A 52500-nucleotide genomic window follows, 5' to 3' on the forward strand; every position below is an offset into this window, starting at 1 on the left:
TATTAATTTTTTTTAAATGAAAAAATTGCTATATATCTAGACAATATATATATATATATATATATATATATATATATATATATATATATATATATATATATATATATATATTCCATACAAATGAATATGGATAGCAATTCATTTCTATAACTGAGTTGTTAGAGAACAAGCACATTTACCTAATGTATGAAAATACTAAACAATGATAAATAAAATCTTCAAAATTATAGGACCGTATCCGTACATCTAGACATTAGCTATTAATTTGAGCAATTATTTGCACAAATTCAAGCAATGATAACATCAAAATATATAAACGATTCAAATCATATCTTTAAGTGCACTATATAATATTTGATGTTCTAATTTAAATAATTATTTATCGATTCATATATTCTTAATATATTCCAACATATTCATTCCGTGCATCGCACGGGTGCAAATACTAGTTAAAATTAAAAAAAAAAAAAAAAAAAAAAAAAAAAAAAAAAAAGAAGAGGTGGCTCCCATTAGTAAATGATGTGGGATCATTTTGATTCCACATTGAAAATGTTTGGAAAGAGGAGCTCTAGATCTCCTCTATATAAGAGGAGCAATGCTCTTCTTACAACCACACAATTGCTTGCCCATCAATATGGGTAAGTATTGAGAACTCCAAAGGCTTTTTATAGTACTATTATTGACCCGACAAATTATGTTGTGGAAATGTGTCCACCTTGCAAGGTAGACATAGTTCAAAAATAGTTCATAATTATGAATATAATAATCAATATATAGTTCAAAAATTATGAACATATAGTTCTATAATTATGAAAATAGTGTTCTGAACATAATTATGAACACATAGTTATCTAATTATGAATATAGAGATTCAATAATTGTGAATATGAAATTCAAAAATTATGAATATATATTTTTATAATTATGAACATATAATTCAATAATTATGAACATAGAGTTCTGTAATTATGAATATAGAGTTCAATAATCTTGAATATGAAGTTCAAAGATTATGAATATATAACTTTATAATAATGAACTTATAGTTTAGTATTTATGAACATAGAACTGCAAGGTGGACACGGTTCCACAATCTATTAAAACTCAACGTGTCAAATGGCTCTTATATAAAAAAAACTTATCTTAATGGATTCTTATTTTTTTTTTTTAATTTATTAGGGTGTTTGGGAAAGATTAACCAAAAATGTATATGAGTTGTTTTAGTTTTTAGCAGTTTCGAGCAAATTGTTAAGTTATTAAATAATATTTTTGGTGTTTTGATAAATATAAAATGTTAAATAGACGAATTTCTTAAAATTCTAACGAATTTGCCAAAAAATCAAATAACAATAACAACAACAACAATAATAATAATCCAAACAAAAATACATACAAAATAAAATTAAAATTAATAATAAAAAAGAAAAAAAAATAGACAAAGGGGAGTCACGGGCTCCCTTTGTAAATGATTTTGAGATCATTTTTATCCCACATTGAATGATTGAAAAGAGAGAGCTCCTCTATATAACAGGAGCAATGATCCCCTTACAAACATAATTTCTTGCCCATCAATGTGGGCAAGTATTGAGATGTCAAAAGCTTCATATTTAAGAAGCCTCAACTTTGTCTTCTTATTTTAGTTTGTATTTATTTGTTATTAATGGGGGTTGTGAAAGATTAACACAAAATTTATGTGTTGTATTAGTTTTTAGCCATTTGGAGCCAAATTACTGAGTTACTATATAATTGTTTGGGGGTTTTGATTAAAGTTAAAATGTTAAAATGACGAATTTGTTAAAATTTTGGCGAATTTATCAATAATCAAATTAAAAAAAATAAAAAAAATAATATAATAATAGTAATCCAAACAAAACGATATACAAAATAAAACTAAAACTAAAATAAATATGAAGAAAACAAAAGGGTGCCATGGACTCCCCTTTGTAAATGATGTTGGATCATTTGATCCCACATTGGTAATGTCTAGAGAAGGAGCTCTTGAGCTCCTCTATATAAGAAGAGCAATGCTCCTTTTACAAACATAATTGCTTGCCCATCAATGTGGGCAAGTATTGATAAGTCCAAAGAATTTTTTTTAGTACTATTGACCCGATAAATTATGCTGTAGAATTGTGTCCACCTTGCAAGGTAGACACGATTCTAAAATTGTTCATAATTATGAATATATTGTTCAACAATTATGAACATATAGTTCTAAAATTATGAACATAGTGTTGTGAGCATAATTATGAACATATAGTTATGTAATTATGAATATAGAGATTCAAAACTTATTTGGTAAGTAAATGTCAAATGGAAATTAAATAAAATCTATTAATTCGTAATATTATATATGGTATTATATTCTATAATATAATATAATTGATAATATTATTGTTCAAGTATAAAATAAAATTATATTATAATAATAACAACAACAACAACAACAACAATAATAATAATAATAATAATAATAATAATAATAATAATAATAATAATCCAAACAAAACTATATACAAAATAAAATTAAAATTAAAAATAAAATAAGAAGAAGACAAAGGTGGCTCCCCTTAGTAAATGATGTGGGATCATTTTGATCCCACATTGAAAATGTTTGAAAAGAGGAACTCTTGATCTCCTCTATATAGCCATACAATTGCTTGCAAAGGCTTTTTATAGTACTACTATATTGACCCAACAATTATGCTGTGGAAATGTGTCCACCTTGCAAGGTAGACATGGTTCAAAAATAATTCATAATTATCAATATAATAATCAATATATAGTTCAAAAATTATGAACATAGTGTTGTGAACATAATTATAAACACATAGTTATCTAATTATGAATATAGAGATTCAATAATTGTGAATATGAAGTTAAAAAATTATGAATATATATCTGTATAATTATGAACATATAATTCAATAACTATGAACATAGAGTTCTGTAATTATAAATATAGAGTTCAATAATTATGAATATGAAGTTCAAAGATTATGAATATATAGCTTTATAATAATGACCTTATTGTTCAATATTTATGAACATAGAACTGCAAGGTGGGCACGGTTCCACAACCTATTAAAACCAACGTGTCAAATGGCTCTTATTTAAAAAAACTTATCTTAATGGATTCTTAATTTTTATTTTAATTTTTTTATTTATTAGGGGATTTGAGAAAGATTAACCAAAAATGTATATGAGTTGTTTTAGTTTTTAGCAGTTTCGAGCAAATTTATTAAGTTATTAAATAATATTTTTGTTGTTTTGATAAAATATAAAATGTTAAATAGACAAATTTCTTAAAATTTTGACGAATTTGTCAAATAATCAAATTACAATAACAACAACAACAATAATAATAATCCAAACAAAACTATATACAAAATACAATTAAAATTAAAAACAAAAAAAAAAACAAAAAGAAAAAAAGACAAGGGGAGTCACAGGCTGCATTTGTAAATGATTTTGAGATCATTTTTATCCCACATTGAAAATGTTTGAAAGGAGAGAGCACATCTATATAAAAGGAGCAATGATCCCCTTACAAACATAATTTCTTGTCCATCAATGTGGGCAAGTATTGAGATATCAAAAGCTTCTTATTTAAGAAGCCTCAACTATGTCTTCTTATTTTAGTTTTTATTTATTTATTATTAATGGGGGTTGTGAAAGATTAACACAAAATGTATGTGTTGTATTAGTTTTTAGCTATTTGAAGCAAATTACTGAATTACTATATAATTTTTTGGGGGTTTTGATTAAAGTTAAAATGTTAAAATGATGAATTTGTTAAAATTTTGGTGAATTTATCAATAATCAAATAAATAAATAACAATAATAATAATAATAATAATAATAATAATAATATAATAATAACAATAGTAATCCAAACAAAACGATATACAAAATAAAATTAAAACTAAAATAAATAAGAAGAAGATAAAAGGGTGCCAAGGACTCACCTTTGTAAATGATGTTGGATCATTTGATCCCACATTGAAAATGTTTAGAAAATGAGCTCTTGAGCTCCTCTATATAAGAGGAGCAATGCTCCTTTTACAAACATAATTGCTTGCTCATCAATGTGGGCAACTATTGAGAAGTCTAAGGATTTCTTTTTTTTTTTTTAGTACTATTGACTCGATAAATTATGTTGTGGAATTGTGTCAACCTTGCAAGGTAGACGTGATTCCAAAATTGTTCATAATTATGAATATATATATAGTTCAACAATTATAAACATATAGTTCTATAATTATGAACATAGTGTTGTGAGCATAATTATGAACATATAGTTATGTAATTATGAATATAGAGATTCAAAACTTATTTGGTAAGTAAATGTCAAATGGAAATTAAATAAAATCTATTAATTGGTAATATTATATTCTATAATATAATATAATTGATAATATTATTGTTCAAGTATAATAAAAATATTATTGTTCAAGTATAAAATACAATTAAAATAATAACAATAATAACAATAACAACAACAATAATAATAAAATAATAATAATAATAATAATAATAATAACAATACCAATAATAGTAGTAATAGTAATAATTCAAACAAAACTATATACAAAATAAAATTAAAATTAAAAAAAAAAAAAAAAAAAAAAAAGACAAAGGTGGCTCACCTTTGTAAATGATGTGGATCATTTTGATCCCACATTGAAAATGTTTGGAAAGTGGAGCTCTTGATCTCCTCTATATAACGATACAATTGCTTGGCCATCAATGTGGGCAAGTATTGAGAAGTCCAAAGGCTTTTTATAGTACTATTGACCCGACAAATTATGCTGTGGAACTGTGTCTACCTTGCAAGGTAGACATGGTTCAAAAATAGTTCATAATTATGAATATAATAATCAATAATCAATATATAGTTCAAAAATTATGAACATATAGTTCTATAATTATGAACATAGTGTTGTGAACATAATTATAAACACATAGTTATCTAATTATGAACATAGATATTCAATAATTGGGAATATGAAGTTCAAAAATTATGAATATATATCTTTATAATTATGAACATATAATTCAATAACTATGAACATAGAGTTCTGTAATTATAAATATAGAGTTCAATAATTATGAATATGAAGTTCAAAGATTATGAATATATAGCTTTATGATAATGAACTTATAGTTCAGTATTTATGAACATAGAACTGCAAGGTGGACATGGTTCCACAACCTATTAAAACCCAACATGTCAAATGTCTCTTATTTAAAAAAAAACTTATCTTAATTGATTCTTATTTTTTTTTATTAGGGGGTTTGGGAAAGATTAACCAAAAATGTATATGAGTTATTTTAGTTTTTAGCAGTTTCGAGCAAATTGTTAAGTTATTAAATAATATTTTTGGTGTTTTGATAAAATATAAAATGTTAAACAGACGAATTTCTTAAAATTTTGACGAATTTTCCAAATAATCAAATTACAACAACAACAACAACAACAACAACAACAACAACAACAATAATAATAATAATAATAATAATAATAATAATAATAATAATCCAAACAAAATTATATACAAAATAAAATTAAAATTAAAAACAAAAACAAAAATAAAAAAAATAAAAAAAAATAAAAAAAAAAAAAGACAAAGGGGAGTCACGGGCTCCCTTTGTAAATGATTTTGAGATCATTTTTATCCCACATTGAAAATGTTTGAAAAGAGAGAGCTCCTCTATATAAGAGGAGCAATGATCCCCTTACAAACATAATTTCTTGCCCATCAATGTGGACAAGTATTGAGATGTCAAAAGCTTCTTATTTAAGAAGTCTCAACTTTGTCTTCTTATTTTAGTTTTTATTTATTTATTTATTTATTAATTATTTATTTATTTATTATTAATGGGGGTTGTGAAAGATTAACACAAAATTTATGTGTTGTATTAGTTTTTAGCCATTTGGAGCAAAATACTGAGTTACTATATAATTTTTTGGGGCTTTTGATTAAAGTTAAAATATTAAAATGACGAATTTGTTAAAATTTTGGCGAATTTATTAATAATCAAATTAAAAAAATAAAAATAAGAATATAATAATAGTAATCCAAATAAAACGATATACAAAATAAAACTAAAACTAAAATAAATAAGAAGAAAACAAAAGGGTGCCATGGACTCCCCTTTATAAATGATGTTGGATCATTTGATCCCACATTGGTAATGTTTAGAGAAGGAGCTCTTAAGCTCCTCTATATACGAAGAGCAATGCTCCTTTTACAAACATAATTGCTTGCCCATCAATGTGGGCAAGTATTGAGAAGTCCGAAGATTTTTTTTTTAGTACTATTGACCCGATAAATTATGCTGTGGAATTGTGTCTATCTTGCAAGATAGACACGATTCCAAAATTATTATTCATAATTATGAATATATAGTTCAACAATTATGAACATATAGTTCTATAATTATGAACATAGTGTTGTGAGCATAATTATGAACATTTAGTTACGTAATTATGAATATAGAGATTCAAAACTTATTTGTTAAGTAAATGTCAAATGAAAATTAAGTAAAATCTATTAATTGGTAATATTATATATGATATTATATTTTATAATATAATATAATTGATAATATTATTGTTCAAGTATAATAAAAATATTATTGTTCGAGTATAAAATATTTAAAATAATAACAATAACAACAACAACAACAATAATAATAATAATAATAATAATAATAATAATAATAATCCAAACAAAACTATATACAAAATAAATTTAAAATTAAAAAAAAAAAAAAAAAAAAAGAAGACAAAGGTGGCTCCCCTTAGTAAATGATGTGGGATCATTTTGATCCCACATTGAAAATGTTTGGAAAGAGGATCTCTTGATCTCCTCTATATAACCATACAATTGCTTTCCCATCCATCTGGCCAAGTATTGTTAAGTACTATTGACCCGGCAAATTGTGTTGTGGAACCGTATCTATCTTGCAAGATAAACACGGTTCCAAAATTGTTCATAATTATGAATATGATAATTATGAATATATATAGTTATACTATTATAATCATAGTGTTGTGAACATAATTTTGAACATATAGTTTAGTAATTATGAACATAGAGTTCTATAATTGTAAATATAGAGTTCAATAATTATGAATATGAAGTTCAAAGATTATGAATATATAACTTTATAATAATGAACATATAGTTCAGTAATTATAACCATAGACTGTGTCCACCTTGCAAGGTGGACACAATTCCATAGCATAACTATTCGATTGACCCTGTTACATGTATACTTTCTCAACCTTTTGAAAATCTACGTTTCAAAATGCTTTTATTTACGAAACCTTATCTTAATGGCTTCTTATTTTAGTTTTTTTTTTATATAATTTTTTTAATTTATTAGGGGGTTTAAGAAAGATTAACCCAAAACGATCAAAATATAAAATGTTAAACAGACGAATTTCTTAAAATTTTGATAAATTTGTCAAATAATCAAATTAGAATAACAACAACAACAATAATAATAATAATATCAACAACAACAACAACAATAATAATAATAATATCACCAACAACAATAATAACAACAACAACAACAACAATAATAATAATAATAATCCAAAACAAAACTATATACAAAATAAAATTAAAATTAAAAAAAAAAAAAAGAGTCACGGGCTCCCTTTGTAAATGATCCTAGGATCATTTTGATCGCACATTAAAAATGTTTGAAAAGAGAGAGCAATGATCCTCTTACAAACATAATTGCTTGCCCATCAATGTGGACAAATATTGAGAGGTCAAAATGTTCTTATTTAAGAAGTTGTAACTTTGTCTTCTTATTTTAGTTTTTATTTATTTATTTATTATTATTATTTATTTATTATTTATTATTTATTATTAGTGGTGGGTTATGAAAGATTAAACCAAAATGTATGTGTTGTATTAGTTTTTAGCAAGTTGGAGAAAATTACCAAGTTATTATATAATTTTTTTTGGTGTTTTGAGGAAAGTTAAAATGTTAAAATGACGAATTTGTTAAAATTTTGGCGAATTTATCAATAATCAAATAATAATAATAATAATAATAATAATAATAATAATAATAATAATAATAATAATAATAATAATAATAATAATAATAATAATAATAATAATACAAACAAAACAATATACAAAATAAAATTAAAATTAAAAATAATAAGAAGAAGACAAAAGGGAGTCACGGACTCCCTTTGTAAATGATGTTGGATCATTTTGATCCCATATTGAAAATGTTTGGAAAGAGGAGCTCTTGAACTCCTCTATATATTACTTCTCTTACAAATATAATTGTTTGACCATCCATGTGGGTAAGTATTGAGAAGTCCAAAGGCTCTTATTATTATTATTATTATTATTATTATTATTATTTTTTTTTTTTGAGTACTATTGACCTGAAAAATTATGCTGTGGAACCGTGTTCACCTTGCAAGGTAGACACGGTTCCAAAATTGTTCATAATTATGATTATATAGTTCAAAAATTATGAACATATGATTCTATAATTATGAATATAGTGTTGTGAACATAATTATGAACTTATAGTTATGTAATTATGAATATAGAGATTCAATAATTGTGAATATGAAGTTCAAAAATTATGAATATATAATTTTATAATTATGAACATATAATTCAATAATTATGAACATAGAGTTTTGTAATTGTGAATATAGAGTTCAATAATTATGATTACGAAGTTCAGAGATTATGAATATATAGTTTTATAATTATGAACATATAGTTCAGTAATTATGAAAATAGAATTGTGTCCACCTTGCAATGTGGACACGGTTTCACAGCATAACTATTTATAAATAGTCAATGAAAATTAAAAATGAAACGAAAATATTAGGTAAAAATATCATTGCATCTATATTCTAATTGACTAATTGACTAAAAATAAAAAAGAAATATTGACTGAAAATGAATCTAATATTACTAATTGACTGAAATTATAAGAGGAAATGAATATTAATAATTGACTGCAAATAAAAAATGATCCATAATTGACTAAAAAAAATAAATGGTCAAATCATTGCATTTTAATTAAAAATGGAATGGAAATTAAAAATTGGAGGGAAATATTTCAATAATAATATTATACATTATCAATAGTAAATGCATATTTTAAAAAATAGTAAAAGTAAATTAAAAATAGAACGGAAATATTTCAATAATAATATCTACATCATCAATTAAAAATGAAACGAAAATTATGTAAAAATATCACTGCATTTGATATTCTAATTGACTAATTGACTGAAAATATAAAAGGATAACTAATTGAGATTCTACCATTATATATTTTCACCCAAGTAACCTGTCCTGTTGGATTGAAGGTGTTAGCTCTAGATGAAGATAAACAAGATTGTGTTGCCACTACCAATGTCGTCTAGAAAGAGGTTTCAATAATGTGTAAATATAATTGGTGATATTAAGTTTTTTTTTTTTAAATGAAAAATTGTTATATATCTAGACAAAAAAAAAAAAAAATATCTTCCATACAAATGAATAAGGATAGCCATTCATTTCGAGCTGTTAGAGTACGAGCACATTTGCCTAATTTATGAAAATACTAAACAATGATAAATAAAATCTTTAAAGTTATAGCACCGCATGCGTACATCTAGACATTAGCTATTAATTTGAGCAATTATTTGCACAAATTCAAGAAATGATATCATCAAAATATATAAACGATCTAAACCATATCTTTAATTTCACTATATAATATTTGATGTTCTAATTTAAATAATTATATATAAATTCATATATTATTAACAAATTCATTCCGTGCATCGCACGGGTGCAAATCATAGTAATAATAATAATAATAATAATAATAATAATAATAATAATAATAATAATATATTTATACTATAAAATATACATGTGTATATTTATATATTCAGTTTTTTAATATTTGAACATTGATATACATTCATACATATAAATAAATAAATAAAATAAATACACACACATAAATTTTATATATATATATATATATATATATATATATATATATTACTGAGCACATTATTGTAAATTGATTCATATAACCTAAAATATAACCCTTATTAACCGAACACATAAGGTAATCTTATGTTCCGTGAACCAAACGCCCCCTAACATCTTTTGTTAATCACACCCAACGTTTTTTTTTTTTTTGAATGATACTGGCCACATAAGATAATCTTATGTTCTGTGAACCAAACGCCCCTTTACATCTTTTGTTTTTTTTTTTTTGAATCTACTGGAACACAAAGAACCAATAACGCCTCCACTAAGATTTAAATTCACAATCTTTTAAATAAAACTCCAACCCGGAACCAATACCCAACGATCTAAATCAAGACAAATATAAAAAGAGTCGTGCAAAATCACTTCATACTTCAGCTCCTTGTCTCCTTGATATGTCATTATTTTATTACATTTATTTTCCAATTAATTATTATGTAAATTCTTTGTATGAAATCTCTTTAGTTGGTAACTCATTTGATTTAATGGTTTGTTTTAGTTTGAAATTGTAAGGAATAATGAATATAAAGACCAATATATTCTTATATAACAACAACAACAACAACAACAACAACAACAACAACAACAACAACAACAACAACAACAATAATAATAATAATAATAATAATAATAATAATAATAATAATAATAAAACTTTATAATTAAGAGCAACTTATCATGGGAGTAAAGAAAACTTGTTTTCATGAAAAACAAAATACATATCTTTAACAAAGAAAACATTTTCCTCAAATATGAAGAATTGTACTTCCTTTGGAAATGAATTCTATAAAACAAACAAAGAAAATTTAAGGGGCCGTTTACTAACTGGAAATTTTTGAAAACTGGAAAATAGAAAACAGAAAACATGTTTACTAACACAGTTTCCGTTTTGAAAACTGAAAATAATTTCTGGAAAACTGAAACACACTTCAAAATTGTTTTTGAAATGGAAAACAGAATCATATATCATCTATTTAGTTATATTTCACTATAACCACATTACTATGATTACATTCATTATCATCTTATTTTACTTATCATTATCTTCTATCTTTTCTACTTACTTTACTTATTTAAACATAATTTATTTGCTTACACTTTAAAGTTAGACATTATTTACATTATCAAAATTAAGAATTAAATTCTATATAATGTTTTAGATTTTGATTGAACTCAATATATTATTAGTTCGAATATTTTTAATTATGTTATATCATAATACAAGTTCGGTCTAGATATTAGATATTGAAATCTCACATATATTAGAATTCAAAATAAAAGTTTTATATTCATATACATGTCATTCAAATGAATATATTCAAATAAAATATTTTAAATATTAGCTCAACAAATATTAATATTATCTAAACTAAATTTTAAGTGAAAACTGAAAATTTTGAAAACAAAGAACAATTTTCTGTTAGTAAACAAGTTTTCTAAACAGAAAACAGAGAATGGAAAGAATGAAAACTGAAAAATTAGAAAACAAAAAACAGAGAACAGTTTTCTGTTAATAAACGGACCCTAACTTTTTTTCCAAAATTTAAGAAATTGATTTGTTTGGAAAATATATTCCAACAAAAAAGTTTTCTGGAAAATGTTTGCTTCATAAATTCAAGATGGATCTATAAATACCTCCTTTTGGTTCATGGAAAACTTTTTTGACAGAAAAATGTTTTCCTCAGTTTTGAAGAAAAAGTTTTATAATAGTAATGGGTGATATTAAGTTTTCTCGGAAAGTTGAGAAGAAAGTATCACATTAATAGACAATTTTGTTCTTATTACTTTTCTGCAAATTAAACAGGGCCCTTGGTGGGGAAGGATCGAGACGTGGAAATGATGTTTTATACTCCGAATATGGTCAATTTGAATGGTTTGGTGGCAGTTGGATTGGTAGGGATCCTTGTCAATCAACAGCCCAACTGTACTACATAGGCCCCCTCCAACTTATCAACTACTGATTACTAGTTTGGATTAAGGGATAATGGTCCTATGATACAACAATGGTTTGATTTGAAAGATCGATGCCTCGATGGTAATATTAGGATTGAAATAATATTTACAAAATTATAAATTACTAACATATCATCATTATAAAAATTGATTTTTTTGTGCGGTCAAAAGACCCTAAAAAGGGTGCGTGCAAATTAAATCTTGACCGTATGAGATGAAGCGCCAGTAGCATTCAAGAGGGAGCAGAATTGAAAAATGAATTTTGTTCAGAAGAATTATAGTGTCCAAATTGATGTTATCAAGTGAATTGGGCCATACATGTACTTGGGAAGCAAAAACCTATTGGATTGTATGTTTTAATTGGTTTGCATATCAATTAAATTATTTGAGTGGATTGGAGTTGGATTAAGTTATTTTGGTTATTACTTACATTAGTTTAATACATCTAATTTATTTGATCAATTGGGTTTATATATATATATATATATATATATATATATATATATATATATATATATATATATATATATATATATATATATATTAACTTATTTTATTTTAGTCCAAATTTTAAACATATAAGTGTTTCAATAGGAATTTCAATAGAATTAAAGACGAGATTAGTGACGGAGGAATATATTAGAAAATAGTAACATATTTACATTTATTTACTTTAGGGTCCGTTTGGAAAGCAGGAAAATGACTTCTGAAAAATGTTTTCTGGAAAATGAGTCATTTTCCGGAAAACATTTTCCTTTCCAGTGTTTGGTTGCATTATGGAAAATTGTTTTTCTGTGTTTGGTTCATTTTCTGGAAAATGAGTAGAATTGTATAATTAAACATTTTAATTATTTTATTTAGAATATTACAACATGTATACTAATATAATATTAATTTTAAATATAATAAAAAATAGCTAAGTTTTTCAAAAAAAAAAAAATTAATACTCCTAATATATCAAAAATATTATGGTGGTGGTGGTGTTATTCGTTATATAATAATAATAATAATAATAATAATAATAATAATAATAATAATAATAATAATAATTGGTGGTGGTATGACGGTGGTGGTGTGGTGGCGATGGTGGTTGCGGTGGTATGGTCGTGGTGGTGGCGGCGGCGGCGGTGTGATGGTGGTTGCGGTGGTATGGTGGTGGTAGCGGCAACGGTGGTTGTGGTGGTGGTGTGATGGTGGCGGGGGTATAGTGGTGGTGGCGGCGGCAATAGTGGTGGTGATGGTGGTATGGTGTTGATGATGTTGGTGGTGGTGTGATGTTGGTGTAAAAGTTGGAAAATGACTTCCCCCCAAAAAAAGGGGAAGTCATTTTCCTCCAAAACAAGCCTATTTTCCAAAGTCAACGGAAAATGATTTCCGTTGACTTGATTTTCCAGGCACATCCAAACACTGAAAACTTGGAAATGATTTCCAGAACTCATTTTCCAGGTTTCCAAACACACCCTTAGAGAAGAAACATAATAATTTGTAACGGATGGCTTATTGAAAAATATTCGCAACATTAACGCGCGGACTGGAAATCTTTTAAAGTAGTGTTATTATAACACGATTCAGATTTCCTTTCAGTCATATACCCGCCGTGTCTGTGTTTCTTAAAAGGTTTCCAGCTCGCGCGTTGACGTTGCAAATATTTTCCAACAGTTGAAAGCGTTATTCAAGCAACAGTCAACCTTTCAGCATTATGACACCTTCTGTCATACCCGATCTATCCAAGATCACTGCCCTTGATGGGAAAAACTACAAAAGGTGGGCTCAAAGAATGTTTATCCTCTTCGAACAGCTAAAATTGGTTTGTGTGCTGTTTTGGCACCACTTCTGTGGTCAAACAGAATCATGAAAAGACTTACACCAGTTTTATGTCTTTAACTACTCTATAAGCCTTTAAAGGTGGTCTATACTGAGATAGACTTGATAGAGTTAAAAGTCTACATTGAGATGGACTTGACAGACATAAAAATCTATAATGCGATAAGATTGGTCAGAGTTAAAATTCTATGTTGAGATAGACTTTACCAGGATTAAGGTCTATATTGAGATAAACTTGATAGGGATTCTTGAGAAGTCAAAGAGTTTGACATTCGTAGAACCTGCAATCGTGAGAGTTGATGTGTGCATTTGAGTTCAAAGTTTTTCTAACCAATAAGTTCAATATATATTTCACTCTTGGGAAGAAAACTACTCAATGTCACTACGTGTTAGTTCAAGATCTCAATCACTAACATTAAGATCAACTTTTGTGTATTGCTCAGACATTGTTCATTTCAGTCTTCTTTCTGAACGTGTGGGGATTGTTGGGAAACATTCAAGACATAAGGCTTCTTCATTCCTTTACGGATTAGTCAAAGTTGACTGCTTCCTTCATTCTCTATTTCTCCTTAATAGGCGCTGATCATGTGGACTACATGAAGGAGTTTGTTGGGGATTAACAATATAAATTCTTACTCCCACTTTGAGTTAAGACACAACAAAAACGATAATCTCATATTCTCTCTTTTGTCTGCATCCTAGAGATCCTTGAGTCTAAGCAATAAGTTAAGTTCATCCACGTTAAAGCTGGTACAAGCTCAACGTGATTATTCTGTGTTGCCTGTCGAAAGCGTACCGAAAATTTGACTGCACCGTCACCGGTCAAATAACGCTTTTAAGGTAGTGTTATTATAACACAGCACATATTTCCTTTTAGCCATACACCTGTCGTGTCCGTATTTCTTAAAAGGTTTCCAACCCACGCGTTGACGTTGCGAATATTTTCCAACATCACTGAATATGGAAGTGATCCACAAAATACAATATAATATGAAATTGGTGAAATAGATTAAACCTCCAGCGAAATGGATTTAACTAAATGCCAATGGATGTTTACTGAAACATAAAGAACCAATAACGCCTCCACTGAGGCTCGAACTCATAATAATTTTCTAAATGGAAGTCCAACCCGAATACCATTAGACCACATAGTCCTGGTATGCCAATGGATGTTATATTTACATGCATTGACCAAATAACACGTAATGGGGGCCTAATTTGAGATTCTGCGGGTTTTTGAATTATGAAATTTATGCAGGTCAAAGACTACAATGGGATAAAAATGACACTTTTAAAATGTGGACTAAAATAGGAAAAGAGTGTTTAGGACATGCGTTTCTTGTTAGAAACGCAGGTCTCACATGCGTTTGAGCCTAACTTTTTTTTATTTTTTTGACCTCACCTGGACTCAGTGCTAGCCTTGCGCCCAAACCTGCGTCTTAGGTTTATTTCGGAGAAAAAAAATTAGGCTCAAATGCATGTGGGACATGTCAGAAACGCACTTTTCCTATTTTAATCCACATTTTAAAAATGTCCCATTTTTGTCAAGAAAGTATATTTTCTTCCCATTGTAGTTTGACTGTTGGTGCATGTAGTTCTGTTACAGATGAGATATGGGCAGTTTTCAAAGGGTTTCAAATTGCATGGTATATAGGATGGCACGTGGAATGAATTGGACAATTGGTAAGTGGTTGATTGGAGTAATTTTGTCTTGTGGTCGTTTTAAAATCTTTTAGGGGATATAGGTAAATTATGGACTCCTTGATTTTTTTGTGTGGAATCTAAAGTGGAGAGATAATTTTGTGTTGAAATTCAAAGTTAGACTAAAGTGTGTAGTTATCTTTTTGTTGGTATGTTTACAAGAAAAATATAATCAACCTACCTTTCTATGCAAAAAAAAAAAAAAAAAAAAAAAAAAAAAAAAAAAAAAACGATATACAAATACTACTACAATGTTGACTTCAATAGAGGAGAAAGAAAGGTCGTATCCCTACCATTTCTCTCTCCACCATTTATTGCTGGCTCCTAAAGCTATCCTCATCCCAAAAATGTTAGCACTTGCAAGATGACATGGCCATTGAAGTGTCATTTTTTTTTTTTTGGTTTTAATTTTCGTGCCATGTGTCTAGAAAGCTTTCTTAATTAGAAAGTTTGCTAAAACTGACAAAGGTTGCGTATACCTTTTTAAAAAAAAATTATTATTTGTGTACTTTAGTTATCTATTATATTATTTTATTATTATATTTATAATATAATATGAAAGTTAGACCATTTTAGAAAGTGAGAGAATATTGCAGGGATGTAGAACAAACAGTAGATAATTTGTAAATTTAATGATGTGAAAGTAGGACCCATTTTAAAAAGTGAGAGAAATTTGCTGGGATAAGGATAGCGTAAATTTATTAAATGAATGAGAGATAGATGAACGGCAGTAACACTACATTTTCTTTCTCCCCTCTTTATCACTTCCGCATGTCTTCTACCATCTTCTCACATTCTCAATTCTTTCTCCATACATCACTTTCAACAATCACTACAAGAAAAATCGCGAATCGCAACGGAATTTTTCCGTCGCGAATGGGCAATATTCCGTCGCGAATCGCGTTTCGCGACGGAATTTATTCCGTCGTCTATCGCCTTGTCGTATTTTGATAGACGACGGAATAATTCCGTCGCGATTCCGTCGCCCATTTCGCAATGGAACTGTTTCCGTTGCAAATCCGTCTTTATTTCTGAACCGAATATTCCGTCACCATATTATCTTTTCCGTCGCCCATTTCGCAACGAAAATGTTTCCCGTCGTAATTCCGTCGCATCATTTGCAACAAATATTCCGTCGCATCATTTGCAACAAATATTCCGTCGCAAATTTTATATTCCATCGTAATTCCGTCACGTTTTTGAATTATTTTAAAATAAAATTGTGATTTTTAAATAGTAATGAATGTTTTTAAAATATCTTATTTTCCTGTATCTCAATCATAGCAATTAAACGCCTTAGGCTGGGAAAAAAGCAGCATAGAGATGACAATAATGCTTTATTATTTAAAATTTCAAAACTAAAACAAAAGGTTTAACAAGATGCATCATTAGTCTCTCTAACGGCTACACTACAGTAATCATGTACACATGATTTTCAAATACTTCTACATGATGGTTCCACTAGGAATCAATGCATCCTTGATGATTGTGACGATTCCACTTTTAGTGAAATATCCTTCAGTTTCCCTAGCTGCTTCTTGAACATTTTCACTGTTAATGATCTGAAACAATCAAGAGTATGATATCCATTAGATCATGAATTAATAAAATATCGCATCCTGCCCAAAAGCCAATTTTAGCCCAACAGGAATGCACATGCATTCGGTATCTACATGGATGATTACCTCATAGTAATCTGCTCCCATCATTAATGTATAATTGCTCCCTCTGATATGCATGATCTAAGTCCAACCACAGAATGGTGAATTTTACAGTTCTGCACCAAACAACACACTTGTGAATACAGACCATATAGGTTTCATAGTACTGTAGCGTCAACTAGGGGTGAGCATCAGTCGGTTACGGTCAATAACCGACCGATAAGAATTAAGATAAGCTTTAGACACTAATCTTTATTAGATTAAGTAAAATGATGGGGTTTCCATATCTCCTTTCCAGGTCTTCAAAATGCATCTTTGTTGCCTCATTACGGAAACAAGTCGGTCGCAATTTCCGTCGCGATTTCGCGACAGAACGAACATCGGTCGCCTTTTCCGTCGCAAAATGGGCGACGGAAATTAATTCCATCGTAAATTCGGTCGTGAATATTTTGCCGCCAATATTTCGCGGGCTTTATTTATCTTTGCGCCAAGATTCGCGACAGAATTTAATTCTGTCGCCTTTTCCATCGCCATTTTGCAACGGAATGTATTCGGTCGCAATTTCGGTCGCTAAATGGCGACGGAATATAGTCCATCGCGATTTTCCGTCGCGATTCGTGATTTTTCTTGTAGTGAATATTTCTCACAAAATCCTTTCTCAATATCTTAATCTCTCATCCTTTCCCCAAACTTTTTCCCAACTATTTAAATCTTTTTTTCTCTTCTACCCTCCACACCAAGATGCAGTGGTAGTTGGAGCTCCGACGGGCAAGAGGCGGCAAGCGGGTGATGCAATTAGCGTTGGTTTCTGGTGAACTTGTGAAAAAAAAACGGTAATGTTATTGTTGTTTTATCGTCACCTTAATCATTAATTTGATTTTGTGGATGCATACCTAATTATTTAATTAGTGGCTATGTTTCAAAACAGGCGTTTCATTGGCCAGTTAATGCAACAAGTTGGATTGCGTTGGCCAACCAATGTTGATAAGGAATTGTCCGCCAGGGAACAATACAAGTACGTCCTAAGGAGGTGCCATTGCAAGACAAGTTACAGTGTTTGGTTAGAGGGAATTGCAATTCCCTCCTTCTGTTGAATTGCAATTCATGGGGTACCCCCATGAATTGCAATTCAATGCTTTTGGGAAAGGAAAAAAATAGATGAAATGGCAAAAATATCCTTGATGATTGTTATTCTTCTTATTACACAAGGACATTTTAGTCTTTATACCATTTTTTTCCTTCTCATTCCCAATAATTCTATTCCTCCTACCAAACAATGTAATTTGAATTCCTACATGATTCCTACCTTATTCTTTTCCCACCGAATTGCAATTCCTTTCATTCCTAATTCATTCCTCCCAACCAAACACCCTGTAAGAGGATTTCACTATACAATATAAGCCACTTTAGCCTTGATCACAAAGCCGACTTCAAGTCTCAGGTTTTTCACAAGACAACCCTTGCTACTGCGCTTCTTTCTACTTTCCAAAGTAAAGGACAAGTTGGTTTGAACACCAAAGTAGTTCGAATCTCCAACTGTTGACTTGTCTTGCTCTTTAATACGTAGAAATTTAGTTTTGAGTTTCTCTCTCTCACTAGTCAAATAGCTAGATTGCTTGAAATGCTTGTTTGCACACGTGAAATTTTCTCAAAGACCATCACCTCATTCATATTTGAATGGATGTGTTTATAGACCCATCTTAAATTTATCCGTTGGAGGGAACAAGATTCAAATAGCCTTTTATTCTTCGTGCAATGACTAGTGGGTTTTAAGGTTGGTTGTTTTTGTCAAACTTCTAGCTGTTGCATTACTTTTACTCCTGATGCCTTGCTTTCTGAATTGAACGTTTTGCCTTGGCCATTTATGGAAATCCTTCTTGGAATATGTACCTAAGAATTTTGAAACATTGGTAACATTCTTCTTGCTTGACATGCATTTTTTAGGTTGATCACTATTCGGTTAGAGAATGTCCAATGTTATTTATGTAACGTAAGTCTTTTACTTTTCAGAGATTTACTTTCCGTGTTATACCTTAGCGACCTAGCTTTCGGACTTGACTTTACAAAAAGTAACTCTTACTACCTTCAGAAATAACAAAGAATTCAAGTAGTTTTACTTTCCGGTCACTTAACTTTTCCGATAATGTTGACCCTTCCACTTTTCGACCTCTTAACCTTCATGTCTTCAACTCTTCGAATCACTTCAAGTCTTCTACTTCTCGGACTTCATCATCTCGATCTTGACTTTTCAAAGATTGACCTTTCAAAGATTACTGTTCACAAACATTTGAAACTTAACTATCCTGAGGTTACTTTTTAGATTGAGTTTACTTTCTGATTAATAGAGTTCGTTTATAAAGTTGACCTTTCGAATTTACAGTGAGAAATTTTTAAGTCTAGAAAATGAGAAATAATTGGGGACCTAAATTCCTTAACTAAGTTTGGTATCATCAACATCTATCTAACACTTGTTCCTAATAATTTTCCCATTTTTTTTATGATGCTAAAACCTATATACTTATTTTTAGAGTTAATTATACCAAAGGTCCCATTGTCTTTGGTGGTAATTCCAAATCTAGTCTCAGACTATCGTTTTTGCCATTTAACATCCTAGACTATTATTTTTTGGACACTTTTAGTCATTCTCATAACTTTTTCTATTTTTAGTAAGGGCAATTTTGTCTTTTCATATTTTTGTTGGTTTAATTGGTTTAGAACTTTATGTAACCTCTGATTTTTAGTAACCAAAATTTTCAACCGATTTTTAGTAAAGTCATAAACCAATTAAACCTGTTGAAATAGGAAAAATAACAAAAGAAAAATATGATTAGACAAAAATGCCCTTACTAAAAATAGAAAAGTCATGAAAATGACTAAAAGCGTCTAAAAAATAATAGTATGAGATGTTAAATGACAAAAATGATAGTCTGAAACTAAATTTAGAATTGTCATTCAAGACAAAGGACCTCTGGTAGAATTAATTCTTATTTTTATGGCTGATTTGAAAATTCAAATTTTTTAATTTTGATGTCATTGTAATTTTTAGCGCATAATTTGAGTTTGGAAATTTTGAAATTCCAAATACAACTAAATAATTAAAACTGCATGCAAAAATATAAATGATTTTCACTAGCATACAAAATCATTACATATTATATCATTCATTTAAAATCTTGGAATGCATGGAAGTAAATAACCATTACACATTATTGAAACTTACGTTCTTCCTCAGCTTTCTTCTATCTTTTTCCTTACTACTTCTTATGCACTACTATACAATTCTTCATTCAAATTCGGGAAAATGTCACTTTTTAGCCCTGAATTATATGTTTATACTTTATAGTACATTTTTTCCTTTAATTATTCATGTAAGCATATTAGCTCCCTCAATTATTTTAGAAGTAACAGATTTTTTCTTCTAGTATATTAAATTGACATTTTTATCCTTAAAGTAAACATTTTATTTATTTTTGAGTAAATACCTAAAATGGTCCCTCGACTATAGCTAAATTCACAAATTGGTCATCGACTTTCAATTTCAACCAATTAAGTCCTTAACTTTGTTATTTTGACACGATTTGGTCCTCCATCTATTTGATCGTTTGTTGACTGTGATCGACGATCTCCAGAAGAACCTTTAGCTCCCGTCGGAGCACGTGGAGGCCTCTAGGATGACGTTGCACTGGTTCGGAAACATGTCGTCTTCTTCGCTCTGGTACGAACTCAACTACATTTAATCCAAAGGGAGGATGAAGAAAGGCGACCGGATTTGGTAGATTGCTTTCGGCAGTGGATTCAAATGTAACAATGCAGTCTAGAAATGCAACCAGAACCCCTTAAAAAACCGACGATGGACCATGAAATTACATATATATCCTCAAAAATCGCAGTCAACAAACGGTCAAATAGACAGAGGACCAAATTGTGTTAAAATTACAAAGTTAAGGACATAATTGGTTAAAATTGAAAGTCGAAGACCAATTTGTGAATTTAGCTATAGTCGAGGGACCATTTTGGGTATTTACTCTTTATTTTTTCATCACCAACAATTTATTGCTTATACGTAGGGATGATCACAGTTCGGTTCGAACTAAACCGGACACTATAGCAATCGAATTGAAAGTTTTCGGTTATGATTCATATCCAGAACCCAATATTTGGATTTCAGTTTATTAAAACCATGAATCGAAAAAATTGGATCTGAACCGTGAATCGTCGGTTCGAATTAGAACAACTACAAGCATTAGTTTAAAATTAGAATTATAATATTTACAAATAGTGTATGTTCTTTTTTACATTTATTCTGAATCTCACATATAAGTATATATGACCGCGATTTGGTTTTGATTTTGAACCGCCGGTTCACGGTTCTGGATCCAGTTTGAACTGCTAGTTCAAACTTTAATTTAAAATTTTATTTCTTATTTTTAAAATACTCTAAATTCAACAATAAATGTATTTTTTTTCAGTTCGAAACATGAACCGCCCGGTCCAGTTTGTGATTTTAATAAACTCTAAATATCAAGTTTCGATTCTAAATTGTAATCATAATATTTCAGTTTGGTTGCTATAGTGTCTGTTCTGTTTGAACCAAATCGTGATTATAATTTGTTAAACAGATACTATAATGTAATAGAGTCAGAGCATTCAAAAAAGAATATTTATTTTAAAGGTATCAAATGAAAAAACTGCGTATTGAATAATTCTGGAGAAATATTCAAGTGCTATAAATATATAGTTTGGGAAAAAAAATATATGCTATTTTCTCATTATAGAACTCCCTGCACATGTCTCTATCTCGTTAAGCCATACATACTGAGAGTTCTGTTCTGATATATGCTTTATGGAGCCATGGGCGCCATTTTCCACGCTCAATCTGAGAATTGGATTCCCCAGTGCCACTACGTCATGCGCCGGAACCCATATCCGGACCAGAATCGGATTCCGCATTCACATTATGCAGCCTACCGGAGCCTCAACCCGAATTGGATTCCCCAGTCGCACGATGTTAAGTGGCAGAGCCAGAACTTGTGCTGTAGCCCTAACTTTTCTGGATCGCGCCGCCGCAAAAGGAGCCCCGCCGGCATGAATCCACCTAATTCCCGAAATCATTCAAGAGCCAATCTCCGGCCGGAAGGCGCTTCGGCTTTGGGGCCCGGTTCTCCAGCTAAAAACCTCGTCATGGGCCAGGTTAAGATCCTTAAACGCGGGGAGCAATTGCCGTCTCCGAGTTCGGACACAACGACGACGACGTCTTCGCGCGAATCTTCTCCTGGATCAGGCGGCGTTTACTGGAATGCGGAGGAAATGCTGGTTCTCTGTTCGACTCAACGGCTGGGACCGGAGCCGGAGACCGTGCATAAGGAAATTAAGTTGCCGGATTTGTCTGCGTTTTTGGTTTCACCTCTGCCCAGTTCTCTGCCTATTCCGAAATTCTTTGGGACGAAAGTGAAGAAAACTGGTGCAGCTACCTGCCACTTGCGTTGATTTGGAGTAAATTCTTGGCACTTTAAGACAATTGGGAATGAATATGAATGAACAATTGGAGATATCTGGCAAGCCAAGCTGTTCGGATTGTATTGCTTTCTCTTGCTTCCTAATGTTTTTCAGCAAGCAAGCAAGCAAGCAAGCAAATAAAGGGTTGAGAACTTGAAATTGAAGGAAAAGAAAACCATAAATGGTTTATCTTGTCCTTTGTGGGAGTTTTGCAGCTTTTGTATGCCTGATATAGAATGTGTATTCTCAGTGAATAGGTAATGCAGGACTCCATAAGAAATTCAGATTGTCTTTTGATATCTCCAAATGCAAGTATTGGGTTTTGTAGGATGAGCAGGTACCGTGAATATGTGGAGGAAACCTGATAAGGAAGTTAGCTATTCAGTTCTCTATTCTTTGATTTTATCATTTTGTTTGTAAATGTAATTTTTGAGTTTAATGCAATAAGAGGTTTATGGTTTTGTGGACTACAGGAGTGCCATATGTTTACTTTTGAAGTTCTGAGTAATTTGGTCTGGCTTGTGCTTGTGCTTCTTTTTATTTGTTAGTACTATGTTGTGTTTCCTGAATGAGTGTAGTTTATATATATCCGAGCAAAGTTGTTTGATTACAACTATCTTTTGGAGGTTTTGATTTTAATTTGGACGATGGGAGGGGAAAATATTTCTGGTTGATGAGCTTTTGCATTCCTGCTTTATCTTTTTTGGTTCACGTATCTGTAGGTTAATAAAGATGTGACATTTCCTCTGAACCAAAAATGAAATGTGTGCCACTGCTTGAAACATGTTTTTGTACAGTTTTCATACTGTATTGGGAATTGATTGTCTTTCTTTTCTTCTGGCTTTTATGGGATTTAATTTTCACTTTATTTGGTCAACAATTCTGGAACTGTTGTTGCCTTATCGTAAAAGGAGATGTGAGTTTTATGTCTGATGCATATGACATAAAACAAGAATCAATTCTTTGATGAATTCTGCTCATTATTGGTCCTTTTGATGAATTCTGCTCATTATTGGTCCTCTGAGTATGATAGAGATGATTACTGTGCATTACTCTGAGCAGTATTTGTGTTATACTTTTTATTTATAAGTTCATTCTTGAATGATCGATCTGGTTCAGTGTTGAGGATGCACATAGGTATAATCACTTCATTCATTATGCCCTTTGTATTGTTTGAGTTTCTACTTGCATGTGTAACCCTGTAACTTAATCATTTTCTTGCCTATGCTGCTGCTATTTTCATTAGCTTCAGGATAGCTGGTACTGTTCTCCCAGAATGGATGTTTTTTCCACAACATAATCTCTTCAACAGGGATGTGTTTAGTTTCAGGTGGAACAGGTAGATGAAGACTTTTGGAATCGTAATCCATCCAACGAAGAAGAGGAAATCCAGAACCTGGATGCACAGAGGTAGCCGGTAGGAAAGGAATGATTCTTTGTTTTGTGAAGTGGAGAGAGGTTTACAGCCAAAATAACTAACTTGTCACTATCATCCAAGATGGCATTATGTCCATTAAAAGAGAAACAGCAACAAATTTAGAGACTACTCCATAGTCCATACCAAACTGGGAAGCTCTTTAAAGTTCCATATAGTTGCTGAATTTTAGCCCCAAAATTATTGCGCATCTGTGATTTGTTTCTCATGTGATAGAAATAGAGATTCATGGTAGCCAAGACTCAGAGAATGATTAACATAAAACTTTGTAGACTGGAATTTGTCCAGCGAAGACGCGCTTATTACCTGAGCACTGTTAGAGTAGATGTGATCATGTGTCTGTTAACTTTGGATCTGTTCTTGACTACTTATTAAAAGTATCATTGTCTTTGGTCTGTGTATTGGCCTTGTTTTCGTTGTCCATCAGCATTCCCACAGAAGGCCATGAGGAAATCTTTTATTATAATGCATTTTTTTTTAATTAGATGCATTTAAACTTTGTGAACTTTGGTATATCATGATTGAGTGAAATGCATAAACATACATTAGGAAAAACAAACTTCTTGACTCAGATTTATGTTGTATTAAATTGTGATGCATGCTTAATTCTCAAAGTATTGGTTGGTTAAGATTTTGTTCAATTCAATACATTTACCTGAATTTCTCTGTACTCTTAAGTTACAAAGACTTGCAGAAAAAGAAGTTAGCAACTTTTCTCTAGCTAACGGTGGTGACAGTCAACGGATACCAGAAACAATTTTCTTCCAGAACCAGTGCTTCTGCCACAGCTGCATCATCTCTTCAATAGGAACTCCCTTTGTTTCAGGTAGAAAAAGATAGACAAAAATTGTCATGATGGTGATAAAGCCAGCAAAGAGTAGGAAAATCCCGAATTTGAGAGCACACAGAAGTGAGAGGAAAGATTGTGCTATTGCAAAAGTGAAGAAGAGATTCACAGCCACTGTGATGCTTTGGCCAGCAGATCGCGTCTCCAGTGGGAAAATTTCACTTGGCACTGTCCATCCTAAAGGACCCCAAGACCACCCAAAGGCCGCGACAAAGAGGCAGATAACAACCACCACTAAGATTGAATAGCCTTTTGAAAGCACCTTGTCATCTCCGAATTTCAGGCCTAGAATTATGGCAGCGATAACCTGTAATTGTAGGCATTGCCGTTTCTGTATCAGCAACAGTTCACGTTGAAGAAAATATACTAATTTTGTTGATTCAGTTGTTCATTTCCTTTCTGTAGATTTTAACAGTGTTGCAACATCACATGTTATAGGAAGTTTTTGAGTATCTGGATTTATTTATTTAAGTGTGTTCTAATTACCACCATCTCTTTTACCTGGCAGACGATCATTTGGATTCCGCCAGCAATGAGCAAAACTCTTCGGCCCCAACTATCAACTGTAGCCATGGAAACCACTGTAGATGAAACAAGAACAGCTCCAGTCAAAGCAGACGAGTAGAGGGCTGCAGTTCCTTTGAATCCCATACTCTGGAACAACACTGGAGCATAGAAGAGTATAATATTTATTCCCGTAAGTATCTGGAATGTTGGCATGAAGATTGCCATGATGAGTTGAGGCCGGTTTCTCCTCTGCAGAATGTTTCTGAATGGATGGTGAATTGACCTTGCCAAGTCACTTGCCTCAATCATGTCTTCATACTCTGCATCCACATTCTCAGTCCCTCTTATTTTTTGCAAAACTCCTTTCCCTTTCTCTCTTTTCCCCTGTTCAATTAAGCTGTTTGGTGTCTCAGGAAGAAGTATTCCCCCCACGGTCATCAACAAAGCTGGCAGTGCAGCAAGGCCTAATGAAAGCCTCCATCCCCAAGGATGAAGCTTGCTTGTTCCATAGTTGATCATGTTTGCTGTGAAGATCCCGAGTGTTGTTGCTAATTGAAACAGCATGTTCAAGGCTCCTCTAATATGGGCTGGTGCCATCTCTGACAAATATAATGGGACCGCCTTCAAGAAAACCAACAGAGAGTTAATACACTTGCCTCAGAAAATCTAATGCTATAAATTGTCTGCATTGTCCTAAATTTCTTTTCATCTTGTTTAATTATTATCTTTTCACCTTTTTGTCAAGCATTCCTTGAGATTGCAGGTTCCTATCTCTGATAAAAAATAAAGTTGTATTCTGGGACAACACATGAAATTGCTAACCTGGTTACCAAAGCCAATGCCTACACCAAGCATAATTCTGCCTAAAAGAAGCATGGCCAGGTTGACAGCTGAGGCGTTGAGAGCAGCTCCAACAAGAAAACTGATACCACCGCATATTATACTCATGCGACGTCCATGGCTCCTTGTGATGCGCGATGCAACCAGAGATGTGACTAAACCAGCTAAATATAAAGATGAGGTAAACGCTGAAAGACTTTGGCTGTCATATTTGCAGTAGTTGTCTTCATGTGCATGCTTCTTTTTTTCATACACTGCGCGGAAGAACCGCTCAAGAAATTCATCCATTGATGTCACTCCCCCTGTTATGCATTCGAAGAAATGAAGGAAAAATTTTAGTCACATAGGGAAACAAATTCTTTCTAAATGCATCCGAACTTCTGTTTCTGCCACAACTACTTAGTCCTAACCCACAATTTATGTGTATTGCTATAATCTGGCATGCCTTTTTCAGTTGGGGACCTTTTAGTTCTGATCTTTGGCCTGAAGTGGCTGCTGGTAGTAATTTTGTTTCTGTTTATTGAGTTTGTCTGAATCATTTTTGCTCCTGAGTCCTGAATCCACACCCAAAGGAATAAAGAGAATTGATGCATTTTTTTATTTTATTTATTATTATTATTTTTTTTATACATTATGTTTCCAGCTTAGGCCAGACTAATCTTAAATCCCAAGAACTCTTGCCCAAGAGTCGCTAGAAGAGATAATTTGTAAGTCGCTTAAGCAGCCTTCCAGTCAGTCCTTGTCGTTGACTCTGGAAATGATACTTTTCTAACATACCTTGGGGGGGGGGGGGGGGGGGGGGGGTATAAAGAAGAGAAAAGTGAAGAAGAGGTAGAATATTCTCCCAATCCCAGGTTGGTTGTTCATGCCAGTGACTGGTGTTGTTTTCATGAGTATTTTATGAAAGTGGAAGAATCAAGAATCACCTGAAACTCCAATGTCATAACCAAATAGTGAGCCTCCAATAGCAGCAACTAAACAGGCTATGATGACATAGGGTGTCACCCTTCCTTGGTACTCTTTGTTCACCCCAGTTTCTGCAATTGATCCTCCTCCTCCTGCCATCTCCAATTCTATCTTCTCTCTCCTTTCCTTATCTCAACTCTTTCTGAGTGCGGTTTCCGTTGAATTTTAGAACTGAAGTAGTAGGCACTTCCCAGGCCCAATTCATGAAATGAACAAATTTGGTGGGGATATAGTATATATATCTATATCTTCGAATTCCCTCACTCATTCATATATGCATTCATTCAATCATCATCTTTAATGGATACAGGTGATCTGAAATTGACCTTTAATATACTTAATTCCTTATTCTATTATTATATTTAACTAGTATTGTACTTGTGCGGTGCACGGATATGACTTATGTTAAGTAATATTACTTAAATAGTAACATATATAATACTTAATAATAAAATAAAAACAATATACTGATGTTTTCAATGACTTCACATTGGGATAAACGTACACTCTTCTGTATTTGTACACTCTTTCATTTGTAAACTGTATTTGTTTAATTATTGTAAACTAATTGAAGAGTTATTTTATTTACATTAGAAGGTTGGACATTTATATCTCTAACATATTGAAATTAAACCATAACAATGCAAAAAATCAAATCAATCAATTTAACTAAAAAAAAACACTCACCAATGTTACTTAAATATTAACATATATAATAAATTGTAAATATTAACATACTTAATAATAAAATAAAATAAAAACAATATACTGATGTTTATATTCATTATTTATTTATTTATATAATTCCGTATTTATTTATTTATTTATTCATATTTAGTATTTAATTACATATATTAAAAAATAAGATGACTTTTTTTTTTTAATGTAAAAAGATGTTGTTGCGGCTCGTAGTTGGTGTAAATTATGATTTATTTGCATCCTTCAGAAGTTCAGATTGCAAAGTTTAAGATTGTCCGAATTATTGAGAGGTTTAATAAGAATAATTAGTATTATTAAAGTGAGTACTTATTTTGCGTATTATTATTATTATTATTATTATTATTATTATTGGTAAGTATTATATAGTAGTAAGGAAAATAAAGTAAATAAGGTAATAATAATAATAATAATAATAATAATAATAATAATAATAATAATAATAATAATAATAATAATAATAATAATAATAATAATAATATTATTATTATTATTAGATATATAGATATATAGAATATAGATAGATATATATGGCCGTTGAGCGATCCGGTTGCTGCAGAGATAACGAGTATTTTATCTTTCACGGTCTCTCTAGATGATGTATGAGGTATGTAATGTGAGCAGCCCTTAGGGTTGGGGTTCAGCCTTTGGAAGAATGTAATGTGAGCAGTGAGAGGACTAGTGGCCTTATATAACCACTGGCCATAGGTCTCCTAAACCCTAACCAGACTCTTAATCATAATGATAGTCTAGCTATTAGGTTATTAGTGTTGCACCACACATCAAATACTGAATATTATCATAACTTATCCTACATCAAATACTAAATATTATCATAACTTATCCTAATGTTATAATAATAGTAACGGATAAAACGTTACAATATAGATACGGATATTTGTGATTAAAATAAGAATTGATATATAATAAAAATGAATTCATGTAAATACAATAATTGATATATAATAAAAATGAATTCATGTAAATACAATAAATGATTTCACACTTTAGAGAGAAAAAATTTTTGGCCATCATTTTGCTTTAATAGAGATAGAGATTATTATTATTATTATTATTATTATTATTATTATTATTATTATTATTATTATTATTATTATTATATATTGATAGATAGAATAGAATATGATAGATAGATATATATAGATATAAATATAGATATTTGTAATTAAAATAAGAATTGATATATAATAAAAATTAATTAATGTGAATACAATAAATGCTTTCACATTTTGGAGGAAAAATTTTTTGGCCATCATTTTACATTAATATATATAGAGAATATAGAATAGAGATAGAGATTTTGCTTTAATATATATATAGATAGAGATTTACTTTTATTAACTTAAAATTTTTTTTACTTTAATATATATAGAGATTTACTTTTATTAACTTTAAATTTTTTTTTAAAACTTCGAGATAATTTTTTCTTGATTAAGGTTGAAAATATCCCTGCAATTAAGACCTTGACAAGATAACATAAAATTTTTAATAACATATATATATATATATATATATATATATATATATATATATATATATATATATATATATATAGTAGGGTTCCAATGAGAACACTTGCTTTGGTGAGAACGTGAGAACAAATCGTGTGCATCCATTTAATATTTTTTAATGGTTTAGATTAGATTAAGTGTGTGCGAACGCGAATTAAATGTGCAGGTGGGGCTTCCCGTGTGGGTGGATGTACGTTAAGCATTAATCTGATGCACTTAAAGTACAAAACACACACCCATTAAGCACACAAACAAAACACCTTAAGAACACAACCCCACGCACGTTAAGCACAAGCCTCACGCATGTTAAGCACAAATCTCACGCATGTTAAGCACAAACCTTAAGCATAGAACTCATGCACCTTTTAAGTTTCAATAACTACTCATATTAAGCATAAACCCACGCACGTTAAGCACAAGACTCGCGCACCTTAAGCACAAAACTCACATATATTAAATACAAAACTCATGCACCTTAAAGTTTCAACAACAACTCACATTATGTACACGCTCATGCACATTAAGCACAAAACTCACGCACTTTAAGCACAAGACTCACGCACCTTAAGTACAAAACTCACACACATTAAGCACAAAACTCAGTACACACTCACACACATTAAACACAAACCTCACGCATCTTAAGCACTAGACTCACGCACCTTAAGTACAAAATCTACGCACATTAATCACCTTCACATCTGCAAGGGAGACACTTACCCACACTGGAACTTTTATATATATATATATATATATATATATATATATATATATATATATATATATATTGTTGATTTGGGTTGCAAACTTGAAATTGCGGCAAGTTTGCAACCAGTACAAAAGGTGCCACAGTTGCTAGTTGCTAGTTGCTACTGCGGCAGTGTACATTTTTTATTTTGTTGTGATAGGTACATTTTTTATTTTAGTTTTTAATTCTTTATTTGTTTTGTTTTGATGTGATGTGAAAGTGAGATCTATTTTTTGAGAATAAGAAATTAATTCAGAAGACATTCAACAAGATAATGAGGAGGATCATCAAACCACTCCTTGCAACTTGACACAGAAACAGTTTCCCTAGCAACAATGTGGGCAGACACGATTCGCATATCGCTTAACAAAATAAAGTCTACCTCGTGTATAGCGGAAGCAACTTCTTTAACATCATCAATAATAAAGCCAAAAGCAGAAATAAAAGAGTTCGAACATAAAGCAAAATAAACAATCTGAAAATCAGTTTCAATGTCCACCTCTTCCAAACCTGTTCCTTTTAACCCGCTTAAAGCTTCCCGGATACACACAACTTCGGCCTCCTCAACATTAAAAATACCAGGCATTTTAAAATGGAAAATACTGTATGTACTTTCACTTCTTATTTTCAACTTCTACTCTTTCTCACAAATCTTTGATGTAGATGCTTTTCATGGGACTCCCGTGATGAAAATATCATATCTTTAATTTGTTTGCAACATCATGGAATAAAAGTGAGGGAGTAGAATTTGGGAGTACATGTACTAGAACTCTATAAAAAAAATAGTAAAGATTTGTAAATTTGACAATGTGAAAGTAGGACTCACTTTTAAAAGTGAGAGAGCATTACAGGGGATAAAGATAGATTAAGGAAAAATAGGAAAAATTAGTTGTTACTACCATCATCTATCTTTTCATTTGGCTACAACAAACCCTTTTCTTTTTTACTAACTAAAAAGCACAAACATAAGGAAAAGTTGACAAGGAAATGTAAAAAATAAATTTTTTTTAATCGCATTAATACAACATTAAAGCCAATAATGACATTAATACAACACTAAAGTCAAAATTTTAACTTGTATCATTATCCATCTTTTAAAAAAGTTGATATCTGAAGTGGTCATTCACTAACCTCTACACAAGAATATCAAATGATACGATATTTAAATCAGTACTAAAACTTCACCACAAAAACTAGCTCAAGAGTAAACGTTTCACCCCAACCTGAATACTATACAATTTCTACTTTGTTTGGTCATACAGTTGTAGAGAGTAATTTTGTTTGTGTTTGTTCCATGAAAGAGATGATACCGGTGCATATGACATTGTGACCACATCCACATGGACATAAATGAAAGTGATAGTTCGTTGGAGGCAGGAAGTTCGGCAGTAACATTAGTACATTACGTTACATTTCATTTGATGCGAGAATAGATAGAATTTTGACGTAAAGTTTTAATAAAATTTATCATTGAATTATATCATAAAGTTTATAATTTTTTTTATATGATAAATTGTACTTTTTTTATTATTTACCTATTTGTAAATTAATTGGCTTCATTGCTAATTAATTAATTACCATTTATTTAAATTTATTTGAAGACTTTAAATATAGTATTCAATTAAATGCTAATCAAATTTTCAATTTTATTACTTACTTCATCCTTAAAATAGATTAAACTATATAAACCTCTATAAAAATCTTAATTAAATACACCCCTTAGTTATTGATCTCTAATTTTCATGATTTTTTACATGTCATCCCTCATTGATTTTTAAGTTGCCAAATTTAATCCTTTGTTATACATAACTACTTGCACATGAGCTGTTAATAAGGACATGTTACTTGTTAGAAGTCAAGGAAGAATGGGAGATTTTGCCCTCAAAAAATTTTGTGAAGCACTTACTTAAAGCATCATTATCAGTAAATTTTATGGGATTTTTAGAACAGTGTTTGGTGATATGGCAGAGAGAGTGTAAGAGAGAGAAGAAAGGGATCCTTCTACAAGGGTGGAGTTATTTGCAGAAATATGAGACCCACGAAAGAAATCTCCCAGTCCTGTGCGCGCCGCCTGAGTGTCACAAGTGCGGCCAGCGGACGTGTGCAGTGGCGTGTTAGGCATGATGACATACTTTTTCTTTTTTTTTTAAAAAAAAAAAATCAGTTTTGTTTTATTTATTTATTTTTTCTCTTTCCTCTCATATTCTTTTTCCTAATCACACTTACAAAAACTCCTCAAAAACCACAAAAAAACTCCACCATTGTGGAAGCAAATTATATCGTGCACCAGGGCGCACAATGCATTGTGCGCCCTAGCCCAAAACGACATCTTTTTGTACTTGTTTTTTTTTTTTTGTTTTTTTTTTAGAAATTCCGTTTCTCGTGTCTGCTACTAACTTCTTAAAAAATCTCATGTTTCGAATGTACATAAACCCCTAACATAATACACAACCTTTTTTGAAAGGATAATACACATAATATGCATAAACTCTTAACATAATACACATAAACTCTTAACATAATACACATAAACTCTTAAATCTTAAAAAAAATTCAATGTTTCGAATGTACATAATTGTATAACAGAATAAATATAAACTTCGTCGCGTCAACTCCCCACACAACTTAACAAAACGACGTCGTTTTGGACAGGGCGGGGCGCATAATGCATTGTGCGCCCTGGTGCACGATATAACGATTGCAGATGCCAGATGCTCTTAGTACATGCTTTTGAGTAGTGATGACTGAATTCATTTTATTACTCACAAAATTATTTATAATTGGCCAGTTTCACCAAATTGAAAAAAAAAGTGATTTTTTGATTCGGTCAAAAGTTTCTCCAGTCAGGATACACTAGGACCCCATACATCAAGAAGAGACTAATTATATTCATATCGGGTAAGACTACAAAACACTCGCTCATGGGTTTAATAAGTTTTAAGGTAATTGTATTCACATGGTTCGAATCCTGGAACCCCATAAGTAAAAGTGAATTTTAATATGAGGATGTAACTTATTAGTTATCTGTGAATTATACAATTTCATAACAAATTAATTAAATAAAGTTATAAAAGTAAGTGATAATATGTTCAGTAAAATGTTTTTGATTGGTAAAATATTATTCTCCAATTAGGCATTTATCAAGAAGCATATGAAATCAGCTGATGCGTATAACCAACCCACTTTGGGTAAAAGATATGACGCGGCATTTAAAAAAAAAAAAAGAGTTATGACGTGGTGGCGTACGTAATCCCAAAATTTCGAACGGGTTTTCATCATTTCCGTCAAATCCGTGTTTACTTCATGTATATATAGCGACAATATATATATAGCGACAAATTGAGATCCAAAAAATCTGGTAATAAATTTACATCCACAAATTCTTAGCAACGATATTTCCGTGAATGGCAATACATTTCGACACGAAATTTGAATTGGTTGAGAAGAGGATGGCAAATTATATCGTGGATCCTGATCTAATATACATAATTTGAGTAGGGAATTCATGTTCATAATACACATACACATATAATATACAGAATTTGACTTCAGGTACATAATTCAGGTTCATAATACAGATACACATAAACACATAAACACATAAACACAATATAATGAATATAAATTCTGTGTATTATGTTAAGTGTTTATGTGTCATCAGCTATATAATGCATAAAATTCATATTCATTATATCGTGTTTATGTGTATGTATATTATGAACATGAATTCTGTGAGTGTAGACCCTAGTCCAGGATATAATGATTGGAAGAGCATGTATACCTTTGAGTCATTACATGGGATGAGGTATTTGGCCCAAATATTACACGTACAGTTATGGAAATTTAACATTCGTCGGCAATGACTTGTACAATTACATGCAATGGAGTTTGCGAGTTGCGACACAGAATTATCACGGGAGCCCAAACTAACGGCTTAATCATATATAACCATAGATTAAAATGTCAATCGTTATACGTTCATGGTCCGAAAGCAGCGATGTTTCTTTAAATAAAGTAACGACAGTCGTTATATTTAACAAATCTCATATTTCTGATGTGTTCATAACAAAATAAAATTACAGTGTATAATGTCAAATAAAACTGTAGTTCAAACAAAATGAAACTACAATGTATATAAAATGAAACTAAATATGTTATACGAACAAAATTAATTACACAAAATGAGTGCCGTACGACACAATTTTGGACCATGGTCCACAGTAAAATTTTCAAATGTACCAATATGGGGAACAACCATCAATTTGCAACACGCATATTTACATATATAACAGCTCTACAGAAAATTTAAAGAGCAGATCGAACCAATAACATACATGTTGAAATTTAAGATTGATGTTTCTTCACCTTATTATTATAAACACAAAACATAGAAGAAAAAAGGTCTTGCATGCAATAGGGAGCTTGAAATGCATTTTCCCCATGCAACATCTTGCACTTTTTCCACTTCGATGAATACTTTTCTGTCACAGAATGATATACTGATGATCAGAAAGATGGAAACTGGAAAGGAATCTAAGGTTATATATTCTTCAGTTAGTTTACCGTAGTTAAGAGTGCAAATTGGAGATCTCTTGTTCCTATTTCCACTCAAAGAATACCACTCAAGAATCCCCTACAAGAAGAATATGTAAGCATGTCATGGCCGACCGCCTTAAAAGGGTTTAATTTGAGGAAACAATGTAGATTCTTACCAAATTCCTAACGGCTTCTTTTCTTGGCTTCTGTAAAGATAATAGCATAGGTTGTTTAATGTTTTTGCAGTTTGGAATGAGAAGCGATGAAAACGAAGAAGGCGATGAGCTATAATGAATTGTACCTCGGTTTGCCTTCAAAGGCGTTGTTAATTTCATCACCACTAGGTCTTTCCTCAAAGGTTGTCAACAGAACATATTTTTCCTTACCAGCTGCTTCATCAACCCTCTTGTATAATTCATAAGGATATGGGTAACACATTCTGAAATTACAAAGTACACAGACAGAACATGGATCAGAGAAAAACACCATATATAAGAAATTATATATTGTAGAAGCTAAGGTATACTGATTCTTAAAGTGAAATTCTAAAAACGAAAAAGATTCAGAATGCAATTGTCAAATAGCAAACTAACCTTAGGGCAGCCATAATTGGGTATTGAGTTCCGGCATAATATAGAAGGCGAAACAAGTAGCATATCTCAAATGATGCCGCATATTCCAATCTCTCTTGCCGACCCATTGTCTAGTATAAATTTTTAAAAAAATTCAGAAATCAGGAAAATTTTGGCTTTTTTGTTTATTAGGATAGCTTATTGATTTGTACTTACTTGCATAATGCCACTCGAGCCAGGTACATCCTACACCAGAATATGAAAAAAGCTAGTTAAGAGAGACTTAAGATCCTAGTATTGCGTTTTAAGCTAGTTCTGGATATATTCAAATGGAAAGCCAACCTTCAGTTTGGGATTGATAAGAATGACTGGGCGGCTACCAGCTGCATCAGTCATAGCTTTTAAATCCTGCATCGTTTAACAGAGAGAAGATAGATGGATAAATAAATAAATAAATAAAGCAGCTAAGCAGATGTGTACTTTGGAACAAAATTTTGTAGTTTTCTGTCAATTACGCCAATAATGCAATTCCCCACTGCATTCTGAGGAGCCACTAAAATGAACATGTCATCCTGTTCCTCCACCTCCTTGGCCCCTGAATGACACAGAAAATACTAGTAACGTATACCTTTTAACACTGAAATATTTAACAAGCCTGCACGTAATTAAGGGGTTGTTTATCAACTAATGGGATTACGCAAATAATTAGTCAGAATAACTAATTACTTAGTTCATACCAATTGAACCTATCTTGACAAAGGTACCCAGAGCACCATCATCACCCCAATCCATGTACTCAAGTATCGTTCTACTTCCTGCAAGTTGCAAAGGCATTCCTGCAAGTGCTCCTTCACCCATTGAGCCTTGAACACAAACCTAAAAAGGAGATGCAGAAAGTTAAAAATTTATAAATTTCCTTAACAGGAAGGTGAAAGAAAGCGGGAAAGCATTTGAAAACATACCTTGATACGTTTTCCATCATCAGCAAATGAGAGAGCAAGGACTCGAACAAGTTCCATTAGTGTACCTATTCGATAAACATCCTGTGCATTAAATAGGGTATGGTTAACTCCAAGAAATCTAAATGAAACTTTTTTAAAAAATTATTTCCTTACCATTTCAGGATTTAGCTCAGGAATATTGATCTCTACCTGTCATTTTGAAATGAAAAAGCAAGTTGTCTTAGCCCAAACTTGAGTGTATGAAATCCAATGAAGATATTGCTAGATGCACTGCTTTCTGGTCACATTCAAGTAACAAGGCAATTAATAAGCATGGTTTTTACAATTAAGCATGGAGAACTCATTCATTTGACAACGTAATTTTCCATGTACATACATCATTAGAGAATTCATTGGTTTGATTAATATTAATTTTCCATGCACATACAGTATTAAGGAAATCAGTGGAAGAAAATAACATGTTAGCATTAGATCCTTGCAGCATTCATTTTTCAGTTTAAGTTTGGGCTCAACTCAATCACTCAAAAAAAAAAAAAAAAAGCAACAAACCTTTAAACGTGTTTTCCCATTGTTTACAGCTCTTTGGATAGCTTGGAGCACATCATCATAGAAATATTCCCTAATTTCTCGAGAATGAGGGATATTGTTCAATCTGGTTGGTATACCTCTCCAATTGTCCTGTAAATTGGACCATGAAGAGTTAGGTTACAAGGATATTGTCAAATTAGTCCCCTGTTAATTCTCATAACAAAAATAGTCTCCAATCTTCAGATTTTGTTGTGGATTTAGTCCCTCTTCCTATAGGCACTGTTAACAGTGTTAATACACTTAAAAAGAAAAACCCCAACAAATAATAAGAAGAATTTTTCAATAGGGACACCAATAATATTAATGATCGGGCTATTAGCATAATTCTAACTCCTAAGAACTATTATTTAAGAAAAGGTTAAGGTATATATAGTTCATATTGTGATTTTTTAAAATTAATTTCATTTTGGCTTAATTGTCTGCATGTAGAGTAAAATGAATGAACATAAAGTTAACAGCTTATATAGAACTAAATGACAAAAAAATGCATTCTCTAGTTTACTTAAATGAAAATTAATCCTTCTAATTGTCCATAGTAATAGAAAAAATAAGATAACCATGACTTGTAATGGGAGAAGAAATATTGGCTAGCCAAGCCATGAGACTAGTAAATTTAGTGTAATTATAGTTAAGATTTAATTAAATTTTAAATATTAAATTCATGTTGATATTTTAATTTTAATAATTTGGGAGTCAAGATGCTTTTACCAAAATAGCCCACTTTTAGTGCTGTTAACAGTGGCTATAGACAGGGACTAAATTTACAACGAAGTCTGAAAAGTGAGGACAATTTCTGCTATGATGATTAAATGGGACGAAATCAACTATATCCTAATAATTGAGGGACCAAAAGAGCAACAAGATCTGCATATACCTTGCTTGAAGACACCATATTAGCTTGGGTAGTAGTAGTTTTTGTTGATAATTCTGCAATCAATAAGAATGAATTTCTAGTGACTCCAAGAGCAACATGTATAACTGGGTAACATATCATTGCCTTTTCTTTCTCATTCTGTAATAAAGCATTCTACTAAGCTTGAAGTCCATACCTGATTTCGCTGCTTTTTCTTTCTCATTCAGTACATGTGACAACAGTAAGTCTATTTCATTGAAAACTACTTCTTTCGTGCGGTTGCCATTGACCTGCATGGTTTAGAATGGATAATTGCAAAAGATCATGAAGCCATAGAGGAACAGACAAGACGATACAATTAGCATTATCTAAGATTCTGAAAACATACCTTCCTGAGTATATCCGAGTATATGGGCAAGACGGCTTCTGAATTTTGCTTATATATTTGCAGGCGTGCTTTCACCTGAAAGATATAGTATGTACCTTGTGAAGTGTCATTGCATTTAGATGCGTGGCAATCTTTCCAAAGCTCTCCTAGCTTTATTAAGGTTATTTCATGAGTTTGGTGGACAAATTGTTATTTTATATATCTATGCCTACATGTCCACAACTGTTTTTTTTTTCTTGAGACCAGACTAAATTATTTGTGGAAGAGTAGTGTTTCAAAAGGCTTGCCAGAAAAGTTCTGATAATAGGAAACTAAAAACTTGTCTCAGTGCTGGTTTAACACACCTTTTCTTCTGTGTCATCAGGACGAGTTACAAGCCTTGCTTTAATTTCCTCAGTCTCTGGCGGGAAATTCTTTTCATGGTATATCCTTCCTGTTACAGGATCAAGCCTTCTACCAACGCATCTATCAATTAAAATCTCATCAGGAACCTGTATAAAAAGATAATCTTTCTGTAAAAGATCAAGCACAATGGAGGCAAAAAGAAGAATCCTTTGAACCTGTCCAAATATAGAAAACCAAGATATAGCATATGAGAATTGTTGACAAGATGATCAAAACCTTTTTGAGTTTTTGGTAATTACAACTGCCAATATCGAAGCTTTTGTGCAACTTCATTTCCAGTACTCAGTGACAGATGAAATTAGAGGTCAAACTAATTCAATATCTGTCTTTATTATAGCAGACAGGCTAATCCTTAGAAAAAATTAAAATCAATATTCCTTTCTTTCATGCACAATAGTGCCTGCTATATGGACAGAAGAAGGTAAGGAAAGAGATTTGCAGCATGATTATGAAAGACAAAATGACGTACATCAAGCATAATATACACATCTGGCCTGATTTTCAATTTCTCCAGACTTTTAGCCTGCTCCAAACTTCGAGGGTACCCATCCAGAAGCCACCCTTTCTCTTTTGCATCTTTCAGAGATAATCTTGCTGTCACCATCTATAAAATATAATGCAATTAAAATATATTGAAGAATAGGATATTTGTGCTGCTAGAATATCTCATACAGATGTCACAATCTCATCTGGAACCAGACGACCAGAATTCATGTACTCCTTGGCTTTGTTTCCTATATCTGTACCCGCTGACACTTCAGCTCTAAGAAGATCACCAGTTGATATATGAACCAATCCAAACTGAAGAAAAAGCACAGGGAAGATTCATTAGTGGGAATAATGGGCCAACTTCAGTGGCTTTAGTTTATGGATCTACCAATATTTCCTTCATTAAAATTGGAAATTAAAATAGAGATTACATCAAACTATTAACCAAATGTTTATACTTGATTATATGACATGAAATGTCAAAAACCAAGGTACATTAGACAGTCTTCTCAACATTTTCATAATTTATGTCTTCCCATACTTTCTTGATAGGCTTAAGTATCCCAAAATAGTAATGGACCACAGTAAAACATTACCATTTAATTTCATTTTACTCAATTAAGGCCTTTCAGGAATTACAAATTAACAGCCACTCCCAATAACTAAGCTCTACTAGAGTTTGATTTGTGTGGTTTATTCAATTCAGTGATCTGCTTTATTTTTAATGCAATGCTCATCCAATCTGATCAAATTTCAAATATTTTGCATGAAATTACAAGATGATATATATCTATATAATATATTTAGGAGTTGAAGAAATGACCTTTTGCGAAATCATTTCACACTGAGTCCCTTTACCCGAGGCCGGAGCTCCCGATATCATCACCTTCAATGGCTCCCTTTGAGAACATTTTACCTTCAAGCTCTTCTCATTCATTACGAAAAGCAAAAATTGAATGGAAATTAAATCAGTTTACGAAGAAAAAAAAACTACAATTTGATCATATAATTCCAATGACAAGAAAGAATGAGAAAAATCCATTAAAAAAAATGTTCATGAAGAACTGTGGAAAAAACAGCAGCTAACCCGTTGTTTGCGAGGATCGTTGGGACGAGCGAGTTGGGAAACACTGAGAGAAGTGAGTTTCTTTGAAAAGGAAGAAGAAGAAGAAGAAGGGAGCAGACAAGAGACAGAAGAGGGAGATGGCGATGAAAGAGAGAGAAAAGAAGTAGAAGAAAGGGGAGAGAGAGTGGGAGTGGGAGTGGAAGGGAGAGAGTGAGAGCGAGTTGCAGAGAGTGAAGAATTCAACATGGCAGAAGAATGAGAAGAAGTTGAAGTAGCGAGGGCGATGGAGAAGAAAAAGAAGAAGAAGAAGAGAAAAAGAGGGAGAAATCCAACGGACAAACTGTCACCACAAAATTCCTGTCTCGATGGACTCTCTCCACTCTCAACTCAACTATATTTTTTGTAGTTTTTTATTTTTCATTTTTTTTTTGAGGCCTTAGCATTCACAATGGGGCAAATTTTTACTTGTAACATGGTTTATGAAGTAAATATCATTCTAATTAGGGGTGTCAATGCGGGCCAGCCCGCCCCATTAGGCCCGCCCCAATGCGGACTTTTTATTTGGCAGGCTTTTGCGGGCCGGCCCGCGAAACCGCGGGCTTGGAACTACACAGCCCAAGCCCACCCCATGCGGGCTTTGCGGGCTGGTCCGTGAGTCATTACTTAAATTAAAAAATAATAATAATAAATAGTACATAAACTAATAAACATGTTAAAACCGCTGGCTGGCTCATGAACTTTTTTCTAGTGTATAAAAAATTTTAAAATTAATATTTTAAAAATATTAATCTCATATATATATATATATATATATATATATATATATATATATATATATATATATAATGTTACACAGCAAGGCAGAATTCTGCCTTGCTGTGTAACGTATATTTATTTTTTTATTTTTTTTAATTTTGTAATAGGTTTAGTCCGCGGGCCGGCCCGCAGCCCGTGCGGGCTAACCCGCACGGGTTGCGGGTTAATTTTGGCCCGCCTCTTTAAGCCCGCATTTTCACGGGCCTGTTTTTTCATGACCCTAACCCGCCCCATCGCGGGGCGGTTGCGGGCCAACCCGCGGGCTTCGAACCATTTTGACAATACTAATTCTAATTATGCTTCAATTTTATTTGATAATATTGTTCTATTTTTCAGTTTTATTTTTTATACACATTGATTTCATTATAGTAATATCAAAGTATCATTTTAATTTTATCACAGTTTAATTTGACAATATACATTATTGCATGAGTTCTATTTTGTAGTTTCATTTTCCACGCACTAATTTAATTATAGCAATATTAGAGTATTATTTTAATTACACTCTAGGTTCATTTGACTATATATGTTATTGTATGATCTGGATTTTAGTTTCATTTTTCACATACACTAATTTAATTATAACAACACTAAAATATCATTTTAATTATACTATAGTTTCATATGACAATTACGTTGTTGAATGAACTCTATTTTTTAGTTTTATTTTTCACACACACTTGTTTCATTTTAGCAATACTAAAATATCATTTTAATTCTATTACAGTTTTATTTAACGATCATGGTCGACATAGCACTGTGGATCATGGTCCACTGAATAACAATTATCGCAATGGTTCACGATTTCATTTTCAATTTCTAAATTCAATTCTTCCATATCACTTTATAATTTCTTCTCTTATTTTTTTTCTCCAACTCTTTTCCTTTTTTCTCTCTTTTTTTTTTTTTTTTTTTTTTTTTTTTTTTTTTAAGCCAAACCGTATACACTCCTACCTATCATATATTATTTTATTCACTTTTTTATACGGAGTAATTAATAATTTCAACATTATAATTACAATTTCAATTTTAAACAAAAATAATACGGAATAATTTTTTAATTATAAAATATAATTTTATAAAGTAATCAAAATATAATTTCATAAATTAATATTCGCCTTTAAAATTGTCTATGGAATAAATTAACATTCAAAATCGAATATTAAAAAAAAAAAAAAAAAAAAAAAAAGATGTCCCCATCAGAATTTTCTTTTCAGAAGATAATCTTCTTTCCCCTTCAATAGTGTTCCTTCTGTTTCTCTCCCTTTTCTCCCCTTTAATCTTCACTATTCGAGATGTCCTTAGAGAGAACACATGCCGTCAAATTTTTATTTTATTTTTAATTTTGAAAAATACTTTTTACTCGTAAATTTCGCCTCTTAATTTTGCTTGTAATCATTTAATGCTCATGAATTAGTTAACACACCACTAGTTAAAAAGAGAATTTGGTTCTTTCAAAAAAAAAAAAAAAAGGAGAATTTAGTAACCAATTAACTAATGTCACATCATGAGTGAGGCTTTTAGTTGAGATGAAGCACACTCTTAAATTCTATTGACAAATTATATCATGCACCAGGGTGCACAATGCATTGTGTGCCCTAAAAGTATTATGTTAAATAGGAGCAAGGGCCGGCTGGAAATCGCAGATCTATGAGGCTCTCGATGCGTCGAGCATTTACAGAATGCAAATTCGACATGTCTGCCAACTCTCGACGCGTCCAAAGTCTCTTTACAACGATACTTTGATTTGTAGGCTGATTTTGACCTTTTTATATTCAGAGTTATACTTTGAGGTCTTCATGAAGTTGTAATCCTTCGAGTCTTCTTTCAAGTGGTGCAAGAATCACTTTATTTAGACATTCCTAGGTTGAGATATGGTCCAAATACTAAGACGTCGACGTGCAGTGCGAGAATTGCAATGCCTTGATCTTTTGCTCCTCTTTTGCTTTGGTTTGCCCAAATGACTAAGACCATTGAATACACCACTCTTAGGCTCCCTTGGAAGTATTGTATCCATCTCCATAGCTTCGTATTTGGCTCTCATTGACTCTAAATGTATCCACAATGCTCCACTTGACTCCAATGCCCTTCAAAATGCATGAAAATATTCATATTGTCTTCCAAAGCTTTCCAAACCAAACTCCTTGCAAAATAACACAATTTATTCATAATCTCATGAAATTGGATTGATCTATAAGCAAAATGACTTAGTGAAAAGATGAAAACTATAGACAAATAAACACTTATCAAGCACCCCACCCGAACCACCCTTATCTCCACTTCCCAGCTCATCCACCACACCTTTTCTAGGCTAACCACCCACAGGCACCAACCACCGTTCTCTTACTATCCTTGGACCGCGATTCAAGCCCGCACGCATCCACGCCACGTAAGGGTACTGATCAGACGGCATGGTCGTCTTTCGCGTTGCAAGGCAAAATTTATCTATGTGTCATAGTAGTCCATAGAAGAAGCAGAAGGAGTGAAAGCGTTCATATTTGAAAGAGACCCATCACTACGATTTATCACGCTTTATTAGCTTCATGCGGCGCTTCAGCGGTTTAGCCACCGGGATAGGCACTCTAACTCGATAAAAGGCTTTCCATGGACCTCCAATCTGCCTGTCATCGCAATGCATAAAAGATCCGATGAAGTTGCCAATCTGCTCTAGAATAACATTTGACGTATACCCAACCAGGAGATCATGCAACTGCACCCACATGACCACAGAGCCAAGAGTCACATGCCCGGGCAGCTCACCATGTTGGACCTGCTTGCACACTAAAGTACTATTCTCAAAGGACCAAGCACCCTCGTCCAAAACTCGGTGCATGTCAGACACATAAAAAAACACAAACATGAACAGATTCGACTATACTTCAGAAATTTGCACTCCTTTTACTGGCCTCCAAACTAATGTCATAACCTGTTACATAAGCTCAAGGTTCACTATGCGGCCCGTAAGGAGCCCAACCAAAATCCACATCTCCTCACCATTGTTGCCCTTGTTTGGACACCGCAATTGCCAGAGTGAAGTCGATCTCCTCCTCTGCTATTGTGATATCAGCACAACGTAACGTGAGTTCCGCCACCGCATCACCAGTTGCTAGAGACAACGTCATCATTATCAACGTAATAGTCCGTTGCAGAAAACCAGAGAGAATTGACAAAGTTTGCCAGAGAGAGCCAAAGCCGAAGACCGAGAAAATCCTAGAAGGCTAGGGAGAGAGAGAAAACCCCTAGAAGGCTAGGGAGAGAATCCTCTATATTTATATTAAGCACAATGTTAACCAGATAATAACACATAATTTTTAAACTAAGGTCCACAATGCAAGATAAATCATGATTCATAGTATAACAATTAAACTGAAGTTGCCTTGGCCACCCCGATTTAATTGTTTATCGTTGAAGTTGAAATGTGGATTCTTTGTGGGAGCCATGTTGTATAACTGCTTACTGCTGTGCCAAATTAGTTGACATTTTTCTTATCTTGTAAATAAATAGACATTAAAGTCAAAGCAACCACGAACTTGTGGTCACGTCCAGGTCCCTCATGACATTTTTCTGATCTTGTAAATAAATAGACATTAAAGTCAAAGCAACCACTAACTTGTGGTCACGTCCAGGTCCCTCATCATCAATAAATTCTTACAAGCATAAAGAATTTCTTTATTGATGAAAACTTGTTACAAAACTACGGACCAAACATAGGCCAAATTCGATTATAAAAATGACTAATTAGAAATTGGCGAAGCCTTGGCTTTAGACCCAAGAGTTGAAAACAATCCTTACCCCAACTCATGAAGGAAATTCTCAGCCTACTTGAGCAGCCCTTAGCCCTATCACAGACCAAGAATTGAAAGAAATACAACAACTAATCGGCCGACTAAACGACCTAGTTGGTGCCTAGGTAGTGCTTAGTCGGCCTAGTTAGCACCTAGGAGGCCTAGGCGACGATTAGACAGTCTAGTCGACCGCCTAGACCACCGATTATGGTCATACGCTAGGCGACCTGCGAACGCCTAGCGCCTAGGCGGAGTTTTTGCAACACTAACTAAGAGTGAGCAAACCATTACAATGACCAACAAAACAAATAAAAAAGAAATTGATATAATCACTACTTGATAACCAAAGTGAAATGAACAACAAAGCATTCATGTTAAGTATCCAACACTCACAATACATACCATCTACTGAAGCTTACGAATCGATGACGTAATAAAGAATAACAAAAATTTTATAGCTTATCAAGTTTATTGTTTTTTTCAGCTTCCTACAAAACAGCAATCATAAGAAAAGCAATATAAGTAAATTGTACGATTTTCGAAGATGTAACTGTTTTTTTTCTTTTCCCTGAAATCCCTGTCTTCAATCCAGCTTCACAGAAGAGAACAAGTAGTATACAAACCAGAAAGAGGAAAGGAACCCCACTGTGCCAGTTGCCAGCATGATTGCCAGAACCATGAACAATGAATAGCCCAGGTAAAGCGTAGCAGAAACAGGTCCACTCAAACTCTTAAGATCAAATATTAGATAGTTAATGGAGTAGAGGAAAATGTATATAGCAACCGACCCAGAAGCAAAGAAGGACTTCCACCACCATTTCCAATCCTCGACGCAAAGATGCATGTAAGTTAGGACAAGAGACACCTCAGCACACACCGCAACAAGAAGGATCATAACAATAAGGAGAAACCCAAACACATAGTACACACGACCCATCCAGATGCTAGACATGATGAAGAAAAGCTCAATGAAAAGTGTACCAAAAGGTAAGGTACCGGCACCAAGGACTAGAAGCCAAGATGGGTATTTTTGAGGTGGAATTTCACGGGGGATCTGGTTGGTTCGGACTGGGTATTCAAAATGAGGCGACTTTGCCCCAAGGTAACCCCCAATAAGGGTAAGGGGAACTGAGATACAGAACCAAAGCAAAATGAGAATAACAAACAGGGAAAATGGAATGGCTCCTGTACTATGACTACCCCACAATAAGAAATTCAAAGTGGTCAGAATAAGGAATGAAATCCCAGGGAAGAAACATGCAGCTTTCCATGAAACTGAAGCCCAGCCATTGGTGTCACCACAGAAGATTGTCCTCCAGAGACGAACCGCGACATAACCAGCTGCAACACCAAGAATCATGTAGAAAAACAGCATACCTGTAATCAATGTTCCACGAGAAGCAGGGGACATGAATCCAAGAGCAGCAAACAGAATAGTCACAACTCCCATCCCTAGGATCTGAACACCATCCCCAACCATCACACACAGGAGTGTTGGATTGCTTGGAGCTCGAAAGACATCACTTACAACAAGTTTCCACCCTGATAGCTCCTCGTTCATCTGGGCTTGAGCCTCTTTGTCAAGCTCTTCATATCTAGTCAGATCTCTCCGTACTGTCCTCAACAGGATCACAAACACAATTCCAGCCAAGAAAGTGATCACCATGAGGGAATTCAGGATGGAGAACCAATGCACCTTTGCCCCTTCCATCTTCAAATAAGCATCCCATCTTGAAGGCCACTTGATATCACTCTCAACAAAGTTAACCTCATAGGTAAAGGCCACAGGCTCATTTTCTTTTATAGCCATGCCAACTGTAGAGGGATCACACTTAATAGGAGACGGATACTTATCATACATTTTCAAATTCTTAATTGAATCAGCATTGTGCTGGAAACTACATGGGACAACCTCAAAACCGACGACCATATATCCTGGTGCCTCAGATCCAGCACCCCCAACGGTTGGGATCATCTCAGCAGCATCTCCCGTACCCATCACCCGAGCTACATTGGGCTCTTCATATTTGTGAACAAGAACAGTAAACTTCAAGTGATTAAACACATAATAGGCTTCTTGGACTTTAATCCCAACTGGATACCCAGTCCACCTCAAGACAAACCCTTCCTTCCTAGTATATCGAATAGCAGGCAAATTATCTAGAATCAAATTCACTTGATACATCTCATCAATCCTCTTCGTCAAAAGCTTAAACTCCTCCCCTGACAATGGCTTTGACTGACAGAGGAAAATTTCAGTCTCATTTGAGAACATCTTAAACCTGTAGGGAGAATTTTCAATCCTATCCCCCACGAGGAGCTCGCCGAGATTCTCAGCACTGTCCTTAACACCCTCTGGGGGCTTACAGAAGGGCAAGCTATAGTAAGTAAAGGGTATCTCGGTGTCAATTGACGTCAGTGAATTGACCTTTACATTCAAAAAATCACCAACCCCATACTTGTGAGGATAATTACCAGGCAGATAAAACCCATGACCCAATCCCCATGCCAAGCAGATAAACAAAACCCAGATCTTGAAATTCTCAACAAACCCCATTCTTCTATAGCTTCCTTGACCAGATCTTGTCGACCCAGATCAAGAAAATAAGTTGTACAATTCTATGACCTATGAAAACTCAATGCGGGTTTCACTGCAAATCAAGATAATAACAATCAACCAATGCATGCATTGAAGACAATTCAAGGGCAGTTACGAATGTAAAATCAGATCAGATTCTGAATAGAAAGTTGCTAATGAGGAAAGCTAGAAAATGCAGATCCAACTAACCTTGAATGGAAGACAATGCGAGGCAGTGAAAGTGTGCAGCAGCGAGAGAATGAGCGAGAAGCAGATGACTTTGAAGTCACGACTGAGGATTTATACCCACTCTCTCCGTGACTCCGTCGGTGAGAAATCTTGCCACTCTTCCAGACCTCACTGGAAAATGACTACTATGCCTCCAAAAAACATTTTAAATACTCCCAATAACAAAAACGTATTATTTGTCTCATTCTTTTTGTTTTAATATACTCCGTATTATTTTATAGCTCACTATTCTAAATGGGAGGTTACAAGTTCGAATCAAAACATTAACTAAGAAAATTTACAATATCAGTTATACTTTAGGAACAATTTTTGTTATTTTTCTAACAAAATATTAGCTAGCGATGAAATTTGCTACGTCAGTTATAGTTTAAGAACAACAAGTGAGCACGATCTATTAAAAAAAAAAAAACAAAACAAATTTTACGATGTTAGTTATAACTTAGGGATAAGAAGTGAACATAACCAACAACCAACTTAGCTAAAAATATAAGCAATGAAGAAAGAGTTGGTTGTATTGAATAGTAAACAAAATATGTAAAATGCGAGAGAATATTATATAGGATTTTTTTTTGATAATTAATTATTATGTAAATTTTATTTTTAAATAAGAATACTTACCTTTTTGATTTGTAAAATAGCTAATAATCAATTTATGAATAGGCAGTTTTTTAAAAAAAAAAAAAAAAATCTTTTTAAAGATTCATAGGTTTGACATTATATTCATGAATTGATTTAAATAATAAGTACACAACTTCTATAATATCTTTTTGATATTCTTCAGCTTTTATACTAAAATATACATGGACTCATTATTTATATTATCTATAAATTAATTTTGATTGATAAAAAATGTATTATAAATTTTACTAAATATTAATGTGATAGTATTATCAATTATGGAAAATTATAAAGTCTGAGTTACACCGGTGCAATACCAAACTAAATGGGTAAGACATTGAATCTATACCCTAATTTTGTGATAAAATAATTACACCATAATTTTGAGAGTTATATCACTTTTTCTATGAAAGAATTTGTGAAAAAATTAGGCTATGTTTGACAGAGCTTATTTAAGAGCTTATAGTTTATTTTAAACTACTAATAAGCTATAAGCTCTGTTTGGTAATGTTTCCAAAACAAGCCCCTAGCTTAAAATAAGAGCTTATTTTGGAACGCTACCTAAGGTAGCGTTTCAAAATAAGCTCCTAGCTTCCTAACTTTTTTTCCATCTTTATCCTTAATATTTTAAAGAAATGAACATAATTTACCCTTCCCAATTAAAACCCTTTTCTCTTCTCCTTTATTCGCAATTATTATTATTATTATTATTATTATTATTATTATTATTATTATTATTATTATTATTATTATTAGATTTAAAACAATATTGCTACTTCATTATGAGATGCTAGATCATGATTATGCTAATAGTTTTATTTCAAAATGTTAATTTTTTTTAAAGACAAAATATTAAATTTTAATATGTAAACAAACTAATTTAAAATTTATGAAGATGTCAATTATTTATTTATTTTTTTTAAAAAAAAAGAACTTTGCTTTAAAATCAATATAAGGATCATGATGGAGATCTCACAATATATTCTATATAAGGCATTAGACAGCTTGCAATACTAATAATGTCTCTTTACGTGTTTATACTTATCACGTAAAGGAAGCAAAAATATAATTATTTAGATTTAAGCTAAGTGACTAAAAGTAAAGCTCTATTTTCTCAAAAAACAAAAAAAAAAAAAAAAAAAAAAAAAAAAAAAAAAAATAATAATAAAGCCCTATTTGGGGGAATTTAATGATATACATCCCTCCTAGAATTTCCCTCTTGATATGTTGACTATGGCAAATTGTATGGATCATGGTCCACATAATTGTGTGAATCATGCATACAATATACATTTTGAATATATTAAATGTACATTATTTGTATACTGAACATATATTATTTAATAATATAATATGGAGTAATATAATAAAATAATCATATATTTTCAAATAATGTATTTTACGTATACAAATAAAATACTTTTAGTATATTAAAAATATATTTTTTATTTATGATTCACACAAATGTGTGGACCGTCGCTTATGGAATAATGATTTTGTTACTATCTGATTGGTAACTTTAATATTTAATTAAAATTATGTGAGTTAGTCAATTAATAATATCCAATAATTATAAGTCATGTCAAGAAAAAAAATATTAAAAAAATATTTCTTGAGAGGAAAACAACATTTTCCTTTTAAAAACTTATATCTTATTTTAAATTATAAATATGTTATCAATGTATAGTAAATGTTTATTTTAAAATTCTTATCCCATATCATTTTCTATATATATATATATATATATATATATATATGTGTGTGTGTGTGTGTGTGTGTGTGTGTGTGTGTGTAGGTTTAAGATCATATGAGAACAAGTGCTTAGGTGAGAACGTGAGAACAAACCGTGTGCATCCATCTAATATCTTTTAATGGTCTAGATTAGGTTAAGTGTGTGCAAACGCGCATTAAATGTGTGCAAACGCGATTAAGTGTGTTTGCACACATTTAATGCGCGTTCACATACACTTAATCTAATCTATACCATTAGAAAAATATTAGATAGATGCACATGATGTGTTCTAATGTTCTCACATAAGCACATGTTCTCACTGGAACCCTACCATATATATATATATATATATATATATATATATATATATATATATATATATATATATATGCATTCAAATAAGGACATGTATATTATAGAAGACTGTGCGGATAGGTGTAGTCGTGTCCTATTAGTCGGTATGTCGTGCGCAAAGCCTAATGTAGTCGTGTGCCATAGTTTGTATGTCGTGTGTATAGGGTTGACAGGTGTAGTCGTGTGTCATTAGTCTGTATGTCGTGTGCATGCTTAATGTAGTCGTGTGCCATAGTTTGTATGTCGTGCGCATAGGTTTATTAATTAATAGAGCATGAGTTGAAACCTAATGTTTACATGTATGTTAGTGCGCCATTGTGTATTAAATTGTGTGCATGATACTAATTTATCGCGTGCCTATTATTTGTCCGTGCAGTCCTCTATATATCACTGTCCTCATGTGAACTCAACCCTATATATATATATATATATATATATATATATATATATATATATATATATATATATATATATATATATATATATATATATATATATATATGTATATATATATAGTAAATACCGGTGGAGGTCCTCCGACTTTGGTAGCACTGTCACTTTTAGTCCTCAATTTTTAAATCAACCACTTTTAGTCCTCTTACTTTTTGTTTCTAGCCATCTATGGTCCTTTCGTTAAACTTGACCATCTAATGCCGTTTTCTGAAAGATAATTCAGTCCTTTCATAATAAATTTATTAATTATTATGTTTAATTTCCTCATCAGAATAGTCAAACAATGGTTTCCCCAGCTATGAACGTGTACAAAACCAACTCGTGAATCAAAATGGCGTACAAAAGCTGGTATGAAGGTTGTGTCAAAACAACGTCGGGATATCTCGGTATGACTCGGCAAACATAATAATTAATAAATTAATTATGAAAGGACTGAATTATCCTTGAGAAAGCGACATTAGATAGTCAAGTTTAACGGAAGGACCATAGATGACTAGAAACAAAAAGTAAGAGGACTAAGAGTGGTTGATTTAAAAGTTGAGGACTAAAAGTGGCAATGCCACCAAAGTCAGAGGACCTCTGCTGGTATTTACTATATATATATATATATATATATATATATATATATATATATATATATATATATATAATTAAGTTTCAGTCCGGGTAAGTGTCTCCTATGCGGGTGATTAATATGCGTGAGTTTTGTATTTAATGTGCGTAAGTCTTGTGCTTAAGATGCGTGAGATTTGTGCTTAATGTGCGTATGTAATGCTTAATGTGCGTGAGTTTTGTACTTATGGTACGTGATTCTTGTACCTAAGGTGTGTGAGTTTTGTGCTTAATATGCGTGAGTGTGTACTTAATGTGAGTTGTTGTTGAAACTTTAAAGTGCATGAGTTTTGTGCTTAATGTGCGTGAGTTTTGTGCTTAATGTCCGTGAGTTTTGTGCTTAAGGTGCGTTAGTCTTGTGCTTAAGGTGCGTGGGTTTTTTACTTAATGTGCGTGAGTGTGTACTTAATGTGAGTTGTTAAAACTTAAGGTGCGTGTGTTTTTGTGCTTAAGGTGCATGGGTTTTGTGCTTAAGGTGCGTGAGGGTTGTGCTTAAGATGCGTAACTTATGTGCTTAAGATGCGTGAGTTTGTGTTCTGAATATATTTTGTTTGTGTGTTCAAATGTGCGTGTGTTGTGTACTTAAAGTACACCAATGTAATGCTTAATGTGAGTCCACACGCACAATCGCACGGGAAGCACCATCCGCACATGATCCCTTTATATATATATATATATATATATATATATATATATATATATATATATATAACCCCATATAGAATTACATTCATGTAAAAACAAGGCTTAAAATACAAACGTGTAGACATTTCTGGATCGTTGGATTTTGGGTACCTAAGGTTGTGATTAGTTTTTATGATTTTGTGTGTTGCCCGCCTATGTGCACTATCGTTCATGGATGTGTGCACGCCGACCCAAATAGTGTGGATTCACACATGCATATACTATATTGGATGTGTGCACACTCGCATTTAGGTTTGTGCACAGTATATGTTCACATGTTTGTATTTTAAGGGTGTTTGCTTGTGAATGCAACCCTATATATATATAATTGATCTTGTAATTTTTTTAGCAATAAATTAGCTATGCTGATTAAAAAAAAAACACTTTTTTTTTTTGGGATCATGAATGAGGGATAAACCCAGTTAAACAACTACGGGCTAACACCACTAAGCGTGCTCATATGTCGACGGTGGACTCT

The 52500-nt window shown here is 32.1% G+C and overlaps 4 protein-coding genes and 1 long non-coding RNA gene across 7 annotated transcripts; 1 reads left to right on the plus strand and 4 right to left on the minus strand.

Annotated features, from left to right (window-relative positions):
- Window positions 1-16835: 16835 nt before the first annotated feature.
- LOC109191805 lies at window positions 16836-17323 on the minus strand. The gene is made up of 2 exons (XR_002055981.1): window positions 17219-17323; window positions 16836-17084 (listed from the first exon to the last, which is right to left on the minus strand). It is a non-coding gene; the product is annotated as an uncharacterized LOC109191805 (long non-coding RNA).
- Window positions 17324-21968: 4645 nt separating this feature from the next.
- Window positions 21969-23160, plus strand: LOC109191804. Its single transcript, XM_019342480.1, has 2 exons — window positions 21969-22091; window positions 22188-23160. The coding sequence occupies exons 1-2, from the start codon at window positions 22031-22033 to the stop codon at window positions 22679-22681; spliced, it is 555 nt and encodes a 184-aa protein (XP_019198025.1). The 5' UTR covers window positions 21969-22030; the 3' UTR covers window positions 22682-23160.
- Window positions 23161-24673: 1513 nt separating this feature from the next.
- Window positions 24674-27590, minus strand: LOC109191803 (sugar carrier protein A-like). The gene is made up of 4 exons (XM_019342479.1): window positions 27246-27590; window positions 26302-26621; window positions 25474-26100; window positions 24674-25279 (listed from the first exon to the last, which is right to left on the minus strand). Exons 1-4 carry the CDS (start codon window positions 27382-27384, stop codon window positions 24863-24865), a joined length of 1503 nt encoding a protein of 500 aa, XP_019198024.1. The 5' UTR covers window positions 27385-27590; the 3' UTR covers window positions 24674-24862.
- A 6914-nt stretch (window positions 27591-34504) lies between these two features.
- On the minus strand, window positions 34505-40524 carry LOC109191801 (adenylate kinase 5, chloroplastic). 3 transcript variants are annotated; one of them, XM_019342478.1, is made up of 20 exons: window positions 40163-40524; window positions 39899-40000; window positions 39259-39387; window positions 39056-39190; window positions 38526-38672; window positions 38182-38256; window positions 37990-38083; window positions 37815-37867; window positions 36902-37030; window positions 36506-36541; window positions 36353-36433; window positions 36128-36266; window positions 35906-35985; window positions 35733-35798; window positions 35607-35636; window positions 35412-35521; window positions 35121-35257; window positions 34995-35028; window positions 34846-34915; window positions 34505-34763 (listed from the first exon to the last, which is right to left on the minus strand). In XM_019342478.1, the coding sequence occupies exons 1-19, from the start codon at window positions 40385-40387 to the stop codon at window positions 34891-34893; spliced, it is 1827 nt and encodes a 608-aa protein (XP_019198023.1). In that variant the 5' UTR covers window positions 40388-40524; the 3' UTR covers window positions 34505-34763; window positions 34846-34890. The 3 variants fall into 3 exon arrangements, with proteins under 3 accessions (XP_019198023.1, XP_019198022.1, XP_019198021.1); XM_019342477.1 differs by having other exon boundaries at window positions 34505-34738; window positions 34995-35024; window positions 35120-35257; window positions 40163-40519; XM_019342476.1 differs by having other exon boundaries at window positions 34995-35024; window positions 35120-35257; window positions 40163-40519.
- Window positions 40525-45062: 4538 nt separating this feature from the next.
- On the minus strand, window positions 45063-47691 carry LOC109191809 (transmembrane 9 superfamily member 11-like). The gene is made up of 2 exons (XM_019342485.1): window positions 47531-47691; window positions 45063-47393 (listed from the first exon to the last, which is right to left on the minus strand). Exon 2 carries the CDS (start codon window positions 47297-47299, stop codon window positions 45326-45328), a length of 1974 nt encoding a protein of 657 aa, XP_019198030.1. The 5' UTR covers window positions 47300-47393; window positions 47531-47691; the 3' UTR covers window positions 45063-45325.
- Between the last annotated feature and the right edge of the window lie 4809 nt (window positions 47692-52500).

The sequence above is a fragment of the Ipomoea nil genome, unplaced genomic scaffold (genome assembly GCF_001879475.1).
Source record: "Ipomoea nil cultivar Tokyo-kokei standard unplaced genomic scaffold, Asagao_1.1 scaffold1720, whole genome shotgun sequence".
Classification (NCBI taxonomy): domain Eukaryota; kingdom Viridiplantae; phylum Streptophyta; class Magnoliopsida; order Solanales; family Convolvulaceae; genus Ipomoea; species Ipomoea nil.

Coding starts and splice junctions, on each gene's coding strand:
- LOC109191804 (XM_019342480.1), top strand. CDS start 22,031: ATGCTTTATGGAGCCATGGGCGCCATTTTCCACGCTCAATCTGAGAAT. Junction 22,092..22,187: donor TGAGAATTGGATTCCCCAGT/GCCACTACGTCA, acceptor CGAATTGGATTC/CCCAGTCGCACGATGTTAAG.
- LOC109191803 (XM_019342479.1), bottom strand. CDS start 27,384: ATGGCAGGAGGAGGAGGATCAATTGCAGAAACTGGGGTGAACAAAGAG. Junction 26,622..27,245: donor TTATGACATTGGAGTTTCAG/GTGATTCTTGAT, acceptor AATGCATAACAG/GGGGAGTGACATCAATGGAT. Junction 25,280..25,473: donor TCCAAATGATCGTCTGCCAG/GTAAAAGAGATG, acceptor CTACAATTACAG/GTTATCGCTGCCATAATTCT.
- LOC109191801 (XM_019342478.1), bottom strand. CDS start 40,387: ATGTTGAATTCTTCACTCTCTGCAACTCGCTCTCACTCTCTCCCTTCC. Junction 38,084..38,181: donor ACTCGGATATACTCAGGAAG/GTATGTTTTCAG, acceptor TAAACCATGCAG/GTCAATGGCAACCGCACGAA. Junction 35,637..35,732: donor TTATCAATCCCAAACTGAAG/GTTGGCTTTCCA, acceptor ATTCTGGTGTAG/GATGTACCTGGCTCGAGTGG.
- LOC109191809 (XM_019342485.1), bottom strand. CDS start 47,299: ATGGGGTTTGTTGAGAATTTCAAGATCTGGGTTTTGTTTATCTGCTTG.